A 52819-nucleotide genomic window follows, 5' to 3' on the forward strand; every position below is an offset into this window, starting at 1 on the left:
TCACTTTCGGCCGTGGATAGAGCAACGGTATTTTGCTTTTTGGATGCCCATGAGATAAGGCACGGTCCTAAGAAGGTAGCAATACCCGAGGTGCTTTTTCTATCCAACGAACTCCCGGCATAATCCGCATCCGAAAATCCTACAAGATCAATGTCATAATGAGTTGGGTACCAAAGGTATAAACCTTGCGTTCCAATCAAATACCTAAAAATCCGTTTGACGGCTTTGAAGTGTGATTCTTTAGGATTTGATTGGAAACGAGCACACACACATACACTAAATTGTATGTCGGGTCGACTAGCGGTTAAATAAAGCAATGAACCGATCATACCTCGATAGACCCTTTCACTAACACTCTTACCATTTTCGTCTTTGTCAAGATTAAGCTTGGCAATCATAAGTGTAGGCATAGGATTCGAGCTAGTTAACCCAAACTTACTTATCATTTCCTTTAAGTACTTTTGTTGGTGGATCATGATGCCTTTTTCATCTTGCTTAATTTGAAGACCAAGGAAAATCCAAGTTCTCCCATCATGCTCATTTCAAATTCAGAGGTCATAAGATCCGAAAAGTACTTATAAAGAATGTTGTTAGTTGCACCGAAAATAATGTCATCAACATAAACTTGCACAAGCAACAGTTCCTCTGACTGTGACTTGATAAACAATGTCTTATCAACCGAACCACGTATAAAACCATTTTCTAATAGGAATTTGGAAAGCCTATCATACCAGGCTCGGGGAGCCTGTTTTAAACCGTAAAGTGCTTTGTCAAGTTTAAATACGTGATTAGGGAACTCATTGTTTATAAAGCCGGGAGGTTGTTCGACAAAAACTTCTTCTTCAAGATAGCCATTTAAGAAAGCGGTTTTAACATCCATTTGAAAAAGTTTTATGCCAACATGAGATGCAAAAGCTATGAGCATACGTATGGCCTCAAGCCTAGCTACCGGTGCAAAGGTTTCATCGTAATCAATCCCTTCTTGTTGATTAAACCCTTGTACCACTAGTCTAGCTTTATTCCGTACGATTTCTCCAACATCATCAAGCTTATTGCGATAGACCCATCTCGTACCAATTACAGTACGTTGGGATGGTCTAGGGACCAGATGCCATACCTTGTTTCTCTCAAATTGTTCCAATTCTTCTTGCATAACCGTGACCCAATATTCATCGGATAGCGCCATTGTGATATTTCTGGGTTCAATTTGTGATATGAATGCTTCAAAAGCACAGTGATTTTGGAGAGATGATCTGGTTTTAATTCCAGAGGTAAGGTCACTGGTTAAATTTGATAGAGGGTGGGAACCTTGATGCTTCTATTTCTTTGGAACAAGGGTGTTAGAGGCCTCATTTGTTTCGGTTGGTTCTGATGCAACAGTTTCAGTGACTGTTGCATGGGGAATATTGTGTGAGGGTGTTTGTGGATTGGTTTCAATTTGGTTAGTGGTTGGTTCACTGCACTTCTCATTCCCCCTGGATGAGCTGGCTCCATTTTGAGATGAGGGAGAGTTAGTTCCCCCTAAATTTTGGCCAGCCTCATCAAGCAACAGTGGCTCCAACTGTTGCTCGGCCTCTTCCACGACTAGATCCATGTCATGACATATCATTCCAATTTCGAAATCATCATCATCCTCATCATCTTCATCATTAACCTGAGTGTTTGAAACAAAGAGACTAGATTCGTCAAATATTACATGAACGCTTTCTTCCATTTTCATGGTTCTCTTGTTATAAACTTTGTAGGCTTTACTATGGTCGGAATAATCAACAAAAACACCTTCATCACTACGAGCATCAAATTTGCCTAGGTTGTCTTTTCCATTGTTATGTACAAAGCATTTACTACCAAAGCACTTTAGATGGGAGATGTTAGGTTTTCTTCCTCGTAGTATTTCATAAGGAGTTTTGTTAATGATTTTTCTAATCATGACTCGATTGTAGATATAACAAGATGTGTTAACGGCCTCGGCCCAAAAGTTTCTTGGCACTTTAGAGCTAATGAGCATTGTCCTAGCCATATTTTCCAGAGTTCGGTTCATTCGTTCCACAACCCCATTTTGTTGAGGGGTTCTTGCGGCTGAAAAATTATGGCTAATACCGTACTCATTGCAATAGGACTCAAATGATAAATTCTCAAATTCGGTTCCATGGTCGGATCTCAAGGAGACAAGTTTATAACCAAATTTGTTTTGGACCTTTTAAACCCAAATTAAGAATTCATCAAAAGTTTGGTCTTTAGAACTTAAGAAGAGAAGCCAAACAAATCTTGTATAATCATCAACAATGACACATATATAGCGACTTCCACCTTTACTGACAATACGCATAGGTCCACATAAGTCAATATGAATGAGCTCAAGAGGTAAGGAAGTGCTAACAATCTTTTTGGATTTAAAAGAGCATTTTACTTGTTTACCTTTAACACAATCGTCACAAAGTGATTTGAATTCAAATTTGATGTTAGGAATGCCATCAACTAGATCAAGCTTCTTAAGAGTGTTAAGTGTTTTAGCATTCACATGACCAAGTCGTTTATGCCAAAGCCAAGGGTCATTCTTTTGGACACTCATACATGATAGTGTTTGACTTGACAATGAGTGTAAGTTAGTCATGTAAACATCTTTGACACGTTCACCTTCAAGAATGAGTTCTCTAGTTTTTCCATCAATTATTCTACATTCACTAGCAAGAAATTCAACGATGTTACCTCGATCACACAATTGTGATATGCTTAGAAGATTGTGTTTCAAACCTTTGACAAGCAACACTTTGTCGACACATAGTGACTTTGACTTACCAACTTTTCCAATACCAATGATTTCACCTCGTTTGTTGTCACCAAAAGTCACCATGCCACCATCGTAGGCTTCTAGCGAAAGGAATTGGTTTTCATCTCCCGTCATGTGACGAGAGCATCCACTGTCTAAGTACCAATTGTTGCTGCCTTTCGCTAATGCCTATAAGAAATCAAACAGTTAGTTTAGGAACCCAAACAAGTTTGGGCTCCTTCTTGACAACAACCTTTTTGACTTCTTTCTTCTTAATCCAATCATGTTTAGCCACTTTGGTACTTCTTTCTAGGTCAAGGACTCTCTTTTCACAACCATTAAACTCATGACCAGTTTTACCACAGTAATTGCAGATAATGTACTCAGGAAGGCCAGCATACTTTCTTCTTCGAAAATCGATTACGCTTGGGTCTTGGTTTCGAGTGCAACAGTGCGTAGAATTGTTGCATTGAAACCTAGTCCAGCATTTTTTGCACGGTTTTCATATTCTTGAGATTGTTTTAAAAGAAACTCCAAGACATTCTGACTTCCTTCCCATTTCAAATAGAACATCTTAGCCTCATCTAGCTCTTTGGTTAGTTTGTCAATTTTAGCAAGATGATTAAGATTTAGTTGACCTACTTTGTCGAACGCATGTTTAGCATGTCTCACTTCATCACTAAGCAATAAGCCAATTTGCTCAAGTTGTTTGTTATCTCTTTTGCACAAGGTGAGGTCAGCTAACAGAGAGTCACGTTCTTTAGTTAGTGAAGACACATGTTTTGTGAGAGTCTCAATTTCCTTCATAGACTCAGATGCAACAGTTGCATCATCTGTTGCATGGATTTGTTCAGCCTTTTTCAGAGTTTCAATTTGAACAAGAAGATCATCATTTGTATTTTGCACTCGATCTAAAGCACTTTTAGCATGACTTGACTCATCATTAAGCATTTCAGAAATTTTGACAAGATCTTCTTTTTCATTTTGACATTTTGCAAGATCAATCAAAAGTTGGTCACGTTCTTTGGTTAGTGAGGACACGACTTTGTCAGGGGACTCTTCTCCTTTGTTGGACACAGATGCAACATTGCACTCGATCTCTGTTGCATGCATTTCATCAATTCTTTTAGCAAGAAACAGATTCTGTTTTCGGAGCTTTTTAATCTCCTTTTCAAGACTCGATGATGAACTAGGTTGATCTACCTCATTTAGACATTCTTTTAAACCAACATTTTCTTCAGCTATGTCCTCAATTTCAGTTTGCATAGCCTCTAATTTATTGCTTTGAATACGACACTTATCAATGAATTGGTCTAGAAGATGACAGATCTTGTCTTTAGCGAAAGATCGAACCTTTTTCTTGATCTTATTTACCTCAATGTCAGAATCTGAGTCTGAGTCCACGGAGTGAGCCATAAGACATTTAACATTTTCCTTCTTTGTTGACTTTGGAACATCATTGCTTGATCGGGAAGAGATGCTAAGTTTGGCGTCCAATTCTTCCTCAAGGACATCGTCCTCGTCGAATCGACATTCCCCAAATGGCAGTCATTACTTTGCTTTTGTATTCTCTTTTAGCAAACTCACGCTTCTCCTTAGACTTAATGTCATTCCACTTTGGGCATTCTTTGATTTGGTGACCTTTGTCACCACATTTGAAGCAACCAACGGTGGATGTAGACTTTCTCTTGGGAAAGCGTCGTTTGCTAGTATAGTTATTAGGACTTTGTGAGTTTCGACCATTTATCATGCCAACAATGTTTTTAGTAAACATTGCAAACTCGTCATCTTCATCCTCCTCATCACTTGAGAGAGCATAAAGAGCAAGTCCTTTCCCTTTAGAGCTTTCACCGGATCGCTTCATGAGAGTTAACTCATGAGCCATGAGTGAGCCCATAAGTTCATCAAGGGATAGCAAAGAAAGGTCTTTAGCTTCCTCAATAGCCGTAACCTTCGGTTGCCATTTTTCAGATAGGCTACGAAGGATTTTACGGACTACATCCTCGGATTCAAAGTTTCTACCTAGACTCTTAAGGTCATTAACAATACTAGAGAAACGAGAAGACAAACTATTAATTGACTCATCTTTTCCCATGTTGAACATCTCGTATTGTTGCATGAGAAGATCAACACGGTACTTTTTGACTTGTGACGTTCCCTCATAGGCAAGATTTAGGGTGTCCCAAATTTCTTTTGCCGAGTCACAACCGGATATCCGGTTGATCTCTTGTTCACCGATGCCATATTGAAGGATGGACATGGCTTTAGAGTTTTTCTCGACCTTTTTATAATCGGCCTCAACATACTTGTCCTCACTTTTGATAGACTTAGTGCCGTCGGCATTAGTCACCTCAATCTTGAGGGGACCATTTTAAATGATCAACCAACATTCATAGTCCGTACTTTTGACATAGTGCTCCATGCGATGTTTCCACCAGGCATAGTTTTCACCCTTGAAGATGGGATACTTAGTGTGTTTTGAATCGTCCATAACTATGGGATCAACTCCTTGGTTTTAACCAATATCAAGAGCACGAGGCTCTGATACCAATTAAAGAGTTAAGAACGATAAACACCTAAGAGGGGGAGGGGGTGAATTAGGTGTACCTTTTAAAAATTTTCTCTCTTACTTGGTTAATGACTAACACAAGTAAGATCTATTGATACGAGTTTGAGAAACTTAATGGATTGTAAGCTCACAACGGTACAAGCAGGTCTATGCAACAAGATGAGAGATCACGACAAAGACCGAGGGCGAGATTAACGTGTAAAAGAAGAATGATAAGAGAACGTGAAAGTAAATAAACAAACAAGACGATGTTTTAAAAATTGGTTCAGCTCCTACTCCGGAGCCTACGTCCAACCGTTATTTTATTGCTTGTTTAGAAATTTACTCAAACTTAACTAAACCATTACAATGAAACAACTCGCCAACCTACTCCGGTTGCAATTGCTTAAAGCTACTCCGCTTCAAGACTTTCTCTTGCTCAAAGCTACTCCGCTTCAAGACTTAAGGTTCTATCTCAACGGTTTCTGAGTCGAATCTCGAGTGGTTCACTTAAGAACATGTAGATTACAATTAAGACCTAAACACGAGAATCATTGAACATATTCGTTTATGCAACAGATTGCTTAACCGATACTTGGAGATTTTGAAGCTTTGAAAAACAATTGAAGACTTTTGAAAAACAGAAAACGGTTTTGCAAATGATTGAAGAACAAAGCTTTTAATGCTGAAAAGATTTGCAAAGTGTTTACAATGAATGCTCTTTCAAAGTCTTGCAATAAATGAAAAATGAAGTGGCTATTTATAGAGAAAGTTAGTGTGTAAGAGAAGGATCTTAACACTAAATTAATCTAATATCCACAAGTATGTAGTATGCATTCATCATTTAAAAATATAAAAGAACAATCAGATTGAGAGGCTCAAGGTGGCTGCGTTTTTTTCCAAAGAGAAAGAGTGTTTCCCATAAAATATGGGAACTCACAATTTTGCCTCAAATAGAAAAAGCATAAGACCCATTTTTGGTATGAAAAACAACTTGCACAAATGGGATTGGCATCTTTTAAATTATTGTGCAAGCATATTCTTTTTGTTCTTTTTGTTCTTCAGTTTGAAATAGTGTTTGTTTTAAACATAGGAAAGTTTTTTAAAGAATTTCAAACACTTGTGAATTTTCCCGAAAATTCTCCATTCGTTAGTACCAGAAACCATGGTGCAACAGTCTCAGGAACTGTTGCACGGTTTTGCCATAACTAATGCGTAAAAGAAATATGTTGAACTACCTCGTTTACAACATTTGTTCTAGACTATGGGCATGCTTGACTTGTCCTTCATCTTGATCATCTTGAACTTCTTTGAACAATCATGGGATGCTTCAACTTGCTAAACATTTAACTAAGAGGCAAACAATTAAATCATAATGAAACTTGGCATCATCAACCAAGTGTGTTCTAACAGGATGAGATTGTTTTAGATCATGTGTGTGAATAGGGAGGAAAATAAAATAGGTGTTTGCGTGAAAGATTTTGTTTCAAATGAGAAGATGTGGGCCAAGACTATTGCTATAGGGGGGCATAAGCAGCCCTAGCCATGTAGTATTGCGTCTGAATTTGGTTCACATTCAAACGTACTTCTAGAGATATAACATTTTAACTACCTCTAAATGTTTTTACATAATTACAATTTGATCCAGCAATGATTAAATTATGGTTGTTATTCGAAAGAAGGAGATTTGTTGCGTCATTTGAGTTGATTATGCAGATAGATATTATTGTTTTTCTTGACCAATTGAAAAACAAACAGGTATTAATGAACAAATTCTAAAAACTATCAGTCCAAGTATCATATATAAACTTCATATTGGTTTTATTTTCCTAAAAAAAGTATTTTATTAATCAAACACTCTTTTATTCTTATATCAATATTATGTTAACGAGAATTATTTGTTGGTCATGCGGCATACATAAAATCTTAGACATGAACGATGTACTATATGTTTATATTCCATTTTATTGTGAAATTTATCACACATTATTTTAATATCCGTGCAACGCACGGGCAAGAAAACTAGTAGCATGTAAAGGAGTAAAAGTTGGGAATAATGGGGCAAAAAAATGACATGATAACTAAAGATCTAGAAACAGAGGGTGTATAAAGTGCGTAGAAGCGAGCCTCGTTAGCTGAGTTTTATATAAGTATATAACAAAAAAACATTTAAAATCGTAACATTATTGATTTTATTTTTTACTTTTTTTACACGTATTATTTTTTAGTATATTATTTACACTTATTATAAGATGTGTATTTATATGCTTAAATCTTTTAAGAAGATAATGCTGCTAATTTTGATTCTTACGAACTCTTGAGTTCTAATTTTTTATACTACACCCTATCGATGACAATCGAATTTGGTCCATTTTGTTCCATTTGGTCCGATCTGGTCTGGTCCATGCGTTTTTATGGTCCGACCCAATATTAATATGATCCCGTCCCCGACTCCCCGGTCCACCTTTTAACCCTCATTTGATATTCAATTTGGAGAATTTGGTCCGGTCCGATTCTGTTCTGGACCGATGAACACCCCTAGGCCAGAAGTCGTGTGGTGGCCGATTAGAAACATTATGATAAGGAGTAAACAATACAAGAAGGACCTCAATTGTGGAAAATAATACGGACCTCACTTTTATTTGTGAGGCTTTAAGGACCTGGGTGTACTTTTTCCATCATCATGGTTAACGGCCGTTAACTTACAATTCCACAACCCGCCTATTAAGAAGTTTGGTGCATTCATCATTGTTCCAAGACTATACAACTGGATGTACAATAGCATTGTACATCCAAGGGTATTTTAGTCCTTTTTCAAATACTTTTACAAAAAAAAAAATTTAACGTAATCCAATTTTCAATTCAATGCCCCTTCTCTCCTCTGACTGCTTCCATATTTTTCTAACTCCTCTCCATCTTCCTCCATCATCCAATTAGTGAATCATATTCTCCCTTAAATTATTATAATTAATTGACTATGCGGAACAAATCATATGACATAACTCGTAAGAAAGGAATTTTTTTATTCAAAATTTATAATGCATGAAAATAGTTGAAACTCGTATTCTTTTTACATTAGCTCGTATTCTTATCTTTATAGCTCGTATTCTTATGTGCTCGTATTTTAAAGCTCTTGATCATTTTAAGCTCGTATTCTTTTTACATTAGCTCGTATTCTTATCTTAATAGCTCGTATTCTTATGTGCTCGTATTTTAAAGCTCTTGATCCTTTTGAGCTCGTATTTTTTTTACATTAGCTCGTATTCTTTTTACATTAGCTCGTATTTTTATCTTAATAGCTCGTATTCTTATGTGCTCGTATTTTAAAGCTCTTGATCCTTTTAAGCTCGTATTCTGTTTACATTAGCTCGTATTCTTATCTTAATAGCTCGTATTCTTATATGCTCATACTTTTTAGCTTGTATTCTTCTAATAATAGTTCGTATGATTAATGTAGAAATTTACCTCAAAGTATTGCTAGATCCATTTTTCCTTCTTGATGATGATGTAAATTGCTTCTCGTTCAACAAAATATTGTTAGATGCGTTTTTCCTCCTTGATTATGATGTTGATTGCTTTCCTTTCATCATGTTAGAATAAGAATTACGGAAAAGAAATGTTTGTCGACTGTCGTTTAAGAGAAATTTAGTGAAAAGAAAGAGGATGGTTTGTCGACTGGAGAGAAATCAGAATTAGGGAAAAAGGAATTGTGTATAATTTTTTCTTTTATTGGGCCTAAATAGTTTAATATTTAATATATATGGGCCTGTTGTACAATGCTGTTGTACAACAGGTTGTAGGATCTTATTTGTGATCATTTCATCTTCATTCAAATATTTAGCACACTGAATTTATTAACTTTGTTGGGAGGTTCTCTTTTTAATATATTTGGCTTTGTTTGACGACTTTTATAATTAATATTCCTTTGTCTCGATCATTTCTTTTACGGCAAGTGGAATGAGCTAGGATTTGAACCCAACGCGAGTGAAAAAATTCTCGTAGGACGAACGGGTTATGGTATAAGGGAAACTCGGAATTTTTTTCGAAAATTTCAACTAACACTTAATGATCTCCATTGGTCGGGGCGGGCGCCTCTGCTAGCCCCTAGCTCCACCACTGTTCTTTTACCTATTTCTTTGGTCTTTTCCAAAACTAAGCCCTAAATTAATGTTTTAGACGACCTTTTTAAATCGAAATAAGATAAATAAATATGTGACCATTTTACGATAAAATATAAATATTTTATGAATAAATGCTATCATTAGTTCTTTTTTGTTAAAAACGACAACTTTAATCATAATATTTTATCATTAAATAATTATTTTTATTATAAGATGTTGGACTTTTGTCGTCTTATCACTTGCGGATCAGGTCAAACTTGGCCACATCCAACATTATCATCTTGTCCGCTTGGCTAAATATTGTTTGATACGGTTAAAAGGTTGATATTTATCGGTATATCACCGCAAAAATTGGACCAAGTTGAATATTACTCAAATCATCCATTGTAGATGTACTTGTCATTCCTTCAATACTGTTGGAAATTTTATGCTCAGTGCGGAAAAGGACAAGGAGCAGTTTTTTTCAACTAGGGAATAATACACTCAGGTCCTTAATGCTCCACAATTATAATAGAGGTCCTTAAAACTATTATTCCTCATAATTTAGGTCCTTGTTGTATTGTTTACTCTTATGATAAGGTGTCAGTTGCCCCATTTCCCCATCAATATAATATTTTATTACATGCAAAATCCTAAAGTGTGCTACGTATAATTCAACTTTCTTTTAATGTAACAGTACTATATAGTCTATATTATATTTATTAGTGCTTCAAAAAGATAGAACATTGTGGTCTAAATTTAATAGGTACGATTTAAAACAGAAGAAGAGGATATTGATTGATTAATGGCGCGAGTTTTAGACGGAGACGAAGAGAAAAGAGTTTGTGTGACGGGTGCTTCGGGTTATATTGCATCTTGGATCGTCAAGCTTTTGCTTCATCGCGGCTATGTTGTGCATGCCACTGTTCGATCACTCAGTATGGTTTTTCTCTCCTCTCTTTTTCGCAAAATTTTGTTGGTATTTCGACTTGTATATGTTCTTGTTTAAGATAAACGGATCTGTCATATTAGTGGAAGACCGTCTCTTTAAGAATTTGTGCATAACCTAATATGGGTAGATAATCTATTTAAGTGGGGATTGTGAGACTTGTGATGGGATGGGATAATTGTTAGTTTGTTACTAGTGTAAATGAAACTAAAAATATCAGAAAGTTAGATTAGCGGAAATATTGTTATAAATATGTGCGCTTAGGTTACATGATAATAATCTAATTAGAGTTAAAACTCATATTTACCATAATTAGTGTAATAATCTTGAAAATCTTTCCCTATTTAGCTTATTATCATGTGCCCTAAGAGCACATGTTAGAAAAACTCAATTAATATACCAAATTACCAACTAATCCGACTATAGCTTAAATGAAACTAAAAATAGAAGAAAGTTAGATTAGCGGTTTTGGGCTGATTTGTTAGTTTAATTGTTAGTTTTGGGCTGATTTCAAACTATTTAGGACCAATGGGTCCACGTGAGCGTTTTTATTTTATTTTTTCCTGATTTTAGATAAAACCGCTAGTTAGATTAGCGGTTTTACTCTGTTTAGACAAGTTTGTAAACTCTTTTTCATTTGAACAAGCCGCTATGAAGATAAGCTGCTTCACTTTTTCCTTTTTTTGTAATTATCATTTGGACAAAAAGCCGCAAGCCTGCAAGTTTGTGGACAACATTTCATTTGCCAAGCCGCTAAGTTCATAAGCGGCTTCACCATTTTTTCCCTTTTTCTAATTATAGAAACTATAGATGTGTAAATATAGTGCATATAAAGTTATTTCATACGTTTGAGACGATGTTGCTCAGGTCTTTATGATTTGGTTCATATCTTCCAAACCTAGGTAAACTATATGGTGAGAATTACGATTAAATAACCATGGAATTAATATAACTTTTGTAATTGGGACAGTATATTAGACAAGTTCATAAAGAGAAAAAGAAAGCTAATGCTAAAATCAGGACTTCATGTTAACTTAATGTTATGCATGGACATAAATTTGTAATGCCGGTTATGCAAATTGGGCTTTCGGGTATGCAGATGATTCGAAAAAAACGGAGCACTTGCGTGGATTGGACGGAGCAAAGGAACGGCTTCACTTGTTTGAAGCCAACCTCTTGGAAGAAGGCTCCTTTGATTCAGCTATTGATGGATGTTGTGGTGTATTCCACACCTATGTTACTCCGACACTTCACTTAGCTGCCGTGTCCCGTGTCCGACACCTACTTGTCCGATACCGACACGACACTTCGACGCTTAATTTTAGACCAAAAAATTGAAAAATTCGCACAAAATTGCCGTATCCGACACTCGACACGTGTCCGACACGACACCCGTGTCGGAGAGTCGGGGTAACACAGTTCCACACTGCTTCTCCTGTTCTCTTAGAAACGTCAAATCCGCAGGTTAATCTTCCTTTTAAGTCTTTCTTTTCTAATGAACTACGGAGTATGTCACTCTAAGTTCAACTGATACTGAAATGTACGAATAATTGAACAGGCGGATTTGATTGATCCAGCTGTGAAAGGAACTCTGAATGTTCTTTCCTCGTGCGCAAAAGCTCCATCTGTCAAACGTGTGATTTTCACGTCTTCTGCTGCAACAGTTTTCCATAGTGGTAGACCTATAACCTCTGAAACACTAGTTGACGAAACTTGGTTTTCAACTCCTGAAGCCTGCAAAGGATTTATAGGGGTATGTATGTTTCCTGTTTATTTTGAGCGAGCCTTTTCTCTGCGTGAACTTAGAACCTGAACTTTACCTCATTCGCAGGACACGTATACTCTCTCAAAGACCTTGGCTGAGATTGCTGCTTGGAAATTCTGCGAAGAGAATGGCATTGACTTGATCTCCATCAACCCCGTAGCTGTCATAGGACCAATGTTGCAGCCAGTGATCAATTGGTCAACCGACCTTTTGTTTAACTTAGTTAACGGTAAGAGTTATATTATAAAAGGTGCGAGTTTTGAATTAACTCTAACTCTTACATTAATAAGCATAAGTGACTGCATTACATTAATTCATGTTAAATTATTTACAGGACAATCAGACACTTATTTAAATGCAACATTTGGATGGGTTCATGTCAAAGATGTTGCAGAAGCACACATTAAAGCCTTTGAGATCCCATCAGCTAACGGAAGGTACATCATGTGCGAAACAGTGGCGCATTTTTCACAAATTGTCGATATCTTGAAAGAACTCTACCCAACTCTCAAACTTCCCTACAAGTAAGTTTGTGCTCTTGCAGTTGGATGATGACCTCATTAGCATCCCATTAATTTTGTTGTTAATTAATGTAATAAATGTTGCGATTTCTCATTCGCAGATGTGCAGAGGGTCAGTCTTTTCCGTTTCAACCAACATACCAGATTTCTAAGGACAAAGCTAGAAGCCTAGGCATTGAGTACATTCCCCTAAGAGAGACTCTCAAAGAAGCAGTGGACTTCTTGATTGAGAAGAAGCTTATTACTCCGTAGTATATAATAAGCTTATTACTCCGTAGTATATAATAAGCTTTGGCCTTCGGCTGAAACAAGCATGGAATACTTGAATGAACGTAATAGTGTCGTGTTGATAGAATCAAGATACTTCGTATGGGAGAAAATGTGATGCAATAACTGTTACACCTAATTCGTATAGCTATTGCATGGACATGTAAGATGTTTATTCACGAGGACATGACTTTTATATTGGCATAATAGGTGCCCGATCTCAAAAATTATTCATGAGGCCTTAGGGCATGAGTTTACGGTTAACGGTTTACCCATCACCTGTCAATCCGTCACCACCTCCTTATCGTCTCTATTTCATTTTTTCTTAAAATTTTTCTCACAGGTTGTTGATCTACGAATAACTATAAACTAAAAGTCAATTGGCCAAACTTAGCTCGTTGGACCCGTAATCAAGAATAGACAAAGGAGTGACTATGAATTACTCCATTTGCTCCAATTATTGGTTTATCTTCGATTTATGTTTCCCTTAGCTTGCAAAGAGCAAATAAAAAAGGCAAACAAATGATTCGGACGTAGGAAATACGTAACTACGTACCATCAATCCTGCTGTGGTGTTCCAGTAACGGTATCCCGCACACCATTTTACTAAATTCCGCACATTTTCCCTTTATCCTGAGGAAATCCCTCTCATTTCTCACACCCACCAAGATAAAAAAAATGAAAAATCCAAAAAATAAACGCCTCTCATTCTCCCCTTCGTCCCCTACCAATTGCTCCATCATCAATTAAATCAAAAGAGTGATATTTGCAGCAACCTGCAACGCATCAAGATTTCATTTGTGAATTAAGGTTTTGCCATTTCAATTAATCCACCTAATAACAATCCATCTAGCCGACATACTATTTAATCAAATTTGCCAAGGCAGAAGTGAATTTAGGTCAGCAACTTGCGACTCATCGTATCGCGGCTCACGGCTGCCACGAATTTGATGACCGATCATACTCTCCGATCAATCTACTCCGGCCTGTTCAACGACCCCAGCCACAACCACCCCTTCAAAAACACTACGTTAATATTAATCCAACATCAATCCAAACCCTAATTGTAAAAAGACCTTTTTTGAAAAAACATTATTTAAAAGATTGTACTAATAAAATTGTTGATAAAACGGAGAAATACGTGTGGTATTTGCGGATTACGATCTATAATTGTCGAGTTGTTAATGAATTGGTTAGGCTTGTGAGAAAGAATGGGATAATTCTTTTTAGGTTTTTTTTTTATGATAAAGGGTAGTTATGGAAAATTAAGGACAAATGTGTGGGATTAAGTAAAAGAATGTGCGGGATTTAGCAATTGCTTCGGTCAGGCGTCAATAGCGTTAGACGGGGGCGGATCTAGCCTTTGGGCTATATGGCCTATAGCTCTATATGAATTTGGGGATAAATAAAATTTGCTTTCAAATTTTGCAAGAAATTAATGTAGCACACGTAGTTGGAGGCTTGCTACAAGGTCTACTCAATGAGTAGTAAATGACGGGGGTTCAATCCTCATAAGGAAATATGTATGTGTGTGTTTCTTAATCAAAATTACTCCGTCTTATTCTTGTGTCCTCCAGAAGAACCGTTGTCCTTACACCCAAGTCTTTATAATATTCCATTGGTGAAATATTTCCGTAAAAACAAACCATTCTCGTGAAAATCGAAAGCCACCTATAATTATTTAAATATTTTACCTGCATACAAATTCAACATATTGTCATTTTCGGCTTAGAAGTTATAAATATAGGTTCCACACGATTTTGAACCTAGAATTTTTTTTGTTTCTACAATCTCAAAATCTAACCCGACATAACTTCAAACTCTGGCTCCGCCCCTGGTACTTAGACCTGCAATATAATGCAAAAGAAAGACAAGCAACGTTTCCCAAAAAAACTCTTCTTCGTTACTTCATGTTTCTATCCCATAACAAGCTTCAAAAAATTAGGTAATTCTGTCTTGTAAGCCTGCAAGGGCTTTAGTTCACACAATTTATCGTGTGATTAATAACCTACTCCACCTGTTAAGCTCAAGACTTAGCAATTAGCATAGATTTAATGAAACATTTAACTAGTCACTATTTATTTTATTTATTTCTGTTAGTTCGGTCACAAATACCTGTTTAAGACGGGAGTATAACTTGAATGCTCAAATAGCATAAATAAGCAAAAACCAACATGCCTAAATTAATATTAGCAAAATATTTGTCCTATTTAGCATCTATCTATGCAACCATCAAGTGGAATGTTATTTGTCCTATTTTAATGTTAAGACTAGGGGTGTTAACGAGCCGAGCTGAGCCCGAGCTATATATAATTGCTAATTTTTTAAGTTTTTTTTCTTTCGATATTTTCAATGAGAAGGCTCGAAAGTTATATGTAAAAATATTTGGCAAATCACACAAATTCGAGCCGCTCAGGAGCTTTTCAAGTCGAGCCAGCGCTTGCTCGACTTGACTCGTTAAACTCTCGAACCAAGCCCGAGTCGAGCTTGCATCAGCCGAGCTTTGATCGAGCCGATCTCGAGTTGTTCTCCGAGCTGTCTCGTCTCATTAGTCTTCAGAGAAACTAATTGGAGCTAGTTGGTACTAGCTAATAAGTTAACAACCATAGAAACTATTGAAATGACTTGGCATGTTTGAACGATCAAATTAGCACCACTTACTAAAATTAATCGTTGCTTGGTGAAAGGATATTTTAAAACTTAGGATATTTTTAAATATCTAAGTGTTAAAATGAGACTATAAATAACGCTAGTAAGATTATGTTGATCTCAGAATTAAACTAAAATTAACAAACAATGAGCAACTACAACAGTTCTTACAAAACAGTTAGATATTTTCAGGTACAAGAAATGTTGATATTGTTATTACTAGGCACAATGTTAGTTGCAGTTGTGTCTGAAGACGACACGGTGTTTCTTAACTGCCTCGAGAAGCAACCGACCACGTACCCGACATCAGAAACTTCATACACCAAACACAACTCTTCATTCCAATCTATCTTCAACGAGTTGGTTAGGAACCGCAGGTTCCTAAACCCCGTTTACCAAAAACCGTTGGTCATTGTCACGGCTAAGGACGCGTCAGATGTCCAAGCTACGCTGTTCTGCTGCAAAAGGCATAACGTCCAATTAAGGGTCCGAGGTGGTGGCCATGACATGGAGGGCACATCTTACATTGCCAACGGAGGGCCTTTTGTTATCCTTGACATGCTCAATATGCGGTCTATTAAAATTAACATTGAGGAAGAGACCGCGTCTATACAAGCAGGGGCTGTCCTGGGTGAGGTCTACTATGCCCTCGCCCAGAAGAGCCGCGTGCATGCCTTTCCTGGAGGGGTGTGCCCTACGGTAGGGGTCACCGGGCACTTTAGTGGAGGCGGGTATGGTAACTTGATGAGGGCATACGGACTATCCACTGACCATGTTGTGGATGCGCTCTTAGTCGACGTTGATGGAAAGGTTCTTAATAGAACATCTATGGGGGAGGATCGTTTTTGGGCCATTAGAGGAGGTGGGGCAGCCAGTTTCGGGATTGTCCTAGCTTGGAAAGTAATGCTTGTTCGCGTTCCACCTTTAGTGACCGTCTTTCGGGTGACACGTACCCTTGAGCAAGGTGCGCCCGAGACCATGTATAGGTGGCAAGAAATAGCCCCAAATCTACCCAAAAAGATTTTCATAAGAGTTCGAGTTACTGTACTCCCCAAAGCCGAGTTGAAATTTTCCTTCATTGGGCTATTTCTCGGATCGACTCAGGAACTTGTCGAGTTATTAGACGACAAGTTCCCCGAATTGGGATTATCAACCAAGGATTGCAATGAAATGCCGTGGGTGAATTCGACTCTATTTTGGGCGGATGCTCCGGTTGAAACTCCAACCCAGTTTCTGATCAGTAGGCAAGACGAAAAAGTGTCTAGGAAGGTTAAATCAGATTTTGTTGTCGAACCAATTCCAAAACAAGGAATCGAGAAAATATGCAAAGCAATGTTAAACATGCAAGGATTAGTGATGGAATGGAACCCTTATGGAGGGAGGATGAGCGAGATCCCAGGGAACGAGATTGCGTATCCTCACCGTGCAGGTATTTTGTTCAAGATTGAATACGACTTCAAGTGGTACGAAACCGGGATTGATGTGGATAAGTACCATGTAGAACTGTCAAGGAGTTTTTACAAGTTTATGACACCCTATGTTTCTAAATCTCCAAGGATGGCTTATTTCAACTATAGAGATTTTGACATTGGTATCAATCATGGTAATAAACAAGATACAAATCTTACCACTTCTTTTGGGATGAATTACTATGGTAACAATTTCATCAGGCTGATGAAGGTGAAAACGGAAACAGATCCTGCTAATTTTTTTAGATATGAGCAGAGTATTCCTCCTAGTACTCCTACAACTCTCTCATAATAACAATGAATGTACGGTGACTATCAGGGCCCGCCAATTTATTCAGCAGACCCTGTTTCAAATGTAAAGTTGAGCCTCGATATATGAATAAGAAACAAAATAATTTAATTAAAAGTTTTATTTAATATGGAGACATTTGCGTTTTTATGCGTGAACATTTCATCTGCTTAGTTCATGGAATTAATCTCAACTGATGTTGACATATACAAATATTTAAACAGGCGGATTTGATTGATCCAGCTTTTAAGGGAACTCTGAATGTTCTTTCCTCGTGCGCCATCGAGGACTAATAAGGTAAGACGATGTATGCACCATTACCTATCGCTGATGGCCATTGGATCCTCTCCGTAACCTATACATCTCCCTTACTTATCGTTGGATAAGATTTAATTTCGAGAAAAAAATGACGATATAGACTTGACTGGGATATAAAAAAATTTAGGTGGAGATTGAAGTGTACTGATCCCTCTCTTTTGTGAATATATTCAAGCACTTCGTACAGCAAACAATTCGAACCTAGCTCAACGATGAACCGTGGCAGACTTATTGAGTTGAAAGTTATTGAGATCGCATTTCGAGATGGACAAGAGGTCTATGTCACGGTGTGAGAGTGACCGTAATCGGTAGCGAGATTAATAAGAAATAATCAAAGGTAAACGAACGTAAAAGTAAATGAACAAACAAGACGATGTTTAAAAAATTGGTTCAGCATCTACTCCGAGGCCTACGTCCAACCGTTATTTTATTGCTTGTTAGACATTTACTCAAACAACTAAACTCCTTACAATGAAAATAACTCGCCAACCAACCCCGATTGCAACTCAAACTTAAAGCTACTTCGCTTCAAGAGTTTATAAGTTTTATCTCATAGGTTTACAGAGTCAGAATCTTTAGGCAAAGACTATCAGATTTCTTCCACCAGTTATATTCTTCAAGTACTTCTTTACTCGCATCAGAAGCTGGTTCAGCTGGAGCTGTCCCAGTAAGCACTTGATCAAGTTCAAGGATCCCTAAATAGAACTCGAGATGCTCTTTCCATTCCGAGTAATTAGTACCATCAAGTTGTGGAACCGCTTGGACACATTATTATTGAGAGAGCTTTGCAACCATGATCGCATTATGAACAATGCTCAAAACATTAGGCTTTGAGTTTAACACACAATATCAATTATGACTAAGACTTGAAACTTAAATGAGTAATTCACAAACATTCATTAGGCAAGTATCACTACTACAGATACAGGCTATAACAACGGTAAAAAACCGTTGTTATATAAAAAAGCGGACGTTGTTAAAGCGTCCGTTGTAGAAGGTTTTAACAACGGTTGGTTTACTTAAGGAAACCGTTGTTAAAACTATTAACCACGGTTTTATGTATAAAAACCCGTTGTGGAAAGTGTGACTCAATTTTGGGGGGAAAGTTATAACAACGGGTTGTAATATACAAAACCGTTGTTATAACTAAAGACAACGGGTTGTTTTAAAATAACCGTTGTTGTTTGTTCTTAAAAAAAAAAAAAAAAAAATTAAATATTACTAGATGCATGCATAATTACGGCTGTTAGAATTCCAATGCATGCATTATTACCGACATTCTTTGTACATATGAACGGATAATATGGAATGAGAAGGGTTAGTAATAGGATTTGAAGCAACATTATTGAGAGAGATGATGATGATTATGGCACAACTTCCTAACATATATATTAATTAAAAAGCAATTAACTCAACCCACACATTGTTTAGTATAAATACATTGCATATCTCAACTAACATTTCCATTATCTCATATATTCATCTCCAAACTCTAACTGTTAAAACAAACTCTACTTAATCTTTCAAATCAAACTCAAAAAACTCTAAGAAAATGAATGATTTCATCCTAAAGACTCTTACCATGATCGAGAACAACAACAACTTCATCCGCCGGTTCCTCCATATTGAGGAAAGTTTCAGGAGCTACCTTGCGGAAGCTCGATCCGCATTGAAGCACGCCAAAGAAGATGGCTTGACGGGCAGAAGCGACGATTGCGGCTATATGACGATATAGCAACTGCTGAACGGAACCTCCAAATAGCCAAGGAGGAGAGGATGGATACGATAGAGCACAATAAGATCCTCCATGAAAATATAAGAATAATATTGCATTTTTACATATGTAATTTTTTTTTTTTAATTTATGTATTTATAAATATATATATATATATATATTAATTATGTTTATCTTACTTCTTCATCTTGCTTCTTCATTGTTTTAGTAACTAATTATGCGAACAATACTTAAACAAATAACATAATGGTCGATAAAAACACATATATGCAAAAGAAATAAATAGAAAAAGAAAATAATGACGATGATGTGACGGAGATTTTTGATAAATACGAACGTAATAGACGATGAAATCACAATGACGGCGAGAAGATAAAGCGACGATGAGAAAGAGAGAAATAGAGAAAGAGAGAAAGAGAGTGTGTATGTGTTTTGTGTTTGTTTGTCTGCTGTGTTTGTGTTTGTGTATTAAGGGTTGTGTTTTGTGGCTGCAGCAGACTTCTGTTTGTGTGGTTTATAGTATGGAAGGTATTGACAACGGTTATTAAACAACAACCATTGTGAAATATGTTTTAACAACGGTTGTAAAAAACACCCGTTGTCAAATATGTTTTAACAACGGGTTTCAAAAGTAACCGTTGTGATTACTTTTCACTAACTTTGCGCCAATTTTGCGCCAAATTATTAACAACGGTTCCGCATGTGTGACCCGTTGTTAAAAATAATAACAACGGTTTTTATAACTATACCCGTTGTAATTGATTTTAGTAAAATTCGCGCCATACATTCTACAACGTCTATTGTGATTTTCGTGAATAATCGTTGTTAAAGGGGCGTTGTAGTTGCCTAAATTTGTAGTAGTGTATAGTATCTGTGGACAACCTACACATGCTTAATTGCATAATCGAATATACTCTTCTTAATGAGTGTTTCACTTTAATGTCAGATTACCTGTGGGTAAAACCTTAATACAAGTTAATTTACCCTTTTAGATGCTTAGTCGGATATTCACTACATAATTTGAGTCCACTGTGGTGAACCTCAACCTAATGTGAATGTCCAATATGATTCCTTTATGAGACTTGATCGCGTACGAGATGAAATCACTGTGGTGAATTTCAACTCGTCATAAGGCGAATGTCTCTTTCATTCGATATCAAAACTATATATATACATAATTAGTATGTATGCTTACAACAATAATGTGATAATTTATATAAACTTAACTGACATAATAATATTAATATCATACGAGCATACATAAACAATCATGAGGTATCGTAAACTATAAAACGAGAAGGAAACTATTCATGCGGAAGATCTTCGATCGAGTGAAACATTAGCTCGATCGAGAACTATTATCAATAAAACACCTCGATCGAGTGACCTTAATACTCGATCGTGATGTGCAGTCTTGATGTCTCTCGATCGAGTGACACACTAATTCGATCGAGTGACGCACTAATTCGATCGATAAAAAAAAATCCCTCGATCGAGTACTCCTCAAAACCAGTGACGATTTAAACGCAATCAACAATCAAAAAACATCATACGAATCGAAATAATTCGATTAGGGCAGCGGAAACAATCATAATCAAAGGATATATAATCAACCATGAATGAAAATAATATCATAATTAAAACATTAATTTCATTCAAATTAAAAGACATAATTAAAACATTAATCAGAACTATAACTGCAATCATAATCCTGCTCTGATACCACATGTAAACAATAATTATAGGATCTTGATTGCGATAATTATTCTTGATAGATACATACATGGAGTAGTCATTAGATCTGATGAGGAGGTTTCTTAAGAACAATAAGAAGATGAATCTTAATGTTTTGCCTTCTCCTGCCTTCCTTAGTCTCTAATTCTCTTTCTGTGTGTTTTCACTCAATTAATATGAATTAGGTTAAAAACCACAAACAGGTGTGATCTATTTATACAGGTGGCAGGAGGGGCTTAAATAGATAAGTGGGCCTAATATGTTAATGACCTGTAAACATTAACCGTAATCCACTTATTCTATTACTCCCAATAAAAACCCGAAATATTATTTCTAACCGTTTCTAATTAAAGTGACATCAGTAATTAGGTCCACATAATAGAGAATTAATAATTCTTATAATTGTTTCACACTATCGAGTAATTTCAGACTCAAGGCGTAAAATCATAGTTTGAAGAGGTGTGCGAGAAGCTAAAAGGTGAAACAATAAGGTGTAAGACGCATACGACTTTTGGACGCTAGGGGCACTATTTTTGGTAATAATTGTATTTTCCAAACAAAATTTTGAAAAACTATAATTCTTCTAAAATATTTTAAGGCTGGCTAGCAATAGCATTTTTTTTCACAAAAGTAATAGTTAATCGTTGAGTCTAATAAGTTAAAATTAATAAATATAAATAATTTAATTTAATTTAACCTAAGTTCATTTATGAACCGCTAAAGGATTTATTTTTCGAAACCCTATCGCTAAACTAAGGTCCGTGGACGACTGACGAGAAATCAAAAAATACAAAAAAAGAAATAAAAAATTCTCGAACTCAGAAAATGCTAATGCTATAAGGTGCTCGGAAATGGTTGAAGTAGTTGAATAAGAGGATCACTATGACTATAGCCGTTGGTAAATTTACCAAAGATGAAAAAGATTTGTTTGATACGAAGTTTATCTAAAACTAATCAACACAAAGTTTATATTATTTACATTCATTTGTCATTATATAAAAGTATATTAATCAAAATTTAAATAAAATATTCACAAATTATTGATAAGTACAAAGTTTGATATCTATTTTTGAAGGAGTATTAAAAGATAAAGAAAGTTAGTTGCTGCTAATTTGCAAATCGAAATATAATATTATGACAAATGAGTAAATGTTTTGAAAAACTTTATTGTGCGATTGTTTTACAATTTAAAGTAAAATGGTACCACGAGTAATAAAATAAATTTGAATGAGGCTTGAAGGTAAATTAGATACACTTATTATAGAAATATGTATAAGGTTAAGATTCAATTCAAGCAACGATTAACATTAAAAAAAAGTCATAAAAAACACATAAAAGGATAAGAGTAGTTTTCCCCTAACATATTGAAGACCGTCTCTCTCAAGCTTTTGTTCTGACAAATTTACATGCATAAAAAATGGTACTATTCAATTATATAGAGCAAACTAATTATTGTTGATGTTATATTTTTTTTTTTGTGTGTAAATTGAGCACATCATTACTATAATTTAGGGAGAGATAAGAATTGGGGAAGGGTAAGACATATTCATCATGCATAATACGATGCTTTAACCACCTTTGGGCAAAAATATAAAAATAAATGAAAAAAAATTTAAACCTAAAAGGGGGTCAAGTACTTCCTAAATCTTCTATAGTTCTCTACCGCATTAATATTCTCATGAAGTTTATGACATTTATTTCATATTAATAAAAAAATGATTATACTGCTTCGTACAATTTGTGATTTATAACTTTTAGCTAACTTATTTGAACTTGCTTAAATTTATATATTTTAAGTGAAGAATATTAATTATAAATATGATAAAGATAAAGTTTGATCTTTAATTTTCTTAGAGATAAAAAAAACTCTATTTTTATTTTCTTATAATATACTAATTAAATGTCATAATGTAAAACAGGAAATTACACCACAATCTACTATTTCAATATGTCGATGATCAACACTCAAAATAGCACATTTGTTATTTAATAGTGTAAAAACTCTCAAAATGCTAAAAAAAATGTTCAATCTGTCGTTATCAAACAAAACCTAAGTTTCTGCATTTTTTTTTTGTCATGTTCAACTTAATCTTTACAGGATGTAAAAATCATGAAGTCAGAAAGTAGCGGTTAGTTTTATTCTATTAGTTAGATGGACTTTTCAAGAGAGAGATAAAAGCTTTGCATTTTAGACCGTTTTATGTGTGAACCGAAGGGATTAAGTAGTGAGCTAAAGGTTGTTTCGAGTGGGAATGAGGTTGATTGCGACGAGTTGGTTGACTAAAGTTTTTCCTTACTAGATCTAGAAAAGGGATAATAATTATGAGATAATAAAATTTGAAGAAAAAAGGACAATAAAAATGAGATGGAGGTAGTAAGATTTATATATGCAAAATGAAATAAATAGCAAAGTTCGTGTATATATATAATATTCAAACTTATTCAGTTTACAAACATAGTACCCAAACACTTTGTTTGATTATTTGGAATGGAGGTAGGGGAGGGGATGAGAAAAAGACTAGGAAAGGAAAGGAAAGGAGAGAGATAAGAGGGAAAATTGTTTCTTAAACTTTTCTTTGTTGAAGGATAAATAAATTGTATTCGATAAGGGAGACGAGGATTCATATATATCATCTAGAGTAAAGATTGGTGTTTTATGGAGGTAAATGTGATTTATGACTTCTTAGATGTAAAACGTAGCAGAAAGGTAGTGATAGTGGTAGTGGATTGTAGGTTGTTTCAAGTAGTAAGAACTAATCACAATGGCTGATGTTTTATTTTGCGGGTAAATTAGTGGGGTGGAGGGAGTGTGCATTTGTGCAAGGGTGATGAGTTTAACGAGAATAATGATAATAAATAAGGTTATTTATCAGCAAAATATCACTTGCATTAAACCATATAGGTAACATGAATAATAACAAGAAACCTCAAAAGATCATATTGATAAACTTAATCTTGACCCCATTAATCCAAATTAAATTAAAATATTAATTCTAACAACATTGTCGAGAGCAAGGGTTAGTTTTCATTGGATTGTGGATTTTTCTAGAAGTTGGGGTTTTGTTTTTCACTTGGTTGGATAAATTTGAGAGAAGTTTCGAAGACAAGGATCGATCTTTAAACGGATGAGATTGTTTTAGATCATGTATGTGAATAGGGAAGAAAAATAGGGGTATGCGTGAAGGATTTTGTCTCAAATGAGAAGATGGGAGCAAGACTATTGTTATAGGGGGGTGTCATAAGTAGCCCCAGCCATGTAGTATTGCGTTGGAATTTGGTTCACAGTCAAAGGTACGTCTATAGTTTGACCGGGAGATATAACATTTAACTACCTGTAAATGTTTTTACGTAACTACCATTTGACCCAACAATGATTATTGTTTTCCTTGACCAATTGAAAAAAAACAGGTATTAATGAACAAAATTTAAAAACTCTCAGTCCCAAGTATCATATATATAAACTTCATATTGGTTTTATTTTCTTAAAAAAACAATATTGTCGAGAGTAAGGGTTAGTTTACATTGGATGGTGGATTTTTCTAAAAGTAGGCCGGGGTTTAGTTTTTCACTTGGTTGGATAAATTTGAGATACGTTTCAGAGACAAGGATCGATCTTTAAGGGATGAGATTGTTTTAGATCATGTGTGTGAATAGGGAGGAAAATAAAATAGGGGTTTGCGTGAAAGATTTTGTTTCAAATGAGAAGATGTGGGCCAAGACTATTGCTATAGGGGGGCATAAGCAGCCCTAGCCATGTAGTATTGCGTCTGAATTTGGTTCACATTCAAACGTACTTCTAGAGATATAACATTTTAACTACCTCTAAATGTTTTTACATAATTACAATTTGATTCAGCAATGATTAAATTATGGTTGTTATTCGAAAGAATGAGATTTGTTGCATCATTTGAGTTGATTATGCAGAGTAGATATTATTGTTTTTCTTGACCAATTGAAAAACAAATAGGTATTAATGAACAAATTCTAAAAACTATCAGTCCAAGTATCATATATAAACTTCATATTGGTTTTATTTTCCTAAAAAAAAGTATTTTATTAATCAAACACTCTTTTATTCTTATATCAATATTATGTTAACGAGAATTATTTGTTGGTCATGCGGCATACATAAAATCTTAGACATGAACGATGTACTATATGTTTATATTCCATTTTATTGTGAAATTTATCACACATTATTTTAATATCCGTGCAACGCACGGGCAAGAAAACTAGTAGCATGTAAAGGAGTAAAAGTTGGGAATAATGGGGCAAAAAAATGACATGATAACTAAAGATCTAGAAACAGAGGGTGTAGAAAGTGCGTAGAAGCGAGCCTCGTTAGCTGAGTTTTATATAAGTATATAACAAAAAAACATTTAAAATCGTAACATTATTGATTTTATTTTTTACTTATTACACGTATTATTTTTTAGTATATTATTTACACATATTATAAGATGTGTATTTATGTGCTTAAATCTTTTAAGAAGATAATGCTGCTAATTTTGATTCTTACGAACTCTTGAGTTCTAATTTTTTATACTACACCCTATCGATGACAATCGAATTTGGTCCATTTTGTTCCATTTGGTCCGATCTGGTCTGGTCCATGCGTTTTTATGGTCCGACCCAATATTAATATGATCCCGTCCCCGACTCCCCGGTCCACCTTTTAACCCTCATTTGATATTCAGTTTGGAGAATTTGGTCCGGTCCGATTCTATTCTGGACCGATGAACACCCCTAGGCCAGAAGTCGTGTGGTGGCCGATTAGAAACATTATGATAAGGAGTAAACAATACAAGAAGGACCTCAATTGTGGAAAATAATACGGACCTCACTTATATTTGTGAGGCTTTAAGGACCTGGGTGTACTTTTTCCATCATCATGGTTAACGGCCGTTAACTTACAATTCCACAACCCGCCTATTAAGAAGTTTGGTGCATTCATCATTTCATCTTCATTCAAATATTTAGCACACTGAATTTATTAACTTTGTTGGGAGGTTCTCTTTTTAATATATTTGGCTTTGTTTGACGACTTTTATAATTAATACTCCTTTGTCTTGATCATTTCTTTACGGCAGTGGCGGAGCTAGGATTTAAACCCAACGCGGGTGAAAAAATTCTACAGGGACGAACGGGTTATGGTATAAGGGAAACTCGGATTTTTTTTCGAAAATTTCAATTAACGCTTAATGATTTCCATTGACCAGCAGGGGCGAGCGCCCTGCTAGCCCCCCTAGCTCCACCACTGTCTTTACCTATTTCATTTTAGGGTGTGTCAGACAATCGTTTACCTATCCATTATTTTTGAGAATGCTTTTGATGGATAATTTGATCTTACACTCAATTTGATTCACTTGTCATCCAATAATTAACCCTCTCATTTTTCTTTGGTCTTTGTCCCTAAACTGAGACATAATTTATAAAATAACTTTTTTTAAATAATACATAATTTTAGGGAGTACTATTTTTCAAATCTCATAAATATTTGTTAAGATTATTGAGGGGGTGATGAGTTCATAAGAGAGAATTGTATTATTGATGTTGTTGATTTCAGTATAATGATCAGTATTTATAATACCTTACAAGAAACCCTAAGCCTTACTTAAACCTAGAGATAGCCATCGTGACGTAGCCGTCACTACTAAGCCCTAATGGGCCTAATATCCTAATAATATTTACAGTGAACCTAATTTTATATATATACATTATACCATGTGAAGAGGGGAGGGATATATAAATTGAGAAAAATAGGGTCAATGTGGATTAGTTGAGATCATACAAGGTAAAATGGGAAAATTATCTTCAGGGCAAATTAATGTTTTAGACGACCTTTTTCGTCTGAAATAAGATAAATAAATATGTGACCATTTTACGATAAAATATAAATATTTTATGAATAAATGCCATCATTAATTCTTTTTTGTTAAAAACGACAACTTTAATTATAATATTTTATCATTAAATAATTATTTTTATTATAAGATGTTGGACTTTTGTCGTCTTATCACTTGCGGATCAGGTCAAACTTGGCCACATCCAACATTATCATCTTGTCCGCTTGGCTAAATATTGTTTGATACGGTCAAAAGGTTGATATTTATCGGTATATCACCGCAAAAATCGGACCAAGTTGAATAATACTCAAATCATCCATTGTAGATGTACTTGTCATTCCTTCAATACTGTTGGAAATTTTATGCTCAGCGCGGAAAAGGACAAGGAGCAGTTTTTTTCAACTAGGGAATAATACACTCAGGTCCTTAAAGCTCCACAATTATAATAGAGGTCCTTAAAGCTATTATTCCCCATAACTTAGGTCCTTGTTGTATTGTTTACTCTTATGATAAGGTGTCAGACAGTCAGTGGCCCCATTTCCCCATCAATATAATATTTTATTACATGCAAAATCCCAAAGTGTGCTACGTAGTACGTATAATTCAACTTTCTTTTTAATGTAACAATACTATATAGTCTATATTATATTTATTAGTGCTTCAAAAAGATAGAACATTGTGGTCTAAATTTAATAGGTACGATTTAAAACTGAAGAAGAGGATATTGATTGATTAATGGCGCGAGTTATAGACGGAGACGAAGAGAAAAGAGTTTGTGTGACCGGTGCTTCGGGTTATATCGCATCTTGGATCGTCAAGCTTTTGCTTTATCGCGGCTATGTTGTGCATGCCACTGTTCGATCACTCAGTATGGTTTTTCTCTCCTCTCTTTTTCGCAAAATTTTGTTGGTATTTCGACTTGTATATGTTCTTGTTTAAGATAAACGGATCTGTCATATTAGTGGAAGACCGTCTCTTTAAGAATTTGTGCATAACCTAATATGGGTAGATAATCTATTTAAGTGGGGATTGTGAGACTTGTGATGGGATGGGATAATTGTTAGTTTGTTACTAGTGTAATTAATATACCAAAAGGGGTTTAATTACTACTTTCCGCCAGTTTCCGTGCATTTATGCACGGTTTTGTTAGATAACTATATTAAAGATAAGAACAATTAATTTACTAACTTTATTTGTAATTTAATAATAAAGTCTATTAAAAAATAGAACTTTAAATTGCCCCTTATCTCCTTATTCTTAAATTTGGAATTTAATATTTATGATCATTTATTAGTAAAAATAGAACATTAAGGAAATGAATTTTTTTATTTATGGTATGTTAATAAAATGAGGATGAGAGTGAAATCAATTATTGAGAAATGGGCCACTTATTAGAAGGTGAATACATAGGAGGGAAATTTGAGCGAGAAAATTTAGAGTTGTGTTATTCTTTAAGTATATAGAGGATTAGCCACTAATCCGACTATAGCTTAAATGAAACTAAAAATAGAAGAAAGTCATGGTTGTTGGAGATAGAAAAACCTTAAGTTATATAATTTTTTGGCTAAATGAGGTTATTTGGCAAATTAATTAGTGTTTTGAGCTGATTTCAAACTATTTACGACCAATGGGTCTACGTGAGCGTTTTTATTTTATTTTTTCCTGATTTTAGATAAAACCGCTAGTTAGATTAGCGGTTTTACTCTGTTTAGACAAGTTTGTAAACTCTTTTTCATTCGAACAAGCCGCTATGAAGATAAGCGGCTTCACTTTTTCCTTTTTTTGTAATTATCATTTGGACAAAAAGCCGCAAGCCTGCAAGTTTGTGGACAACATTTCATTTGCCAAGCCGCTAAGTTCACGAACGGCTTCACCATTTTTTTCCCTTTTTCTAATTATAGAAACTATAGATGTGTAAATATAGTGCATATAAAGTTATTTCATACGTTTGAGAGTTGAGACGATGTTGCTCAGTCTTTATGATTTGGTTCATATCTTCCAAACCTAGGTAAACTATATGGTGGGAATTGCGATTGGAATTAATATAACTTTTGTAATTGGGAGACTATATTAGACAAGTTCAAAAAGAGAAAAAGAAAGCTAATGCTAAAATCAGGACTTCAAGTTAACTTAATGTTATGTTATGCATGGATATAAATATGTAATGTGGGTTATGCAAATTGGGCATCGGGTATACAGATGATCCGGAAAAAACGGAGCACTTGCGTGGATTGGACGGAGCAGAAGAAAGGCTTCACTTGTTTGAAGCCGACCTTTTGGAAGAAGGCTCCTTTGATTCAAATTTGTTGATGGATCTTTGTGGTGTATTCCATCTTTCGCTTCTCTGTTCTCTTGAAACTTCAAACCCGCAGGTTAATTTTCCTTACACCCCTTCTTTTCTAATGAACTACGGAATATGTCACTCTAATTTCAAAACGGTCTTGTAAGCATTTTGGTTGTTGCTTTGAAATATACGAATATTTAAACAGGCGGATTTGATTGATCCAGCTGTGAATGGAACTCTGAATGTTCTTTCCTCGTGCGCAAAAGCTCCATCTCATCCAAACTGTGTGATTTTCACTTCTTCGCCGCTCTGAGTTTTCCATACTTGGTAGACTGTAACCTCTCGAAACACTAGTTGACGAAACATGGTTTTCGACTCCAGAAGCCTGCAAAGGATTTATAGGGGTATGTATGTTTCCTGTTTATTTTGAGCGAGCCTTTTCTCTGCGTGAACTTAGAACCTAAACTTTACCTCATTCGCAGGACACGTATACTCTCTCAAAGACCTTGGCTGAAATTGCTGCTTGGAAATTCTGCAAAGAGAATGGCATTGACATGATCACCATCAACCCCGTAGCTGTCATAGGACCAATGTTGCAGCCAGTGATCAATTGGTCAAGCGACGTTTTGTTTAACTTAGTTAACGGTAAGAGTTATATTATAAAAGGTGCGAGTTTTGAGAGTGACTGCATTACATTAATTCATGTTGTTAAATTATTTACAGGACAATCAGACACTTATTTAAATGCAACATTTGGATGGGTTCATGTCAAAGATGTTGCAGAAGCACACATTAAAGCCTTTGAGATCCCATCAGCTAACGGAAGGTACATCATGTGCGAAACAGTGGCGCATTTTTCAGAAATTGTCGATATCTTGCAAGAACTCTACCCAAATCTCAAACTTCCCCACAAGTAAGCTTGTGTTCTTGCAGTTGGATGATGACCTCATTAGCATCCCATTAATTTTGTTGTTAATTAATGTAATAAATGTTGCGATTTCTCATTCGCAGATGTGCAGAGGATCAGTCTTTTCCGCCAACCTACCAGATTTCTAAGGACAAAGTTAGAAGCCTAGGCATTGAGTACATTCCTCTAAGAGAGACTCTCAAAGAAGCAGTCGACTTCTTGATTGAGAAGAAGCTTATTACTCCGTAGTATATAATAAGCTTTGGCCTTGAAACAAAAGGACATGGAATACTTGAGTGAACTGTTATATAATAAGCTTTGGCCTTCGTATAGCTATTGCATGGACATGTAAGCACGAGGACACGACTTTTATATTTTGACATAATAGGTGCCCGATCTCTAAAATTATTCATAAAGCCTGAGGGCATGAGTTTACGGTGTACCCCATCACCTGTCAGTCCGTCACCACCTCCTTGTCGTCTCAATTTCATTTTATTTCATTTTTTCTTTAAATTTTTAATTTCTCACAGTTTGTTTATCTATGAATAACTAAACTAAAAGTCAATTGGCCAAACTTAGCTCGTTGTACTCGTAATCAAGAATAGACAAAGGAGTGACTATGAATTACTCCATCCGTTTCAATTATTGGTTTATCTTCGATTAATTTATCCCTTAGCTTGCAAAGAGCAAATAAAAAAGGCAAACAAATGATTCGGACGTAGAAAGTACGTAACAACGTACCATCAATCCTGCTGTGGTGTTCAAGTAACTGTATCCCGCACACCATTTTACTAAATCCCGCACATTTTTCCCTTATTCCGAGTGTATCCCTCTCATTTTTCACACCCACCAAGATAAAAAAAAATGAAAAACCCAAAAAATAAACGCATCTCATTCTCCCCTTCGTCCCATACCAATTGCTCCATCATCAATTAAATCAAAAGAGTTTGATATTTGCAGAAACCTGCAACGCATCAAGATTTCATTTGTGAATTAAGGTTTTGTCATTTCAATTAATACACCTAATAACAATCCATCTAGCTGACATACTATTTACTCAAATTTGCCAAGTCAGAAGTGAATTTAGGTCAGCAACTTGTGATTCATCACGGCTCACGGCTGCCACGAATTTGATGACCGATCATACTCTCCGATCAATCTACTCCGGCTTGTTCAATGACCCCAGCCACAACCACCCCTTCAAGAACACTACGTTAATATTAATCCAACATCAATCCAAACCCTAATTGTAAAAAGACCTTTTTTGAAAAAACATTATTTAAAAGATTGTACTAATAAAATTGTTGATAAAACGGAGAAATACGTGTGGTATTTGCGGATTACGATCTATATAATTGTCGAGTTGTTAATGAATTGGTTAGGCTTGTGAGAAAGAAGGGGGATAATTTTTTTAGGTCTTTTTTTATGATAAAGGGTAGTTATGGAAAATTAGGGACAAATGTGTGAGATTAAGTAAAAGGATGTGCGAAATTTAGCAATTGCGATTATGATATGAGTTTTTCAAACCTCAAACATAATAACCCATATATGGTAAGATTAACAAAATATTATTCGTAGAATAATTGCTTCCGTCAATAGCGTTAGACGTGTCATATAAATCACAAATATCCGCACATATTAATGCAAAAGAAAGACAAACAATGTTTCCCAAAAATTCTTCTTCGTTACTTCATGTTTCTATCCCATAACAAGCTTCAAAAAATCACAAATTCTCATTGAAGACATGACATATCCGTCACAAGCTGAAGACGGATACCATTTTACCTCACAATGTACCCACTTTTTCTCTCTCTGCAACACTATTCATGTGGTCCCCTTTCTCCACTAACCCATTTTGTTACCATTTTATCTCACAAAATATCCGTCACAAATGGTAACCCGTCACAAGGGAGACCAATTGTCAAAAAATTAGGTAATTCTGTCTTGTAAGCCTCTGAGCAATGTTGTCAGGGATTCTACTTTGGATCGTTGGGGAGGGTGGGATCGAATCGATAGAATCGGATCGTAGAATCGTAAGATTCTACAAACTCACTAAATATAATTTTTTATTTAGTAAAAACATATAATTGAAAATCAACACTTATTTATTAATATTTATTCATAAAATATTGGTAATTAATGATTTTCGTATCATTGTATGAACAACTTACACGAAATTTGGGTGTTACGGTGTCATTATATAAAAATATATATTAATTTTTTTTACAATGGAATCGGATCGTAGGATCGTAAAATCGTAGGATCGTATTATGATCCCATCTCTAGAAATTTTCAAATTAATAGGATCGTAAGATTCTACAACTATGATAAAATCGTAGGATCCAGGATCGGTCAAGCATTTTTGGATCGTAAAATCGTAGAATCGTTGGATCGAATCGCGATTCTGACAACAATGCCTCTGAGGGCTTTAGTTCACACAATTTATCGCGTGATTAATAACCTACTCTACCTGTTAAGCTCAAGACTTAGCAATTAGCATATATTTAATGAAACATTTAACTAGTCGTTATTTATTTCTGTTAGTGCGGTCACAAATTCTTGTTTAAGACGGGAGTATCACTTGAATCTCAAATAGCATAAATAAGCAAAAACCAACATGCCTAAATATTAGCAAAATATTTGTCCTATTTAGCAGCTAACTATCTATGCAAGCATCAAGTGGAATGTTATTTGTCCTGTTTAATGTTAAGACTAGGGGTGTTAACGAGCCGAGCCGAGTCCGAGCTATATATAATTGCTAATTTTTTGAGTTTTTTTTTTCTTTCGATATTTTCAATAAGAAGGCTCGAAAGTTATATGTAAAAATATTTGGCAAATCATACAAATTCGAGCCGCTCGCGAGCTTTTCGAGTCGAGCCCGCGCTTGCTCGGCTTGACACGTTAAACTCTCGAGCCGAACCCGAGTCCGAGCCCAAGTCAAGCTCGCATGAGCCGATCTTTGACCGAGCCGATCTCGAGTTGTTCGCGAGCTAACTCGTCTCATTAGTCTTAAGAGAAACTAATTGGAGGTAGTTGGTACTAGCTAATAAGTTGACAACCATAGAAACTATTGAAATGACTTGGCATGTTTGAACGATCAAATTTGCACCACTCAGTAAAACTAATCGTTGCTTGGTGAAAGGATATTTTAAAACTTAGGATATTTTTAAATATCCAAGTGTTAAAATGAGACTATAAATAACGCTAGTAAGATTATGTTGATCTCAGAATTAAACTAAATTAACAAACAATGAGCAACTACAACAGTTCTTACAAAACAGTTAAATATTTTCATGAGGTACAAGTAATAATGTTGATATTGTTATTACTAGTCACAATGTTAGTTGCAGTTGTGTCTGAAGACGACACGGTGTTTCTTAACTGCCTCGAGAAGCAACCGACCTTGTACCCGACATCAGAAACTTCATACACCAAACACAACTCTTCATTCCAATCTGTCTTCAACGAGTTGGTTAGGAACCGCAGGTTCCTAAACCCCGCTTACCAAAAACCGTTGGTCATTGTCACGGCTAAGGACGCGTCAGATGTCCAAGCTACGTTGTTCTGCTGCAAAAGGCATAACGTACAATTGAGGGTCCGAGGTGGTGGCCATGACATGGAAGGCACATCTTACATTGCCAACGGAGTGCCTTTTGTTATTCTTGACATGCTCAATATGCGGTCTATTAAAATTAACATTGAGGAAGAGACCGCGTCTATACAAGCAGGGGCTGTCCTGGGCGAGGTCTACTATGCCCTCGCCCAGAAGAGCCGAGTGCATGCCTTTCCGGGAGGGGTGTGCCCTACGGTAGGGGTCACCGGGCACTTTAGTGGAGGCGGGTATGGTAACTTGATGAGGGAATACGGACTATCCACTGACCATGTTGTGGACGCGCTCTTAGTGGATGTGGATGGCAGGGTTCTTAATAGAACATCTATGGGGGAGGATCGTTTTTGGGCCATTAGGGGAGGCGGGGCAGCCAGCTTCGGGATAGTCCTAGCATGGAAAGTAATGCTTGTTCGTGTTCCACCTTTAGTGACTGTCTTTCGGGTGACGCGTACTCTTGAGCAAGGAGCGCCCGAGACCATGTATAGGTGGCAAGAAATAGCCCCAAATCTACCTAAAAAGATTTTCATAAGAGTCCGAGTTACGGTACTCCCCAAAGCCGAGTTGAAATTTTCCTTCATTGGGCTATTTCTCGGATCGACTCAGGAACTTGTCGAGTTATTAGACGAGAAGTTCCCCGAATTGGGATTATCAACCAAGGATTGCAATGAAATGCCATGGGTGAATTCGACTCTATTTTGGGCGGATGCTCCGGTTGGAACTCCAACCCGTTTACGTCGATCGAGAGGCAAGACGAAAAAGTGTCTAGGAAAGTTAAATCAGATTTTGTTGTCGAACCAATACCAAAACAAGGAATCGAGAAAATATGCAAAACAATGTTAAACATGCCAGGATTAGTGATGGAATGGAACCCTTATGGTGGGAGGATGAGCGAGATCCCAGGGAACGAGATTGCGTATCCTCACCGTGCAGGTATTTTGTTCAAGATCGAATACGACTTCAAGTGGTACGAAACCGGGATTGATGTGGATAAGTACCATGTAGAACTGTCAAGGAGTTTTTACAAGTTTATGACACCCTATGTTTCTAAATCTCCAAGGATGGCTTATTTCAACTATAGAGATTTTGACATTGGTATCAATCATGGTAATAAACAAGATACAAATATTACCACTTCTTTTGGGATGAATTACTATGGTAACAATTTCATCAGGCTGATGAAGGTGAAAACAGAAACAGATCCTACTAATTTTTTCAGATATGAGCAGAGTATTCCTCCTACTACTACTCTCTCATAATAACAATGAATGTACTGTGACTATCATTGCCGGCCAATGTATTCAGGAGGCCCTGTTTCAAGTGTAAAGTTGAGGATCGATATACGAATAAGAAACAAAATAATTTAATTAAAAGTTTTCTTTAATATAAAATTCTAACTATGTTCTGGTTGAGGTTGATAAACGTATAAGTTTAACTCATTTCGTATTGGGTTTTGAATGCCTAGGGTCGGGTTTTCCTCAAATATTCTATTCTATTTTCACTAATTGATGGATAAGATTTAATGTTGAGGAAAAAAAATGACGATCTGGGATATAAAAAAAATGAGGTGGAGATTGAAGTGTACTAAAACCTCGGTTTTGACCTTAAATGAAATCTTGCTCATGAATAGAAAATGGATAGGTAATGAAGAGAAAGAAATGGACAGTCTAAAAATAAGGTGGTGGTGAGGCCGACTTATTGAGGTGTTGAAAGTTATTGAGATCGTATTTCGAGGTGGAATCAGTCGCATTTATTACACAACTTATTCGGAGATCAATTCTCATACTGAGATTTAATCTTATGTCGCTACCTAACTACACGTACAAGTCTACAATAACAGAAAACTCGCAAGGGTGGGTTTAATGGCAATTGCAACTCATACTGACTGACTCGTTATCAGGTGAACCATAAAAATAATTCACACAATAAACTTCCCAAAAGCACCTCCATTGCAAATTAAAAGGCCACCTAGGTTACCTTTGTCACGTTGTCTCCATACTTCCGACAGGGTATTCTCATTGCTTAGAAGATTTAGATAATGATCGATGTCGACTCGAGGTCTTCTTGGTACTCGTGATAGAAGTTGAACTTTGCAGTCGTCTACCTCTGAAGTTTGTCTTGTTTCCCCAGTTTCCTTGCAAATGATGTTAACATCTCCAGGGTTCCAACTCCCACGGCTACTCTTCGAATTGATACTTTCTTCTAATTCTCTTTCCCCAGTCATTTCCTATACAATGATCAGGATATACGGTGTTACCACAAGTTGGCATCGGTAATTAAGATTGTATTGTATATTGTTGAATATGACCAGAGAACAAGCAATTTACATACAAGATAATAGAGAATTTACCCTCTAATCTATTTGCTTACATACAACATATGAACAAAGCATTGTGGTGATGTATTGTTTCACACTATCGAGTAATTTCAGACTCAAGTCACTCAAGGTGTAAAATCATAGATTGAAGAGGCGCAGCGAGAAGCTAAAAGGCTGAAACAACAAGGTGTAAGGCGCACGCCTTTTGGATTGTGAGGGGCACTATTTTGGGTAACAATTGTATTTTCCAAACAAAATTTTGGAAAACTAATCCTTCTAAAATATTTTAAGGCTGGCTAGCAATAGCATGTAAAGGAGTAAAAGTTGGGAATAATGGGGCCAAAAAATGACATGATAACTAAAGATCTAGAAACAGAGGGTGTAGAAAGTGCGTAGAAGTGAGCCTCGTTAGCCGAGTTTTATCTAAAAGGCGCACCTCAAATTCCCTAGATGCGTTTTGGCTAGTGTCTAATCCAAGGCGCACCTTAGGCATATTGAGGAATGAGGAGCACTTTTTAAACTAAGCATAAAATATTGTATAACCCCTAAACACTGGAAAAGATGGAAGAGAAATTGCTTAAGTACTAGTATCTTAGTCTTCATCATTAGTACAATAAAGCATGGTATTAAATCCAACGGCGTGATAACTCAATATTTTACGTACTTTAAACCCATATATTATCTCTTATTAGTCGGAATAAATGGATTAAATTAGTATAGTTCACTCATTTTGGAATAAAATAGAATAATAATTGTTTTATGTTAATTAGAGTTAAATCTATACTATTTGTCGGAATTTTGGTACCGCTCTTGTATTGTATATTTTGTACGTCCCGGCCCGAATGAAAACGGAGTGGAAGCAGTGGAACAAAACAAGTCTTGAAACTTGTTGATGTGGCGGGATTTGAGACGGGGCGGGTTGTTGTCGACCTCTTGAAGAGCTTAATTGGGCAATGAGATAGCTTTGCCTTCGGGTTTGCCTTGCCACCGATGTGGTGGCTTCCGGTAAAGGCTCTAGCGGAGGAAGTCGGTCACTAGGAAGTGTGATTAGTGGTTTGTCAACCGACTTCCAAACTCCACTTTTCTTATGAAAAGATAGGAACCGAAAGCCAAATGAAAGCATTTTTCACCGGGTTAGGTATGAAAGCCTTATATAACATGCATGAAAAAACATACCGAGAGCTTACCTATGAATTCTTGTCTAGCTTCAAATATGACGAGAGCAATCTTCATTGCCAAATTACATTTCGCTTGGAGAATGAAACTCGGTGTCATTTCGTCAAAACCTTTGGGGAATTGTTCGGTTTAGAATCGGGAAAAGATGTAGCCCAGAAAGAATTTAACTCAAAAGAAATGTGGACATTTATGACCGGTTTGGTCACATCGGATTCAGTGGCGGACCCAGAAAATTAGTAGCAGGGGGGCACTGAATTTTTTTTTCATATTATCTTTCTTTTTTGGGATGACTTTTTCATATTTTGGAATTTTTTCCCCTAAATTAGTTACACTTATTATATAAGTAAAAGCATTGAAAAATAATTGGTTTCAATAAATAGTGTCTTATTTTGAAAATTTCTCAAAATACATTATACTTCCCTCAACATATTAATAAAAGAAAACAAGCATTGATATACGTGTATAAAGTAAATGTATAGAATTGAATGAAATGGAGGAAGAACCTTTTAAAATAATATATCTTGTACAACATATAATATATTTAAGTACTAAACTATGCATGAAATTCAAGTATTTCAATGGATTGGTAAGTAAATCACTTGAAGGTCAAGGGTTCGAATCATCTAACAACCGATTTTTTCATAATATACACGAAAAAACAATCAAATTACATGGGCTTAGCCCAAAAAACCACCACAAAAATATTAATCACAATGTATATGGGGCAAGAATCGAACCTGAGACACCTTAGACAGAAGACTACTACTCTACGAACTGAGCCATGATAACTTATTGGCTAATTATGATACTTATACATATTTATTTCTGAAACTTACTGGGGTGCACGTGCCCCCCCGGGACCCCCCCTAGGTCCGCCCATGATCGGATTATAAGCGTTTGTCACACAAACATGTCCACCACCCGACATTGAGAACTTGGCATCAATTTATTGTGGGATCTATTTTCGGGAGGAAGGAACCCGACACATTCATTCAAAGAGAATTGACTATTCTAGGTGCTTACTTGAATCCACAACGGCTCCGCCGTTTTGTGCAAAATATGTTGTTGACCATATTGTGAAGCATAGTCTTGCTCGTGACCGAGAGATTGCATCCATTCACATAGGCGGGATTATAACTTACATTGCCAAGAAATACAACGAAAACTTCATGGGGGAAGGTTTGACGGAAGTTCCGGGCAATACTCTTCTCGACCTAGACTTTTCTAAGTCTAGGTGGCTCACTTGGGATCATCATAAGAAAAGTGGAGTTTGGAAGTCGGTTGACAAACCACTAATAACACTTCCTAGTGACGACTTCCTCCGCTAGAACCGAGCCTTTACCGGAAGCCACCACATCGGTGGCAAGGCAAGTTCCAAAGCAAAGCTATCTCATTACCCAAGTGAGCTCTTCAAGAGGTTGACAACAACCTCTCCGTCTCAAATCCCGCAACATCAACAACAAGCTTCCACAAGCTATATCTCCATCCCTTCTTATCCTTTCCCTTACAAAGATGGCGACAACATTGAACCTAATGATCACTCTAGTGTGGGGATATTGGAGGACATACGAAAGAGTGTATGTGATGGTCGGGTTGGGTTGACCTTATACCCTTATACCCTTTATACTACGACTTGGCTCAAAGAGACCGAATTGATCCTTCCGGGGCCCCTTCCTTCATGGGCCAAGCCGGAGTTGTTATTCCCATCACGAGGAGAGGGTAGTGGCAACCAAGATATGGAGGTGAATGGAAATGAAGAAAGGGAACAAGTTGAGAATGAGAATGATGAAGAATAAGAAGTGAATGAAAATGAGGAAGGAGTAAATGACAAAGACAATGAAGAAAGTGACGAAGAAAATGAAGAAAGTGAGGATGAAGTGAGTGAACAAGAAGATGGGAATGGGGATGAGGATAGTGACAAGAGTGGAGATGATGATCCGGAGTACGATGGCTCCGAGTAGGTGGCTTGGTGGCTTGGTGAGCACCTCTATCATTTGTACATAAGTATGTATCCCTTTCCTCTCTTTTCTTATTGGTGAGCACCTCTATCATTTGTACATATGTATCCCTTTCCTCTCTTTTCTTATGTTTCATTAGCATTCTAGTTGCATATCTAGCTTGCATTCATTTAGTATAGTGCATTTAGCTTAGTTGCATTTAGTTTACATGCATTTAATTAGCTTACACTTAGCATTGCATATCATGTAGTAATAGTTCATGCATCGTATTTACATTTCCACTAAATCAAAATACAAAAAAATTAAAAAACAAAATTTTCAAAAGACATGTCTTTTAATTTGGTTTAATCCCTACATGTGTTCCTTCTTGGGTGAGTAGTCCTTTAACTAGGACTCGATTAACCAGAACATGAGTGATTTATTTGATTGATTCCTACAAAAATAGTAGAGGATTGATTTGTTGTATTGGTCTATTGTGGGTAATGTTGGTTTGTAACTCTTGTCCATCGACGAAAGTTGGTTAGGTCGGAAATCGGGTACACATTTTAGACCTTTTGCTAACCTAGGTTAAGACCGAAAGGGAGAACCAAGGGAGGGCACCTCCAAACTTCTGTTTGAATTCGACCTTCGAGAGAAGGAGTTGGATGACCCGGAAATGATGAGGGCTTAATGGACTTAGGTGATGGTAGGATACCTTGGGAAAGTGCACGTTCCTAGGGTAGTCGGGCTTCTACCTAAGGATTCTGACCTCCGAGACCGAAAGGGAAAGGGAGGAGGGTTGGGCGATCTAGTGTCCTAATGCGAACCCGAGAGGGAGGTGTTAGGCAAATTAGAGTCATCTCCTCCTTACATATCGCCCCAATAGCTAGTCAAAAGGAATCATGACGATAAATACGAATTGTTGGTGGGAAATCGGGTCCTAGGCTTTCTTAATTATTGAATTACATCTTTTACCTTCACTATCTCATATTCATATCTAATCTAGTCGCATTTCATTCTAGTTAGTTTAGTTGTCAATTAAAAAAACCAAAATCAAATATTGCCGACTCAGCTAAGCATATAGCTAGAATAGACTTATTATTGCATAACAAGCTCCCCGTGAATCGACCCTCAAGTGCTACTACAACATCGTACACTTGCGGGTTTTTTAAAATAATCACCACGGCGCAACATTGAAACACAAATATTTTGTAAAGGTTTCCACAACAACTGCATTTTACCGCAGTTTGACAAGATATTGATCCGTTTTAGCAAGATTAGCCTGCGACATCTAATTCCAGACCATGAACAAAAACAAGATTTACAACTAAGCCGAAAAGTAAAGCATTCTAATAACCAAGATCACACATATCCGTTTGAATCTTTAGCTATGTTCTTTAATATCCCTCCACGTAATAGAAGACAGAATCAAAATACAATCAATGCATCAGACAGCATAAACCACAATAAAGCAGGATATATAAACGAGATGAACAAACAGCAGAAAACATTACCTCCAGACCATCCAGTAGAACAGTTTTTGGGGTTGCTGGATGTTGCTTTATATCATCCCCTATAAGGGGAGGGCTAGCACCCATCCCCCATTTCAACGACGGAAGAGCTGGACCATCCATCTCGCGTGAGCAAAAATCGGTTCTCACTGGATTCCTAAATGACTCTATATCTCTGTGTTGCATCATTGGCTGTATTGTCCATCCAACAACGGAACTTGTATCACTCCTTTCACCATCAAATGATGAAATGTCAGACTCTTCAACACTAGAAATGAAGTCTTCAATGATTTGCTCAGCTTCTTCAAACACTTGCCTAGGCACCCTGGTTCTATCAGTACTTCTCTGGAAATAATAGAGAGATTATAATCAAATCAAAGTCTACATTTACTCATCCTATTTATATTGTCCCATTTGACTTTGTCAAACAATGTTCACATCGGTCTTCAACCGATATTTTTATGACAATATCAATAGTTAACAACAACAACAACATCAGAGCCTTAATCCCAAAATGATTTGGGGGATATCAATAGTTAACAATATTTTAAAATAGTAATATGAAAATAGCTGTTCACATATATACCAAAGAATGACAAATTTTACATCGTATCACTATTAATATTTGGAGAAATAAATGGTCAAAGTTAACAACAGTTAACCACTAAAGTCAAATTGACAATTAACTGAAATGGGAGGTAGTGATACACAGAGGATAACATTAAAAGGAATTTAAAAGACCAATGAGGGTAACTGCCAGAAATGTGGCTACAAATGAAGATAATTAGACAGATCTCGGGAACTCTCAAGGGGGCAATGGTTAAACAGAATGTAGAAGACCGTCTACCTTTCTTCCTCGTTTTATTTTAGCAGAAGAAGCTTCTTTGGCATTAGGATCCAAATCTACAACAATTTTCTTGAGCTCTTTACCACGCTCCTCTTCCAATATTATTTTAGCACGGAGCTCCTCTTGACGCTTTTCAGACTGAAAAAATGCATAAAAAATGTTCAATCATAATCACATCTTAAGTAGTTTGCTGACACTACCCAATTATAACAAAAGAAATTCTTTATGTAGAATTACCTCTTCCAGCTTCGTCTTGTAATTTTTTCTGATAGTAGAAACAGTCTTAAGAACATCAGAGTCTGCTAACTGTCGGCTATCATTAACAGCCAAGCCAGGCAACTTATTAACATCCTTCAGCTGTAAATATATAGATAGAATGTTCTTTAGTATACATAGAAAACCAAAAGAAGGTGAGGCAGATGCAGCCTAATGCCCTAAATGACTCCCTTCCCCCAGGTTCCTCAGTATCTTTTTCCAACCCAAAGAAAATCCAAAAAAATCTCCTTGTCGAGGGAAGAGGATGCTCGCATTCCATTGTTAGTCACTTAAGTCTCATGGTCATAGCCAAATAACAGCCATTGTTCACTTCATCAGCAGTTAACGTAGATGATGATGTGGTGTTTATGGTAGGTGTCTAAGAGGAACTAGGCTAAAAAAGTGGCATATGGAGCGGTTTTGAGCGCAAGAATCGAGGAATTCCACAATTCCATTTCATTGAGCTAATTAAGCGCTTCTGGAAATCTTAGAACAAAGTTTTCATCAAGCCAATTAGGAGAAGAATAAGTCAAGACTTCGGAGGCCCAAAGAAAGGTCAAAGGAAGTCCAAGACCACGGGTCAACGGAAGTTAAGGCAAGGGAGTGAACAGAGTGAAGACATGAAGGCAGTCGCTAGGAGCGGCGGCTTACGCCCATGCGCTGGCGCAGAATTTTGAAACCTGGCATAATCGTGGGCTTTTACCTTCTTTAGTATACATAGAATGTTGTATTAGGTGTTAAATCATTTTTCATTTAGTCATTGTTGGACGCATATTATCCTAGGGTTTTGTGTTAGAGAATTGTATGTGATCATCTATAAAACCATAAACAAAAATAAAGTGATTTTTCTGAACATGGGAACAAGCATTAACAAATCATAAGAGTGAGAAAATAAGAGATAGATACACGTACAGAGTAACCATCACGTGGCCTCAATAAATCTTTCTGGCTATTGCCTCGCCTCAGTGCTCTCTGCTGATTTACAGATGTAGGTTTTTGTACAGGTTTCTTTTGTGTAGCGTCAGCACAACTTCTGCTATTCTGAAAGTGGTCATTCTGTAGAAACAAAAGTGTAACCTTCAGAAAGTCGAGCATTATCACTATAATACATAACAGCAACTAACAAGAATAGTTCACTATATTACATAGACATCAGTTTGAAACTTTGAGAAGGGGAAGAAGCACTGTTGCAGGGACTGTACAGTACACAGCAAAAAGTTCCTAACCAAAGCCATAATGCTGTTTGCATCAGGTTTACTGCCAATCATAGAATGCATTGATGAAGAAGCGCCAAACATGGGGTCTGGGGACTATTAGTGCCGGAAGACATAAAATAGCTACTGAAGGATGTGCGAAATTAACATGACTACCTGTAGGATTCTACTGTTAACTTTTATCAGCTGTAAAACTACAGATCAGACCACCTTTAACTTACATAAACATACAGTAAAATATAGGCATCGCCCTACTGTCTGATATTTGTTAGTTTCGCCACAAAAAAGTTCACTTTGTCACAACTTCCATCCATTTTTATTATCCTTGTTTAACTTTAGTGATCAACTTAGCACCCTACCGTCCTACACTATGTTAAGTATCACAACTTCACAAGATTTTTCATTTACTCGTCTATTAAAATCCTAGCAAGGCCTTGTTGGGATGGAGGTAATTACTAATTATAGAGAAAGGGAGGCGGCGTGGGAAAGGGATACAAATTTCATTATTTGGTGAGCAAACGTAGGACTAGGACGGCAATGGAGGGATCCATTTCCCCTCCTGCAAGACTAATCAAAATCCATTCTCTCCATCCTCTCCTCCCATTTCTTCCCCAAATGTTATGCAAACAAAACCTAAGTTCATTCAACTAGTCCTTCATACTTTGTTTGGAGTGTAGCATTTGGAGGGAAACGGAAGGGAGGGAGACAAATATGGTTCCATTTGCCGTTCTTCAAACCAAATCAAAATCTCTCAAACTTGTATGTACCTAGCCAAACCATTGGAGAACCCGTGTTCCAACATATATTCTAACAGTCCGTCTCATTATAGATGAACACTATCCGTCTATAGTTATAGACGGATAGGGTCTCTCACAAATTAAAGTGGGTAGTGAAGTAGGGGTATCCATTTTCCACCCACTTGCACTACCCACCTTAATTTGTGAGAGGGACACTATCCGTCTATAACTATAAACGGATAGTGTCCGTCTATAATGAGAATTTGTGATATTCTAATTAAATCAGTAATACACAAACTGAACCACATTAACATTTCGCAGCTATACAAAATACTGAATTAACTAGTTTACCAGACTTACTCAAATGGCTTTCAATAACAATCAATCATTAATCTTTTTTCAAATAATCCCACAATTCATCAATTAACAGGTAAAAAATCAAAGTACTATTTCCGTCCCAGTCATTTGTTTACCTTGATTAAAATACCATCACAAAAGAATAAAAAAGATAAACAAATAATTGGGTAATCACCTCGGAATCGGACAATATGGAGTAAGTTCTTGAAGCCACAGAAAGCGAACGCCGTCTTCTCAAATTACTGTTATTATTACTATTGTTATTATTGTTATTGTCATTACTACGCCTGGATACGGACCGGGACCGTCCTCTCGTATGTGAAACCGTCTCATAATCATCGTCCCTAACACTGGGGTCGGAATGCAAGAACATGTCAATGGCGAGATCATCGAGGCTAATCTCCGGAAACTCCGCCCCTCGGTCTGAATTGACGAATTTACCCCTCCGACTCGCTGACGACGGTGGACATACTGACCTAGACCGCCGATGTTGTCGAGTTGATGAATTCGAGGATGACGGCCGCGATTGATTTGAGTTTGAATTTGAATTTGAGTTTGAAGTGGAAGTTGAGTCTCCTTCGAAGATTCGGCGCGTGGTTGACTTAAACGCAGCTGTAGCCATAAAAAAATGGAGAGAGAGGTCAGAGGAGTAGAATGTTTATTGAAGAAGGAGCAAAGAGAAATGGGAGATTGTGTGTGTGTTTATCTTTCTGGGGGAGAGAGTGAATAGACGGGAAGCTGACTGGTGTTGAAACTGAAACTGAAAGCAGTCCGTCTTGCTTAAGACCGCCTTATTTCAGACCGTAATAAGACCTCTCACGAGTGAGAAGCACATGGGTGGTGGGACATCCCAATGTGCTTTCCCACTCACACCCTAAAATGGGTTTTTTATGAGAGGAAATGGTATCCGTCTGACTATTTCAGACGGATACGGCGGTCTGAAATAAGAATTTGTGGAAAGTGAAATGTTGGTGCAAGATTTGATGACGTATCCAGGGGCAGACAAATGGATCAACCGGGTCATGTTTTGTCGGATGGGGCGATCTTCGAGCATGGGTCGCTTTTGATCGAGCCACTTTCTCAAGTGAATGATTATGATTATCGTGAGAGAGGTATTTCAATAAGTTTACTGAGAGATTAATTTACAATTTTAAGAAAAAATGTTTTAATAAAGATAGTGAAGTAGATACAAATCCTGATTAAATATAAAATTAGTACATTTATTATGTAAATAGGTACGAAATTACTAGGCACGATCAATAACAAAAGGGTCACGAAATACAAATAAAAGGATACGGAAAAGTGGTCTCTCAACAACATATTGAAATACTGTTTCTCCAAAGTTTTAGGACCAATACACTTTTCAAATTCATTATCTTTATTATTCAATTGTAAATAGGCTTTCATCATTATTCATCATCTTTTATTCAATTATGGACCATAACAAAGCGTTTTGCTTGTGACGGCCGCTATCCGTCACAAGCTTATAACGGATAGTGATCCTCTCATAATATTCAAGTGAAAGGGTAAGTGGGGCGCTTCATATTCGTCCCACTTTCCCTCCCACTTGCAAGTGTGTGAGAGGCCACTATCCGTCACAAGTCCGTCACAAACTTGTGACGGATAGTGTCCGTCAGAAATGAGAAATTGTCGGACCATAAACCCTTGTCAAATAGGCAAATAATTAAATTATCTAATTTTAATCTCAATTAACACACAGACTCCCTAACCTAACTACATTTTCACACTAGATGCCTCATGCCTCCTGATTCCTAAATAATAGAGTGAGTTAATTAAAAACACAACTACTCAAAACTGAGATGCTAAAGTGCCCCAATCGCCACACAAGCGTCAAGCTAATGAGACGCTAAAGTGGCACACAAGACATGAACAACATCCCCCTCTCCATTTCTTTTTAGGAAATGGAAAGGATCTCCACTCAATTCCCAAACGAATTCCAGCTACTTGTAACAAGCGATTCAAAATTAAGACACGAAGTTTAAACATCGCACAGTCCATGGACATTGTGCACCGAAAGATCAAGGTCAAAACCACGGAAACACGAAGGGATTCGTAGCATTACTAATCCCAATATTCCCAAGGTCAAAACCATGGAAACAAGAAGCGATTCGTAACATCAACAACTCCAAACGCAGAAAAATAAACGGTCAAGAGTATCACAATCTTATATTAACTCAATTTCAGAGTGCAAAAACCTCTTTTTCTAATAAAACACAAGGGAATTAAGACAACCATCCAACTTGACAAAACTAATACGCTAATCGAAATACAAAGATCACTGTTAATGAACGCTCCCAAGATTTATTCTAATCATTAACCATCTCCTGATATCACGGATGAACGCTCTGAAGAACGCAAACAAGCAGCTTACTGGCAGGTCTTGTGGATGTGAGCAATCAAATCGACCACACGGGTACTGCACAAAAAAGGTTATGAATTATACACCTGAGGCAAGTAGGCAAGCAATAGCAAAGACAAATAAGTACTCCGTAACAAACTTGGAAAGGATAAGAGATCAATTACCTGTAACCCCATTCGTTGTCGTACCATGAGACAAGCTTAATGAAGTTGTCATTCAAGGCAATACCGGCCTTGGCATCAAAAATGCTTGACCTGTTTTAAGGAGAGCATCCATTAGTTGGTTAATCAGTGAGCTGATTTTAAGGCGATCTCGTATGTAATCCTCATTTAGTTATAAGGTTTGTGGCCTTTGTGGGTTGATCTCGTATGTAGAACCGTCTCATTAAAGCTAGTCGGCTGAGGAAGTTGGGTGTCATGAAGTTAGGGAATCAAATAATACCTGTTGTCACCAACAAAGTCGGTGGAGACCACATCATCCTCGGTATAGCCCAAAATTCCCTTCAACTTGCCTTCAGATTCTTCCCTGATAATCACCAGAGCAAAGTGATAAGGCATTTCTTTTTGCTATTAAATTGGAATACATTCCCTTTATGATAAAGACAGCCTATATACTTGCGTCCCGATTGTCGCAAGTTTTTGACTTACTTGATGGCGGCTTTCACTTGTTCGTAGGTTGCAGACTTCTCGATTCTGACAGTAAGGTCGACAACAGAAACATCAACAGTGGGGACACGGAATGCCATTCCAGTTAACTTTCCGTTCAAAGCTGGCAACACCTTTCCAACAGCCTACAGAAATACATTTGAACGGAATTTAGCGGAAGCATATACACTACCAGTAAGTGTCCAGTGAAAATTTCTTATTGCAGAACATAACACACATCCTTAACAGAATTAGTAGGTCAACAGTGTAGTGATTAGGCACGACTAACGAGTTTTAGACAGACAAAGTATTGTCGAAATGGGAATATACCTTAGCTGCCCCGGTGCTGCTGGGGATGATGTTGAAGGAAGCAGCCCTTCCACCTCTCCAGTCCTTCATTGATGGACCATCAACAGTCTTTTGTGTAGCTGAAGACAGCAGCACAGCTCAACACATTAGAAGCAAAAAACAAAAAAAAGTTAGGTAGAAACAAAAGCATTTGTCACAGCAAACCCACCAGTGATGGAGTGGACAGTAGTCATTAGACCCTCAACAATGCCGAACCTGTCATTGATAACCTACAACAACCGACAAGAGCAACAATCAGTATTCAAACCCATGAAAAACATCCACGCTAACACAAGTTAGAGAACAAACCTTGGCCAAGGGAGCAAGGCAGTTGGTGGTACAGCTGGCATTGGACACGATGTTAAGCTCGGGCTTGTATTCATGTTCATTAACACCGACAACAAACATAGGAGCATCTTTGCTAGGAGCTGAGATGATAACTTTCTTAGCTCCACCCTGCAACACAGAATAATTTAGCTTAAGCTACTCATAGGGATTCAATAACAACAAACCACTAAATCAGCTCCGATACAAAAAAAGGTAAACATTCTCCCACAATTACGGAAAAATACTATCCACAAAAACACAAGCCTAAGCCTGAGAAGAATTCGGAAGGTATTACAGGAATTCCTAAAGGCTTTGATAATTGATAATTAGATTGTGAATCAGTTTTAAATAGAGATATTAATCTACACAAATTTTGATTAAATTGAGAATTCAGAATCAGACAACAGAGAAGAAAAACTACCAAATCCGCAGACAATCGAGCATTGAAAATAACTGGTACCACGATTATGTAAGCAACAAATCAGATTAAGAACGCACACAAACACTATGAATAAAACACATTTATACCTTCAAGTGAGCAGCAGCCTTGTCCTTGTCAGTGAAGACACCAGTAGACTCAACAACATAGTCAGCTCCAGTCTGACCCCATGGGATCTCCTCTGGGTTTCTGCAATCAAACACAATATGACGGAACCAATGAGATACATCCTACACCAAACTATCCAGGGAAAACTGGGAAACTTTTACGAAACTAGAACATATTCTGTATAATATGTTATCTCCAGTTCTAAACAACATAAGCAATCTCATATACTCCCTCTATCCCGATCATTTGTTATCCTTTTCCATTTTGGGGTGTCTAAATGAGCAATTTGATTATTCATGCTCAATTTGTTCCACTTGTCATTTAGTAATTGGCCCCCTCCCTTTTCCTTGGTCTTTGTGCCAAAACCAAAGACAACAATGGTCTTTGTGCCAAAACCAAAGACAACAATTGACCAGGACGGAGGGTTAACACAAATAGCAAACAGCATATATAACTGCCAGAATTCAGTAGTAAAAAGGCGAACAGCACCTGTTACCAAAGACAGTGACAGCCTTGTCGCCGAAGAGAAGAGTCTTCTCATCCTTGACCTTGATGTCATGGTGCTTCCATTGACCATGAACACTGTCATACTTGAACATGTAGGTCTGCCACACGCAAAAACAAAGCATCCAAATTAATAACACCACAAACTGTAGGACATGGTACAAAACAATAAAGCAACAATAATGTGTTGAAACAAACAATATGTACCATGTATTCGGTAGTGATGAAAGGGTCATTGATGGCAACAAGCTCACAATCCTCCCTTTGCAGAATAACTCTAGCCACAAGACGGCCAATCCTTCCAAATCCTACATAACATTATAAATTTTTCTCAATCAATTCCAAACGGAACGAGAAACTTACCGGAATATATTCAATTGGGCTTAATTGCACATCAAGCATAACTAATTGGGCTAAATTGCACTAATAGAAAGACATGGGCTAAATTTGCACATAGTGTCAAACGTATGGGGCTTATTTGCCACTTCCCCGCAATTTCAAACAAAATAAAAACAGTTGTAGGCATGCAACTAATTCAAAAATAAAAGCTCCTACACAATACTTTCTCCGTCTCCATCACTTGTTTACCATTACAAACGGAGTATTATAAAAGCACCTCTATAGACGAATAACAATACATCTACGAATACATTGAAGCAGCAGATTCAATTTCGGATGTTAATGTTACAACAAGCGAATTTAATACGCTTAAATCGTTTAAAAAACACATCAATTAAATCATACGGAATCTAATACAGCTATACTATACATTTGTACTACTGATCATTTTTCATAAAATTAAGAAACAATCAAAACAGAATTTACTGCTCAAAATAACAAGATTTTCTTTACAAACGGAAACAGATCAACAATACGCTTTCAATGTCCAATTTTTACTCTTAATCCTTTTTAGGAAAAAACCTTAAAATTTCTGACATACGAGAAATTCGCCGTATTCTCTGGAATGTTCCATAGTGTTTTTAATACGAGAAATTCGCCGTATTAGTAAATATCAATACATACTATGTTCATCAACGAGGTGCGAAAAAAACACTACTCCTTCAGTTTTACACTTTGTGAAGACGGATGAGTATTTTAATCAAAGTTAAACAAATGATTTGTATTTCTCGTATAAAAATAGATAAAACTAATGAACAGAGATCCTAAAAACACGAAATCATAATCAACAACAATACAATCATAGGAAACATATACGGAGTGTAAATAAATGAGAAAACGAGAAAATTACCGTTGATTCCGATCTTAATAGGTGCTGTAAATGATCAAAACAATCAGAACAAGTAAATTAGTAAAAGATTATTAACATGTACGGTAAATTGAAAATATGTACAGAAGGGAGAGAAGAATTACCCATGGTAAAATAAAGGATGAGGGTGAAAACAAGGAATTAGAGAGATGTAGAGAGAGTGTAGAGAGAGTGAAAATGAGTATGAGAGTGAATGAATGAGAGAGGGGTTTGAGGTTTGTATTTAAAGGGATGACTGAGCCCATTGGTTACCTTCCAAACCGGTTATTTTACTGGCGGAATATTCGATGAAAAGGGTATTATTGTCTATTCCATAAATTGCTTTCTTGCATCACAATTTATGTACCATAGTTTAACTGTTTTTCTATTGTGTATTTTTAGAAGTTAATTTGATAAAAAAAAATTATAACATTCTCTTATAAGAAATATGTAGAAAATCTTTTTCACTATAGTTATTAAATTAAAATAATTTTGTAAATCTTTTTTTATTAGCTTCTTAATTAATGTGTAGCCTTAAATGACACGTTAGAAATTCTATTAAGCTATTTTTATTGGGTCATGCTCATTCATGTACATGATTTACTCAATCATGAACACAATTTACAATTTTATCCCTCCCATTTCTAAGATTTTACAGTTTTGTTCCTAATTCAATTTCCTCCCTCAACCTTTCAACCACCATACAAACACCACCAAGCGCCACCTTCCGCACCACCCCTCTTACACGCACTCTCATGCTAGATACTCCGACAAAATCGACAGTCCTCCCATGCCCTGCTAAAATAAACATTAACAAATAAAACAACCACCACCTCTCTCTCTTCCACCCCTGCCACCACCACCATCCGTACGGCCCTACCCCGTATCTGACGCCCTTGCACGACTGACCACCCTTTCAATGTCAACGTCAACGTCCGACCTGTGCCCCTCCCTCCCTGCCACCCCTAAACTAATTTTTTAATAAACCCTAATTATTTTTTTAACCCTAATTCGATTTACACCTACTTAATTGAATCACAAAATTGATGTTTGATGGATGGAGTTTGAATTATTACTTGGTTAGTATGAGAATTACAATTTCTAATTGAGAAATTTGGTGAAATTTTGGCCAACTTTGATAGATAGAGGAAGAGAGAGTTATTTTCTTCTGATTTTTGATAAAGGGCAATGAATGGAAAAATTATGGCAAAATGTCCATGAATAAGTAAAACATGTCCATGAATGAGCAATGACGTTTTTATTTAGTTAAGTTTAAATTAGTTTAAATTAATTAAGTTAAATTCAGGTAAAGTTTGTTACGATTTAGTTAAGTTGGATTGATTTAATTACATTGAGTTTATTTAAGTTATGCTAAATTAATTATGAAGTTATTTAAGTTAATTGGTTTTAATTGACTTCTGACTTAGATGAGAGGTTACAAGTTCAAGTCTTTGGAGCGGCCCCTTGCCAAAATGGCAAGAAAAGGCTTGCCTCTATTACACCCTTGTGGTGGACTTCTCGGACCCTCGCCTAGCGAAGATGCCTTCGTGCACTAGACTGCTCTTCTAGTTGATTAAAGTTTAATCAAATTAGCTTAACTTTAAGCCAAGATAACTAAGTTTAATTCATTTTAATTTCGTTAGATATTTTTAATAAAATTAACTTAACTCAATGTTTATGACACAAATTTGGGTAGTGTGGATGACGTGACATACGTCCATTTGTCACGGGAAAAAGGGTAACCGGGAGAAACGGTGGGTGATTGAGATGTAAAGAGGTGGGCGGTCTTCTTTTGAAGTGCCATATGTCTCATAAAATGAAGGACAATTGTGATCACAAGGTTTACATGAGTTGCCCTTTCTTTTTTACCAAGATATCTAAAATAGTTATGTTGAACAAGAAACAAATCTCGACCCATATTACTTTCCTTCTAGAATTTTCGAATACTAATTTTCTTGACTGTATCATTTGTTCTCTCATATTCCGAGTAATTTATATACTTGCCTTTTAAGATGATTAATTGATTGATTTTCATTCCATAAAACTTTATATTTGTGAAATTTGTTAAGATGTACTCCATATTTCAAGATAATTAATTTTCATATGTAATCTACCGAAAACGATAGCCTGAACACTTTGCAAACGTAGATGTATAGAACAAATCTACTCATATACTTTGTGTAGATGGAGTATTCATTTTTTTGATAAAACAGATTCAAATACTATTATACTAACACATTGTGATAATAGACAACACATTGCATTTCCTAGACAACTACCATTTGGTAGCTATTTGACCCGTCTTAACGTTTAAAAACGGATAATTTTCGCCCTAAACAAAAATTTGTGCAGTAGACATGGGTTTTCTTGATTCTGGTCTGAGTAGGTTGAATAATCTTATTAGTGCGTAAAAGTGATTACTAAAATATCTTATTCGTCCCACTTACCCTCCCACTTACATTTGTGTGAGAAGGCTACTATCCGTCACAAGCGAGTGACGGATAGTGTCCGTCACAAATGAGAAATTGCCTAAAATAAAATGGGTGGCGGACTGGTGAGTGCGGGACGGTCTGACTTGTGAGTTGTACATTATTGAAGCAGGCAGTCAAGAAGGCATCTTGAGTTGCATGGGACATTCTTCATTTCTGTGGTGATTTCAAAGGAAACGGTTACTATCATGTCATTTGACCATTTGTAAAGATCAATAGCCATTT

At 36.5% G+C, this 52819-nt stretch overlaps 3 protein-coding genes and 1 pseudogene across 7 annotated transcripts; 2 read left to right on the plus strand and 2 right to left on the minus strand.

Moving 5' to 3' along the window:
* The first annotated feature begins 10223 nt into the window (after positions 1-10223).
* On the plus strand, positions 10224-13187 carry LOC141651035 (phenylacetaldehyde reductase-like). The gene is made up of 6 exons (XM_074458763.1): positions 10224-10361; positions 11787-11831; positions 11926-12120; positions 12199-12382; positions 12467-12656; positions 12755-13187. Exons 1-6 carry the CDS (start codon positions 10224-10226, stop codon positions 12903-12905), a joined length of 903 nt encoding a protein of 300 aa, XP_074314864.1. The 3' UTR covers positions 12906-13187.
* Positions 13188-14818: 1631 nt separating this feature from the next.
* On the minus strand, positions 14819-44869 carry LOC141652852 (uncharacterized). Of its 5 annotated transcripts, none has more exons than XM_074460458.1 (7): positions 44285-44869; positions 42714-42857; positions 41784-41903; positions 41547-41684; positions 40703-41044; positions 35736-35985; positions 14819-14937 (listed from the first exon to the last, which is right to left on the minus strand). In XM_074460458.1, exons 1-7 carry the CDS (start codon positions 44729-44731, stop codon positions 14921-14923), a joined length of 1458 nt encoding a protein of 485 aa, XP_074316559.1. In that variant the 5' UTR covers positions 44732-44869; the 3' UTR covers positions 14819-14920. The 5 variants fall into 5 exon arrangements, with proteins under 5 accessions (XP_074316559.1, XP_074316556.1, XP_074316558.1 ...); XM_074460455.1 differs by lacking the exon at positions 14819-14937 and adding an exon at positions 31069-31115; XM_074460457.1 differs by lacking the exon at positions 14819-14937 and adding an exon at positions 33386-33715.
* LOC141652853 (phenylacetaldehyde reductase-like) lies at positions 27573-30636 on the plus strand (annotated as a pseudogene).
* Positions 44870-46270: 1401 nt separating the features above from the next.
* Positions 46271-50325, minus strand: LOC141652854 (glyceraldehyde-3-phosphate dehydrogenase, cytosolic-like). The gene is made up of 12 exons (XM_074460459.1): positions 50231-50325; positions 50109-50132; positions 49067-49167; positions 48845-48960; positions 48337-48436; positions 47791-47937; positions 47651-47711; positions 47464-47561; positions 47137-47279; positions 46931-47014; positions 46654-46743; positions 46271-46546 (listed from the first exon to the last, which is right to left on the minus strand). Exons 1-12 carry the CDS (start codon positions 50232-50234, stop codon positions 46498-46500), a joined length of 1017 nt encoding a protein of 338 aa, XP_074316560.1. The 5' UTR covers positions 50235-50325; the 3' UTR covers positions 46271-46497.
* Between the last annotated feature and the right edge of the window lie 2494 nt (positions 50326-52819).

This window comes from Silene latifolia, chromosome 4 (assembly GCF_048544455.1).
Source record: "Silene latifolia isolate original U9 population chromosome 4, ASM4854445v1, whole genome shotgun sequence".
Classification (NCBI taxonomy): Eukaryota; Viridiplantae; Streptophyta; class Magnoliopsida; order Caryophyllales; family Caryophyllaceae; genus Silene; species Silene latifolia.

What these genes read in the sequence shown, in the direction of transcription:
- LOC141651035 (XM_074458763.1), top strand. Translation starts at nt 10,224, where the DNA reads ATGGCGCGAGTTTTAGACGGAGACGAAGAGAAAAGAGTTTGTGTGACG. An exon ending in TAGAAACGTCAAATCCGCAG is followed by an intron (nt 11,832 to 11,925) that starts GTTAATCTTCCT and finishes ATAATTGAACAG; the next exon opens with GCGGATTTGATTGATCCAGC. An exon ending in TAAGAGTTATATTATAAAAG is followed by an intron (nt 12,383 to 12,466) that starts GTGCGAGTTTTG and finishes AATTATTTACAG; the next exon opens with GACAATCAGACACTTATTTA.
- LOC141652854 (XM_074460459.1), bottom strand. An exon ending in GCAGCACCGGGGCAGCTAAG is followed by an intron (nt 47,280 to 47,463) that starts GTATATTCCCAT and finishes GTATTTCTGTAG; the next exon opens with GCTGTTGGAAAGGTGTTGCC. An exon ending in CAAGTGAAAGCCGCCATCAA is followed by an intron (nt 47,015 to 47,136) that starts GTAAGTCAAAAA and finishes GGTGATTATCAG; the next exon opens with GGAAGAATCTGAAGGCAAGT.
- LOC141652852 (XM_074460454.1), bottom strand. Translation starts at nt 44,731, where the DNA reads ATGGCTACAGCTGCGTTTAAGTCAACCACGCGCCGAATCTTCGAAGGA. An exon ending in GGCCACGTGATGGTTACTCT is followed by an intron (nt 41,904 to 42,713) that starts GTACGTGTATCT and finishes ATATATTTACAG; the next exon opens with CTGAAGGATGTTAATAAGTT. An exon ending in AAATAAAACGAGGAAGAAAG is followed by an intron (nt 41,045 to 41,546) that starts GTAGACGGTCTT and finishes TATTATTTCCAG; the next exon opens with AGAAGTACTGATAGAACCAG.